This window comes from Pan troglodytes, chromosome 3 (genome assembly GCF_028858775.2).
Source record: "Pan troglodytes isolate AG18354 chromosome 3, NHGRI_mPanTro3-v2.0_pri, whole genome shotgun sequence".
Taxonomy (NCBI): domain Eukaryota; kingdom Metazoa; phylum Chordata; class Mammalia; order Primates; family Hominidae; genus Pan; species Pan troglodytes.
The window spans coordinates 69209111-69281199 of NC_072401.2; positions in this window are offsets into that span (position 1 = coordinate 69209111).

A 72089-nucleotide genomic window follows, 5' to 3' on the forward strand; every position below is an offset into this window, starting at 1 on the left:
TCTTCTTCTCTAACCCTCAGGTTCACCATAGTGCTATGTCTAACATATCCTTCAAACATATCCCTAATGATCAACACAGAAAATATGAAAATATGTGAAAAATTTTGTATGCATATTAATCATTGCATTTTCCTGGTGATTATTAGATTTTAAGAGGGATATATAATATTCCTACGCCATCTCTCTATTAGTTTGTTCTCACACTGCTATGAAAAAATACCCGAGACTTTGTAATTTATAAGGAAACTAACTTTAATTGACTCACAGTTCTGCACGGCTGGGGAGGCCTCATAAAACTTACTATCATAAAACTTACTGTCACAGGGGCAACAAGAGAGAGAATGAGTGCCAGCAGGAGAAATGCCAAATTCTTATAAAACCATCATATCTGGTGAGAACTCACTATCATGAGAATATCATGGGGGAAATGCCCCCCATGATTCAAATACCTCCCACCAAGTACCTCTTACAACATGTGGGGACAAAGGGAGCTACAATTCAAGATGAGATTTGACTGGGGACACAGCCAAACCATATCTTTCTGCCCCTGGCCCCTCCCAAATCTCATGTTCTCATGTTTCAAAATCAATACTGCCTCCCCAACAGTCTCCCAAAGCTTTAACTCATCCCAGCATTAACTCAAAGTCCAAGTCTAAATTCTCAGCTGAGACAAGGCAAATCCCTTCTGCCTATGAGCCTGTAAAATAAAAAATGAGTTAGTTACTTCCTAGATACAATGGGGGTACAGGCATTGGGTAAATATACCAGTTCAAACTTGGATAAATTGGCCAAAACAAAGGGTATACAGACTCAATGCAAGTCTAAAATCTAAGAGGATAGTCATTAAACCTTAAAGTTCCAAAATAATCACCTTTGACTCCACATCTCACATCCAAGTCATGCTGATGCAAGAGGTGGGCTCCAATGGCCTTGTGCATTCTGCATCTGTGGCTTTTCAGGATACAGTTTCCCCTCATGGCTGTTTTAATGGGCTAGTGTTGGGTGTCTGTGGCTTTTCCAGGCACACTGTGCAAGCTGTCCATGGATCTACCATTCTGGGGTCTGGAGGACAGTGGTCCTCTTCTTATGGCTCCTCTAGGGAGTTTCCTAGTGGAGACTTTGTGTGTGTGGGAGTCCAACCTTCTGCACTACCCTACCAGGAGAACCTCTGTGCAGAAGGCTGGACCCCCTACACAGTCTCCTTCTGCACTACCCTACCAGAGGTGCTCCATGAGGGCTCCACCCCTGCAACAGACTTCTGCCTAGACATCCAGGCATTTTCATACATCCTCTGAAATCTAGGCAGAGGTTCCCAAACCTGAATTCTTGTCTTCTGAACACATGCAGGACCAACACCATGTGGAAGCTGCAAAGGCTTAGGGCTTGCACTCTCTAAAGCAATGGCCTGAGCTGTACCTTGGCCCCTTTTATCTATGGATGGGTCATCTGGGATGCAGAGCACCAAGTCCTGAGCCTGCACAAAGCTTGGGGGCCCTGGACCCAGCCCAGGAAATCATTCTTCCTTCCTACGTCTCTGGGCCTGTGATGGGAGGAGCTGCCATAAAGGTCTCTGACATACTCTAGAGACATTTTCCCCATTGTCTTGGTGATTAACATTTAGCTCATAGTTACTTATGCAAATTTCTGCAGCTGGCTTGAATTTTCCCCCAGAAAATGGGTTTTTCTTTTCTATCACATCATCAGGCTGCAAATTTTTCAAACTTGTATGCTTTGTTTCCTCTTGAGTGCTTTACCGCTTAGAAATTTCTTCCACCAGATACCCTAAATCATCTCTCTCAAGTCCAAAGTTCCACAGATTTCTAAGGCAGGGACAAAATGCCACCAGTCGCTTTGCTAAAGCATAGCAAGGTCAGCTTTACTCCAGTTTCCAAGAAGTTACTCATCTCCATTTGAGACCACCTTAGCCTGGACTTCATTGTCCATATCACTATCAGCATATTGGTAAAAACCATTCAACAAGTCTCTAGGAAGTTCCAAACTTTCCTACATCCTTCTGCCTTCTTCTGAGCCCTTTAAACTATTCCAACCTCTGCCTGTTACCCAGTTCCAAAGTTGCTTCCACATTTTTGGGTATCTTTATGGTGACACAGACAGGAAGCAGGTATATACTAGGTAGAAGAGGTTGGTCTCTGGCAAGAGTCACACCCTAAGCCTGGGACCATGGCCCAAAGTGAGAACATGCATTCTTATGTTCCCACCTGAATGTTGCCTTTCCAAAACCACTCTGGCCTGCCCCGCCCCACACCCTCCCATTCTGTACCTATAAAACTCCAGGCACCACTGGCAGAGAAGGAAAGAAAAGAAGCAGCAGTTGGGTGTCAGAGAGAAGCAGCTTGACTTCACAGGGCCAGCTTGATGGTGGGACTTTGGAGAAGAGTTTGTCCAGGGATGGCCAAACTCCAGGGAAAGACCACCTTTTCATTTCATTCCCTTTCCAGCTCCCCTTCTTGCTGAGAGCCACTTCCACTGCTAAACAAAATCCTCCACATTCACCACCCTTCAATTCATTCACACAGCCTGATTATTCCTGGATGTCAGACAAAAGCTCAGGTGCCAAGGGAGTGTGCAAAAGGCCATCACCGTCACCCTCCACTGAGCTTTTAAACATATAAGCCATCCATGGATGGCAAAGTTAAACAGGCACACTGTATCACATGCCCTCTGGGGCTGTGGGGGGTCACAGGTATTCCCTTAGATGCTGTTGCAGGGCTGCACAGAATTCTACTCCTGCCAGCATCCAGAATCGCTTTTCCTGGCCGCTGCACCTACTCACCTGCATCTCCCCTCCTGTGACATGTTGAGAGCTGTGGGCTGAGTAAATGAGCCAACCCCTTTACATGTTCCATGTAAGGATCAAGATAGGTATGCCATTTCAATAGCAGTGCCCTACTCTCTGTGGTACCAGTTTACTGTATTAGTTTGTTCTCACACTGCTATGAAGAAATACCAGAGCCTGGGTAATTTATAAAGAAAAGAGGTTTAATTCACTCACAGTTCTGCATGGCTGGGGAGACCTCACCAAACTTACAATTATGGGAGAAGGCACCTCTTCACAGGGTGGCAGGAGAGAGAACGAGTGTCAGCAGGGAAATGCCAGATGGTTATAAAACCAACAAATTTGGTGAGGACTCACTCACTATCATGAGATCCGCATGAAGGAAACCATCCCCGTAATTCAATTACTTCCCAACGGGTCCCTCCCAAGACACATGGTGATTATGGGAACTACAATTCAAGATGAGATTTGGGTGGGGACACAGCCAAACCATATCAATCTCTATGACCAGAAAAGATTCATTTTTCTACATGGCAAAAAGGGGAGTTTATTAGCATATTAAAGTAACACAGTTCACCTAACTAGTTAATATCTTTGTGAATTATTTATTGGAAATACTTTGGCAAAAACTTAAGAGTGCACATAAGGGTTGTACAGTAACATCTGTCTTTTAAATTCCTACTTAGAGAAGATAGGTATTCAGACATCCCCATAATTTTTTAAGTGCTTATAATTAGGGAGCTGGTGTGGTTGCACACTCCTGTAGTGCCAGATACTCAGAAGGCTGAGACAGAAAGATTGAGCCCAGGAATTCTAGGCTACAGTGTGCTAATATCACACCTGTGAATTGCCACTGTACTCCAGCTTGGGCAACATAGCAAGACCCTGTCTCAAAAGATCAAAAAACAAAGAAACAAAGTATTTGTAATTTGACAAAAAGGTATAGTCTAATAAACATACTTATGCATTATAAAAGTCATTTTTATGATCAAATTCTACACTAAAATTTTTTCTAGTAGATATTTAATATATGATTCTTTGTGTTTAATAAATCATTGCTAAAGCAAGTGATTTCTCACTTCTGAAACACAAAGATTTTCTATTTAAACAACACTATAAAGAACACTTCTTTTAAAAGCATAATTGAAATTCTTTCTTTCCTTTTTTTTTCCTTTTTTTTTTGAGATGGAGTCTTCTATTGCCAGGCTGGAGTGCAGTGGCACAATCTCGACTCACTGCAACCTCTGCCTCCCGGGTTCAAGCGATTCTCCTGCCTCAGCCTCCTGAGTAGCTGAGATTGCAGGGGCATGCCACCACGCCCAGCTAATTTTTGTAATTTTTGTAATTGAGACGGGGCTTCACCATGTTGGCCACGATAGTCTTGATCTCTTGACCTCATGATCTGCCTCCCTCAGCTTCCCAAAGTGCTGGGATTACAGATGTGAGCCAAAATTCTTTAGTTAAATGTATTCTCTATGTTGGTACACAAAGGTACTAATGTTCTAGATTAAGCTATTTTGTAAAACTCTTAATATGAAAAAAGTGTTGTTGAGAGGGAACATCCACATGAATAAATGGAAACAAAATTTTGGAAATGTTTGCCAATATTTTTTATGTGGAAAATATGTTTGAGGATTTATTGTCTGGATGCATGGTACTGTGGCAAATGAGATGATCAGTTTGTCAAACACTCTACTCAAAGGGCCATCTCTTTGTAAAATAAAATGCTGTGATATTGGATGCTGTGGTTGAATATTTTGGTAAATGCATAATACTACTTCCTTCTAAAATAAGTGAATAATTACTGGGTTTACTATTTTGTTTGTTTGAACATATAATGCACTTTTACTATATAATGTGTTCCTGACAAAGCACTTATATTTCAGCAACAGTATAATATTATTTTTTTACTTTGAAATGGAAATTTTCATAATGATGTAACATTTGGGAAAAAAATAAATGTCCCGGAAAAGATACTGCATATAGCATTAGGGTTCAATGTATGCATATATGTATTTGTATACCAAAGGAAGGCTTTTATTTTATCATGCTGAACACAAGAACCTTATCTTTCCACAAATTTTCAACAATACTCAAGTGTGGAACACAATGGATCGAGGAATAAACCACAAGAAAATTAACAAATGTTCTCAGAAAATTTACTCACAGTAATTTTCCTTCACAGTATTTCCATGGTAGACAAGTGCTTGAAAAACAGCATTATTAAATTCTTCTACTCGGTGAAATGAAGCAATCGTTCAAATTAAGAATTGTATTGTTTATCACTTTCAGATCTACGGAAGACAAAAGAAATAGGTTATTAATTTTCCCTTACAGTAAAATGGTTTATTTAGAGGTGCTTTCTAACTGGTATCTTCTCTAATACAAATTGAAACACCTAACTATTTATATGTATTGTAATATCACCTCAACTTACAATATCACCTTGGTTAAAACCATAGTCTTAAAAGTATTTGATAAGCCTTAAGAATAAAATATTATTATGCTGGTAAGATAGAGATATTTAAACTCTATAACCTCAGGAACATGGTAAAATGAGGTTGCTATTAATATGTCAGACAAGTGCAAAAAGGGTCTTATTTAAATTGCAAAACATTTCAATGTTTATTTCATCTATAGACTGTTGTAGGAAAATAAGTTAATGAACTGTGTTAATCTTACTGAGGTCTATAAAAAGAGTTCAGGATTTTCTATTAGTAGAAAAAATATCAGTCCCTTGTGTCTAGTTTTTCTCTTATTAGGATATTCAGGAAAAACAAATCGTGGTTTTAGCAGATTTAAAGCTAAACATGGCATGAAACTGATTTCTTAGGCACTGTAACAACATCTTCGAAAATTATTTTAAAAATGTCACCTATCATCCACGTCTGAATAATCTGTGAATTAATTGCTAAGATATCATAAGATGTTCTTAAAACATTTTGGACTTAATACTTTCACCTGATATGTACTTATTCTTAGAAAACTTTTTTGGGATGTACCCCAGGAAAACTAGGAAATAAACCAGGGGCAGTTTGTAGAACTTAGGCACGGACCGATCAGATTGGATGCCAGCAGATTTGCTTTCGCACTTGTCACATAATTATCTCTGGATCTAATCCAGAAGAGCAGTGTAAGGAAGGCAAGGAGTCACAGGTCAACATGTCAGCAGGCCTGTACTGTGAGTATTATAGATGGGAGCAGCAGGAGAGAGAGCTCTAAATGGGAGCTTTCCAGGGAGAGGGTCAGCGTAAAGGGTGAGGAGGACTGAAAAGAAAAGATTATGTGATTACGTGATTTAACGTCAGGATAGTTGGCTTCATTAAAAAGTCATGAACTCTGTAGCTTATGTTCATCAATACCACTGTACTTAAGTTTCTTCATCTGTGCAATTAAAATCATAAAACTGTTGTAAAAATGAATAAAATGAATTAAAAATTATTGTAAAAATATATAAATGAATTAAGCAATAAGAACAATACATGAGACACAAAAATCCAATACGTAAGAGCTGAAGGAAAGATGAGGATGTGATAAGAAAAATGAAGAATTTAGAAAAAGTAATTACAGGAAGTATTAACTTTCTGAAATATGTCATGACTTAAAAAGAATAATAAAAGTTTCCACTTGACCTTGATCCTAGATACAATGTGCTTTTAGAAGGACAGGCTCATGTTATTTGCTAAATAAATAAATATAATTCTAACTCACAACTTGATATCAAAAAATATTTTAAAAATCATATAAATATGCTTTACTGGGAGATGAATTTCAGATTAAGTCTAAGAAAAAGCAAGTTATTGGACAACAAAAAGTAAATGAAAATCATCATAGCAATGCAAAAGTAAAAGTGAAAGTAGATGTGTAACTGAAAGAACTTGGGCAGTGAAAAGGGAGAGAAAATTAGTGTTGCTCACTAATATCCTTTTCTGACAAAGGCTAGAGCAAAAGAAACTTTTCAAACATTGATGGAGTTTCAAGAATATCATTTACAATAATAAATATGACCAAAAGAAAAATAATAACAGACATATCAAAAATCCAAATGTAAAGAGAGCAAATTTTGAAAATAGCAAAATCCTCATCATTCCTATGGAGTCAATAGATACAGTTTTGGTTTCTGGTTTATCATAAAATGATGGCAGTATAATCTCAATTCAAATATTCTCACAAAAAAATTAAAACTCACATCTTCATCATAACTATGAGATGGACAGTACTAGGAACTTCAAACTATCTGTACATATGGAAAATACACATACCAATTCACCAGAAACAGCTCCAGACTGCATACCTAGCTGTGATGGAACACAGATACAATAACTTTAGAAAGACAGATTCCATGCCGAATGCAGAATACTGAGAGCAAATCTGATGTGATACATTAGAGCGATAGCTATTGAGGAATCGAAAGGGAGAACCTTGAAAGGCTGTGGGACCTGTACTGAGAAGGTGCCACTTCTTTAAGATAAGGTGATAACATGGAAGGAGGAATCATCTCTTGGAGATTTGGTGGTAAAGAAAAAGAAATATCAGGAAAAGAAACAGCTGGAGGCCATTATCCTTAGCAGACTAACACAGGAAGAGAAAACCAAATGCCACATGTTCTAACTTGTAAGTCGAGCAAAATCATGATGACCCAGGGAAACATCCAGGGGAACCACACACACTGGAGCCTTTTGGAGGGCAGAAGGTGAAGTGAGGGAGGAGGCAGAGGATCAGGAAAAATAACTAATGGGTACTAGGCTTAATACTGGGTGACGAAATAATCTGTATAACAAACAACCATGAGACAAGTTTACCTATGTAACAAACCTGCACTTGTACCACTGAACTTAAAATATAAATTAAAAGAAATAAGAAATAAATGATCCTGCTGAAATACAAGGAAATTATAAATTCATAAGTCACGCCCTTTATTCATTTTCTATTTTACTGCTGCTATAACAAATTACCATATCTTGGTAGCTAAAACAAGAAGTCTGAAATCATTTTCACTGGGCTAAAGTCAAGATGTTAGCCAGACTGCTTCCTTCTGAAGGCTCTAGTGAAGAGTCTCTTTCTGGCCTTTTTAAGCTTCTAGTGGTTGCCTGAGGCCTTGGCGTATGCACCTTTTCTTTATTTTCAAAGTGTTTCGCTCAAATCTCTGCTTCCATCATTGCATTGCCTTCTGTCTCTGATCCTCCTGCTTCCTCTTTATAAAGACTGTTTAGATTATATTGGGTCTACTTGCACGATCCAGGATAATTGCCACATCTCAAGATTCTAAATTTAATAACAAAACTCCCTTTCGCCATATAAAGTAACATTCACAGGTTCCAGGGATAAGAACATGAAAATATTTGGGGCCCATTACTCAAAATTACAGCATTGCCTCCCTATCCGAATAAAAGAACACAATAAATTTAAAGAAACTGCACTTTTCTATGCCAGTGGAAGAGGGCAGTCTTGAACTAAGAAACCTAGTTAGACCCCCACTCTTTCTCGTATGAGTGAAATAACTGTTATTGCTGGTCCCTGGGGAAATAAAATTGGGAAGTGAACAGAAAGTAGAAGATAGCATCGATACAATGGTTCAGAAAGAAGAAAAACTCAGAAAACATTTCAAATTATGAAATTTCTTTCACCAAATATAAATTCAAGGCATCAAGGCAATTGCATCACAACACTACAACCAGAATAAAATGTACTTGAAGAATTGTCATGTAAGAGAAATATCTTAAATGTGGAATTCAAAAACAGGAAAGAAATATATGAAAAACAAAGTTATAAAACAAAAATTAATCAAACTCAGGAAAGAATCTTGAACAAAAACACCACATGCATACATAATGAGGGGCAATGAAAATCTATAACATATTCAATTAGAGTACCTGGAAGAAAAAGGATAACAACATAAAATAAATAATACATAATAATAAAATCAATCTAAACATCAATCTACATATCAAAAGGAATGAAAATAAATTAAGAAATCTGAGGAATTAGATCACATAAAGAAAGAAATATAATACATAAGATAAACATACAATAAATATAACAAAATAAGATGATGGAGTTGGAACACAATGTTTCAGTCATATAAATTAATGTAAATGGGTTTAACTCACTTAAAGAAGATTTTCAAATTGGCTCACAAACAAAACACAACTCTGAACTGTTTAAAAGAGGCCTAAAATTAAAGAACTCAAGCCTCAAAATAAAGAGGCAAATATGTACTTAGGAGAAATGTTTGAATATCAAGAAAGTAGAAGTTGCATTCCAAATATCAGACAAAGGAATTCCGGACAAAAAGGAACTGAATATGCCAAACAAGATGATTCAATATTGTGTAAGCCCCAATTCACAATGAAGTATAACAACTACCAATATCTACATATAAAGTGACATAATAATAATCTACATAAACAGAAACTACAGGAGACCCAAGAAGACACAAACAGAAAACACTAATAAGAGAGTTAAATACAGCACTCACAGTTAAATATAGGCCAAGTGAACCAAAAATTAGGAAATAAAAGTTGTAAATGGCATAATCCTTAACATAAAAGTTTAGGTGATGTCTCAAACATTTTACCCTGTGAGAAAGAATATATCTTCGCTCAAACACTCAAAGAACTTTAACAAAAAATTGTTCAAACATTACATCTTAAAAACAACATCAAGTTCCATGCCATAGAGAAATTACAAATTGTTTCTGATAAAATTATATAAGAAGACTAGAAATTCAAAATAAAAATTCAAAAAAGTCTTTCCATTTGGAAATTTGAAAACTTTCTATTGAAAATCTCCAAAATGAAAGGGAAAATATAAATCCAAATTGTAGAACTTGTAAAATATGACAATATAAACAGTTAATACCAATAGAATACATTTTAAAGAGGTGGGCATTATCAATGAAAATTTAAGAATGCACATGCAAATCAACTCAACAAGGTAGAAAAAGCATAAGGTAAATCAAAGGGAAACACAAGATTGAGACAACAAATAAAAAGATAATGAGCAATCAATAAATCAAAATGTTTATTAAAAATTAATGAAATGGGCAAAAATAAATGAAAAAAATTAGAAAAAACAGATCTTCAAAATAAAAGATTGCAAAGGAAAACTAAACATTGCAAAAGAAAATTAACAAAAAAAGACATTTTACACAAAACAAAAACAGACATTTTACACAAATTCATTAAACATTTTCAAAATTTTCAAAAATTTTCAAAACATTTTTAATGAAATGTATAAAATGTCTCTTTTTGTTAATTTTCTTTGCAATGTTTAGTTTTCCTTTGTAATCTTTTATTTTGAAGATCTGTTTTTTCAATTTTTTTTATTTATTTTTGCCCAAAGAACAGACACTTCTCAAAATAAGACATTTATGCAGCCAACAAACATAGGAATAAAAGCTCATCATCACTGGTAATTAGAGAAATTCAAATCAAAACCACAATGAGATACCGTCTGACACCAGTTAGAATCACGAGCATTAAAAAGTCAGGAAAAACAGATGCTGGAGAGGATGTGGAGAAATAGGAAAGCTTTTACACTCTTGGTGGGAGTGTAAATTTGTTCAGCCATGTGGAAGATAGTGTGGTGATTCCTTAAGGATCTAGAACCAGAAATACCATTTGACCCAGCAATCCCATTACTGGATATATATCCAAAGGATTATAAATCATTCTACTATGAAAATACATGCACACATATGTTTACTGGGGCACTAGTCACAATAGCAAAGACTTGGAACCAACCCAAATGCTCATCAGTGATAGACTGGATAAAAAAACTGTGGCATGTGTACAACATGGAATACTTTGCAGCCATAAAAAAGGATGAGTTCATGTCCTTTGCAGGGACATGGATGAAGCTGGAAACCATCATTCTCAGCAAACTAACACGAGAACAGAAAACCAAACATCACATGTTCTCACTCATAAGTGGGAGCTGAACAATGAGAATATATGGGCACAGGGAGGGGACCATCACACACTGGGGTCTGTCAGGGATTGGGGTGCTAGGGGAAGGATCTCATTAGAAGAAATACCTAATGTAGATAACGGGTTGATGGGTGCAGCAAACCATCATGGCACATGTATATCTATGTAACAAATGTACACGTCCTGCGCATGTACCCCAGAATTTAAGATATAATTTAAAAAGTTGCTGAAATGCATAAATTTTTGAGGAAAATACATGGATTTTTACTACACAGATTGTAGTCAAATTTGATGAAAATTGAGAAAAAAATAAACATAAAATTTCTATGGAAGATATAAGGAAAGTTATTAAACCCTACAGAAATGTACCAAGTTCAGATGATTTCACTGGGGACATTTAGCAGCATTTAGCAACAAGGCTAGAAAATTGCATTGCCACATAAATTGTTCCAGAGTATACGTAAAGTTGATATCTAAACCTGATGAATGGAACCCCCAAAGGAAGATTATACACAAAGCTTAGTAATGAATATTGATGCAAAAATTATAAGTAAAACATTAGCAACAGAATCTAACACCATATTCAGACATTAATACATTATGGTAAAACCTATCATCATTCATTATGTTTGTTTTTTACAGAGTTTTTCAATGGCACTTGTTCTGAGTTTAAAATGCATCTTTACGCTCACTGCCTCTACAAAGGATTCAGACAAATGACTCAAAGACAAAGACATGGTGAAGTCATTCTGAATGACATTTGAACAGTGAGACTAGATTTCTCTGCAAATGAAAGCTTTTTCAAAGAAAGTCAATAAGAATAGTGAAGATCTGAATCACCCCTGATGTACTCTGCTGTAGCTTTGACCCAGAGCACAACCAAAGAGTGGATTGAAATAAAAACAAAAAGAAAATACCTTCACATTTCTTGGAAAATACCTATTTCAGAACCCAGCCAAACTTAGAGATTTTGGAGAATGTTTGTCCTAGAAATGTGATATCTATTGAGGAAAGACTCAGTTGATTTCTGCTGTAGAAGTGTATTTGTGTTAGTTCAAAGGCAAAAAGGGATTGAAGTTACCTCTTAAATTTTGTTGATGAGAGTGAATCTACTACAGATCAGCTGACTTTCAAAATGTGAGGCAGCTTCCAATTGATTTGCTTTCAGAATGTTCACCATAGTGATCTGTCATTGATCAATTAAACATGAAAATCTGTTGTGGTATTGCTTGTCATGGTTAAATAACTGTCACTAATTAAAAGTTTTAAGCCTGTTTGAGTCTTCACTTATAATCATTAGTATAGATTTTCTCTTCTAGAACGATTGAAATTCATTATTTTCATGACCTTGAATTTATTGTAGATTAGGAGATGCCCTCTCTAGCCAACTCAAATTAGTTTAACATTTTTTTTTAATTTAAAAGACTTATTCTTTCATCATCCAGGTGATCCTCTTGGTACGCATAGATTTTCTTATCAAGCCCTCTTGTTCCTCCAATGCTTTAGAATTGCATCACTGCAGCATTAGGGTACAGAAAAGTTTATCTCTTAAGCACAGTGTGGTTTATATTATGTAAATTTACTGAGCTCAAGTGTTATTCTCTTTTTACTCTAAATGTAATATGGAATCCAAAGTATATTTTCTGTCATGTACACCTTCCTGGTTTTCTGTTCATAGCTGTTTTTCCATTTCCTCATCATTTAATATCTGCTCATAAGACAGTATGCTTCGTGCATGTTTCATTACTTACTTAATGAAGTTTAGTTAATCAATAACTATGTTATTTCTTTTGTGGAGGGGTGGAAATGATGAATGCTTTGATGTCTTTTTTACTCAGTTAGATTGACTTATTTGGGATATATTAAACCTTTTTACCATTGTGCAGCAAAGTTACAGAATACTGTGGCAGAGACTGGTAATTACCTATTCAATATTTATATTCTGCATGGAAAAGCAGAACTCCTATTTAGGGGAAGGTGCCCACTAAAAGCTATGTTACTTCCTTAGTAGTTATTGTCAATGAGATGTAACTCAGTAGACACTAGACGGGTCTTTAGGAAACCCCTTTAAAGGTAGGCTGTCTGTTGTCTCGTGGTCATTTGCCATCACCTTCTCTTTTCCTATATAACTTTTCCAGAATGATAATGGCATGCTAAAAGTAGAGAATCATCTTCTGACATGCATAGTCTGAAGATTCCAAACAGAAACAGTAGAAGGTATCTGGGACAGTGAATATATCATAAAACCACTGTGCCAGCCTTGCACTGCCTTCCTCTGAACCCATTAAATGAGGAGGAAAAACTAACTAATTTGTTAAAGAAAGTTTTGTGTTTATGTGTGTGTCTTATAATTTTCTGCAAAATGCAACCCTAACTTCTATAAATACCTTTGATTAAACGTTATTAGTATATTCGTAATCCCAGTGTATACTCCATAATCACAGAGTAAAAATAATTACATTACTTTACATTGACTTAGTGTCATATGATGTGGCATTAGCAAATATACTTGGGATTATCATACTAGAAAAAGATACTTGGAAATGGATATCTATAGGAATATACCTTTAATGATATATGTTGTACAAAACTTTTTCTCAAGTGTTTGAATATTTATGTTTATTTTTCTGAAGTATCCAGGATGGTATCACTGATCAGTACAAACAAAGGGATACAAATTAATTATTATTGATTGTTTGAAGTATTCAGACTAAAAAGTCAACTAAACTTTCCACATTTAAAAACTGTTTTGGCATCATGTAGATCTATTGGGTATATATAGTACTATAGAAAGTAATAATAAATTATTTTTAAATGATTCTACAATGAGAGGATATTGGAATCTGTAGTCATAAAAATTCTATCATCTTTTAAAATCTCACTATGACAGGAGATAAAGCTTGGCATTTATTATCCTTCTACCAAGAACAAAATTTACTCTTAAGTGCCTCTGCTTAACCAACCTTAAAATAATTTAATTTCGGTCATTAATTCCTTATGAACATACTAAATGTAACAAAAGAGAGACAGATTTTATTGAATTTTAAGAAAACTTTTGATTAATTCTGAGATAAATGCTTCCTGCCCCATCTTTTCTTTGGCATAAAAATGTTACTCTTTCTGATTACGTAAAGTTTGCTACATTGAACAAACAAGAACAGAGGGAAACAAAATCTTTGTTTTTTAATTTCTAAACAAGTTTACTGGCCTCATCCTGCTGTTTCTCCAGAAATTCTCCAAATTGAGTTTATTTAAACTCTTAAGTGGTTTACTATTAAATATATAAACAAGCACTTAACAAAATATATTTGAAGGCACATGGATTGTCACTGGGTCTAACTTCCCATCACACCTCTGTAAATTTGAATAGCATTATATTAACAAATGAGCATTTAAAATGACACAGGTGAGATATCACACAATTAAGTGTGATTTCAATATGGTCTTGAGGTATTCAGAATAGTATCTGTGTCAGGTGAGAAGTATTCTAGCTTTGGATCTGTGTGTATAATAGCTTTTGGAGCTTGAGAAAGACTCATAATTTTGGGTTTCGTTTCTGAAAAGGAAAAGAATATGTTGACACATATAGTGTTTAATGTTTCTACTATATCTGAAAGCCAATAAACTTTATGGAAGGATAGTAGAAAATATTGTTCTGTTTTTAATATGTTTTCCTTCCAGGCCGTGTTTTAGTTTCATCAGTTATCTCACATTGCCATGTTATAGCTTGAGCCAGAAGGGAGGGCATAAAGAATGTTGGCTTTGGTATCAGCAGATCAGAAAAGAAGTGGACTGCATCACAGTTGTACTGCGTACTCCCCGGGCAACCTTTAACAAAGCAATTAACTTTCAGACACTCAGTTTTATCATCTACTCAATAGAGATTACTATTCCTCCAGAAGTAAACAGTGAATGAGATAATTTTTGAAGGCACCTAATAAAGTGGATGGTACATTGTATGAAGTCAATAAATATTAGGCTAATTATAATTTTACTTTCAAAACATAGAGATAAACTCTGACATGGAATGGTAGTTTATTATGATTTATTGATGGTAGCTCAAGTAAGTTTATCAGATTCCAGGATGGCAGTAATCATGTTTGTTCATAAGATATGAGCATATTGAATTATGTTTATCCTTAATCATGTTTACTTACTGAATTTGAATAAGATAACAAAATAATTGTACTTTAAAAGAATAAGTGGAAGTGGAACAGTTCTTATATTTTGTTAGAGGAGAGTCTTAGTAAAAGCCTGGATAATTTAAGGATAATTTAGGGAGCACAGGAAGGGAGTTTCTAAAGGATTGGTCTATGCTGGGACATTTTAAGAAGACCTAGGTCAGCAAGAGTTGATGAGGCACAGATCAAAGTGGAAGGAAATAAATCAAGTTAAGTAGGGTGCACTGAAAATGAAATTTTCCTGCATTATTTCTGGTTAGCCAAATGGGTTTGGGATTTTCATCAGAGGTTGGGGAAGTTGTTTATTATTGTCTCTTGTGGCTTAAATTCTATACACATTTTCATGAATATAAACTGTAATCAAGGTATAGTTTTTTTGTTTTGTTTTTTTTTCCACTAAAGTCTTCTAAAATTGGGTGACATTAAATACCATATTTAAACTAATTTTTCTTCTGTATTGTTGAAATTAGCTCACTTTTTGATTTTTGCCATGATGTATCTGTTATAATATCAATGAGTTATTGATGAGGAAGGTTTATAAGTCTTATGTTAATCTGTGCTCATTGTTACTAAATCTACTTCTTAGCTGAGAGACTGTATATTAATACAATTTATGTCAATTATTATAATTATCTATGATTTCCAAATCAAATGTAGACCTCTATAATAAAGTTTATCTTGCTCACTGGTCACCAAACATCAACAGAATAATAGAACCAATATTTTTCAAACTTACCTCTGTGGTTTGGTAATGATGACGAGATTTGCTAAACCAGCTTTTCCTGCTGTTCTAGAATCTGTTAAAGTCATTTCAGTTAGTTACCAATGAATCATAGTAAACTACTGTATTCGACATCAGGGTCTGTCTGTATGTTTTATATCTGATTTAGCATTGATGAATACTAGTTCAATATCCTTTTCTCCTTCAATTATGGTTACAGTTTTTATTTTTATATCTGAAACAGTTATCTATTCTCATCTACTTTTAGACATATTTGAAGATTCGTGATCTTAAACAGGTCTAAAATAGAATTTTTAAATTGCTTATATATTCAGCTGAAGTTAGATCGAATATTGATACTGAGAGGCTTTATGCTTTATTTTTATGCATCTTCATGCTTTTATATAGATATGTTTTGAAGAGTGTTTTTTGTGAAGTATATATATTTCACAAAATCAAAAGTATATATTGTATATCCTTCACAAAATCATGACAATAACCATTAAACTCTTTATGTTCTCAATTACATGCTTATGAGAGACTAAATATAGAAAAAATAGTCAAAGTATATATAAAAATATGATTAACTTACAATCTGCGGCAACCAACTCAGGAAACCATCCTGTTATCTATAAGTCAGACTTGTAGGAAATCAAACCACTGTCCCTAGGAAACAATCCAGATAGCCAAACAAAAGCCTCTATAACAATGGGACCCAAAGGGCCAGGACTTGGTTAGTAACTGACAGCTTACTTAATTTTTGTCCCTATTTCCAACTTAGTGCCAACCAGAAAAAGCCAAAAACACAACCCTCACCTATGATGCCCCATTTCTATTTAATCTGCCTACAGCTTTCTCATGCCAACATCCTCCTGTGAGAACATACATAAAGCTTTCCTTTTTTTCCACCGTGAAGTTTTCCCACTACTCTGCCTGCCTTTGACTCTCTGCAAAACCAGAAGGGGTGGCGGCTGACTCCCTTGCTACAGCAAGCTCTGAATAAATAGCCTATGTCTGTTATCATTTGCTTGGTTTTTGTTTATTTCTGCAATTGCCTAAACTATGTATCATGGGTTTAGTTTAATACATTCAGTGTGACCTTTTTTGTACATTAGACTTTGTGCCAGAAACCATAGTTATCACAATGAACTAGATAAGTGAAATTCATGCCTTCACTAAATTTACAATTGGCAAAGAAAATAAGCAGGTTAATACAAAATATTGGCATGATGGTTTAACTGTGAAGACTGAGCTAGGTTGTTATAGGAACACAGAGTAACCTGTAAAGAGGAAAGATTCTGTAGCTAAAAGACAATAGGATATCTAATATGTTTTTACTATGAACATTTAGTAAATGATTTAATAAATGCAATCAGTTATATGTATTATTTCTAATTAATTCCTTTATTTACAAAAGGATTATCACTTTCATTATTAGTGCTTAAAATACTTGCAATATGCATTTCTTAAATATGCCTTCAGATTTGCTTTTATGCTGATATATATTCAGTTCAGCATATCTTTCTCCTTTTGGACTAATGAGCTTAGACACTCCCTTGATGAGTATTTAATAGATGTGTCCTTTTAAGTTCTCATATGTTTTTGACTTTATGCATTGATCACATGGAAAATTTTGCTAATTTAGATTTGGTAATTAGATTTATCCAACTGTCTCACGTTTAAATATGACAACTTAATTTCAGTTTATAAAATAATCTCTGCAAAAAAATTGGGCCTATTATTACACAATAAATTGCTTCTCCTCTTGAGGCTAAAATGGAATAGTAGCTATCCAGTGTATCATTAGGTTGCTGAAATCTTTTTGAAATCCTAACTCTATCCAAGTGTTCAAATATTGTCCAACACAACCAGTACCTTAAAATTTTGAATTGTATCTATAATTTGGAACTAAAATTTTATTATGCCAAATTCATAAACTATTTTTAACAAGTTGACTAACAATGAACTGCAGAAAATCTGTTTGTTCTTCTTCGATGACATGTTTTTTCCATTTTCTTATTAGTACATGGACAAGTGAATTGTAACTTCAATTGGGTCATGTGACATTTTTAATGACGAGCAATGCTTATTTCTCATTGAACTTATCTCTAATGATAGACTGTAATTCCTCACACTTAATTGGTAGTTATTAAAATTTAGAGATGTGCAAAATGCCTTGGAAACAAAGAGGAATGTGTGACTAACCCCAGTTGAAAGAATTATGGTGGGTTTAAAAAGACACCTGGACTTTGAATTTTAAGTATGATTGTGTAAAAGAGAAAAAAAGTCAAAAAATATCTTCCCAGAAATATAATTTCTGGATATCTCCTAACTATATAGTTACAGACTGTATGAACACAATACACACACACACACACGCATATATATATATATATATATGCACACACAGACACATTTATACACTCAAAAATTGATATTTTTAAATTAATGGTGAAGCCTACAAAAAGTAAATAGAATCACTTGAAGGATGAAAACAAATTATAAATACCAAGCCAAGTAAATCATATGGTGATGAACACTGGGTACTTTTGGAGCACGTATTTAGATCCAAGTAACTTAATAGCTTCCACAGATTGATTTTTGGCTGTGGTCTGATTGTGGAAAAACTGAAAGAAATAAAAGCCTAAAAAAAATCTTCTGCTCTTAGGAGGATAGGAGGACAAGATTCAAAAGCTATTTCTTAATCAAGTTCTAAAGGAGATAATAAAGACAATAATGTGAGGTAATAATCAAAGCGGTAATAGCAAATATTTTTCAAAATAATTGACAAAGATAAATATGCATAGTAGAAATTTTCTAGTCATACAATAAAACTTTAAAGACCAATAGGAAACTTTAAAAATAATCAGAATCAAAGGAGAAATAAAGTATTCTAGTGAAAGGTGACTTCTCAAGGGCACCAGTGGAATACAGATAGTAATCAAAATACTGTAGAAAAACCTCAGTCAATTAAAACTGTGTATTTAGTAAAACTTCTTTTTTTTCAAAAATAAGGGTGGAAAAAATGAATAATTTACAGTCAAGAGAAACGTATGGGAAATTCTTTTTTTATTATTATACTTTAAGTTTTAGGGTACATGGGCAGGAAATTCTTAAATAACTTACTTTGATAGATGGGAGCTGATTCTAGAAGAAAGTTAAAAAAAAAGTAATGTTAAGTAAAGATAATGATAAATGCTTGTATGTGTCTAAACAAGTATATAGTGTATAAAAATATTTGAATGTTGTCTAATTTTAGTTGTTTAAAAATACATTAAATACTGGGAATTATAGTATTTAAGCAAAGTGAAAGAAATATGATTGTCATTATGGTAGTTTATGATCCTCTTATGTCTTGAGAAGAGAATAAATTATTAAGAGAAGACACTGTAAAGCTAACATTGAAGGTTATCATTTCAACAACAACTACCTGAAGAATACAAAGAAAATGCATATCTTCTTAACCAGTAGAAATGAGAACTAGGTATCAGAATTTGAAAACGTAGATCAATTTGAAAGTGTGCAATACTTCAGAAAACACCCACATAATCATCTCCATAAATGCAGAAAAGGTTTTTGTTGTAATTCAACATCCCATCATGCTAAAAACCCTCAACAAACTAGGCATCAAAGGTACATACCTCAAAATAAAATGAACCAGCTGTAACAAACCTACAGCCAACATTATACCAAACAGGCAAAAGCTAGAAGCATTCCTCTTGAAAACTGGGACAAGAACAGGATGCCCATTCTCACCCCTCCTATTCAACATACTACTGGAAGTCCTAGCCACAGCAATCAAGCAAGAGAAAGAAATATGACAAATTTTTACAAACCTAATAATGAAGTTTCAAAATATATAAAGTAAATATCACACAATCGCAATGAAATATAAATAAATCCACCATTATATCGGAACACTTTTATTCTAGTATTTTATCAAGCAAGTACATATTTATTAAAAGTATAGAAGAGCAATCAATAAATATAATTGCCATATAGAAACTTCTTCCAATTATTACAAAATAAACATTTAAAGCATGCACAGACTATTTGTAAAATTAAGTGTATATAATGAATTAAAATATAAGCCAAAGAAATTCAAAGAAAAGATTTTATACAGAACAGTTTCTTATCAAAACAGGATTTTTATAAATCAAAAACCACAAAAAGATGAAAAAATAAATCTTCACAAATTTACATGTCATATAAGTTTCTAAATAATATTTGAGTTCAGATTAAATAAAAATGGAAATTAAACTAACACATTTAAAATACTACTTATCACATTTGCGAGATGTTGGTAAAGTAGTAGTTAGAGGTAAATTTATAGTCTAAGGTGCGTATATTAAGAAAAAGAAAGACTAAACAAATAAATGAAGCATTTGCCTTATGCATTTACAAAATGAACACTAATGTATACACAAAGAAAATTAAAAGGAAGTATAAGAAAAATAATGAGATAGAAAATCAAGATATAACAACATTTTAAAAACTCACATAATGTGGTTCTTTCAAAAGATTAGTACATTGACAAAACTTTAAAATTATTCAAGAAAAAGATACAGCACAAATACAAATGTAACTTCAATGACAGAAGGTATTTAAATAAAATAAATTTAGATGGTTTATATGCTTATTAGAAAAATATAAATTAACTGACAAGAAAATTTAGTTCAAATAATTCCTATAATAAGTAAAAAAATAAGTTTGAATTTAAAATTTTCCCGGATAAAAAGCACAAGTCCTAGATGGTTTAGAACGTATATGACACTCAGAATATTAAGAAATAAGTAGTTGCCATAGTCTGAATGCATTTGTTCTCCAAAATTCACATGTTGAAATCCCATTTCCAGTGTGAGGCTATATGGAAGCAGGGCCTTTAAGAGGTTATTAGGTCATAAGAGCAGAGCTCTCATGAATGGAGCCATGTGGTTCTCTGCATAAGGCTGCTCACAACACACATCTAAAGCAAAGTATTTAAGACAGAAATGCACATAAGAGTAAATGAGATGGAAGTTACAATATTTTTAGAACTTAGTATTGAAAATGGTATCCTATCATTTTTGCAATATTCTATTCATTAACAGCAAGTGGTCAATCAAGTCTAGGCCACAATCAAAAAGAAGAATTATCTACAAAATCAAAAAATATAAAACGATAGCAATTATCAGTGTATTTAGTCTATATTTGCCTAGAGTTGTTAGCCAACTCAACAAGACAAGAAAATAGATGTAAGACTAGAATAATAAGAAATTAATATTGCTATATTGTATGATTGTCAGAAAAATAGATTACTACTGACAAACTTTTATAGTTAAAAGTTTAATAATTATGTTAAATATTAGATCAATATAAAAATTACATTTTTAAATACCAGAAATAATTAGTAAACAGTAAAACATAAGATATTCACCACTGAACAATAAATACAATGGCTATATAGAAATTAATTTTTTAAATAATGCACAGGAATATAATAGAAAAAACTGTGACTATGATAATAATTATAGAAAATTACCTGTATAAATGGAGAAGAGACATTATATACAAAAATGGAGCAACAAGCAAGCACAAATGTTAAAGAAAAATTACATCAGTTAATATGAAAACATTCCACTTTTCCCTCTCCATTTATCTATTTCAAAACATTAAGCAGCCTAGCTCAATAAAATGCATTTTCCTTGTAAATACAAATAGTATTAATAAAACCTAGTGAATTAAAGAGATAAGATGGAATGACACACACACAATTGGAGACATTTTAATGAAAAACAAGAACTCTTTTGAATGCTGATTTCAAATATAATGATAATGAAACACTAAAAACAAAAACCACTAGATACAAATATTTAAAAGATCTAACTCTGTGCTATAAAACATAAAGCCTTCAGGACAACGATTCAGTAAAGAGGCTGAATTACAATAATGCAAGTTGATTCCACTCTCAATGTTCAATTGCTATCAAAGTTTTTTCTCTTATGGCAGCTATAAAAATCAAAAAAGAAAATTTGGAATTATATTTTCATACTGTTGTCCTCCATTTAACTAAATAAGTTAATTACTTATTCTGAATTAGGGCCCATTATTTTGACTTTTCTTTCTTTTTTTTTTTTTTACCATTACCTATAATACATTGTCATAGGCAAAAAGAAAAAAAAGAGAGAGAAAAAAAGCCTTTTGTGAACTGAAATGGAGATTTACACTCCTCCATTTTATGTTTGGAAGTGTAAACAAAGTGATTTAGCCCTAAGGATTTCTGCAGAGATGTGAGACAGATTGACAGCATTTTGAAGGTGACAATACACATCAATGAAGAAAGAAGTCAATTTTTTGATTTATCACATCGTGTAGAAAATTAATTAATAGGATTAAATGAGGTGAAATTTCTGTATTGATGCCCTGTAAATTTTGATATCTCCCTTTCTCTTCTTTTTTGGTATGAATTTTGTTCTTTAAGTACATAACTGAAAGACAGCAGTATTGTTTCAACCCAAGTTTTAACTTATGTTACTGAAGTAGGAAGGAAGAACTTCTTATAGACCCAGACATCACTTTAGAGGGTTTTCTTGCAGGGGTAAGTGTCAGTTATACTCTCTTCACACTATAATAAATTAAGATTATATGTTACTCCTGTTTGATTTTCCTTGACATATTATAATAATTGTTAGGATGCTAATTAGCAAATTGTGAGTTTGTTCACCAGTTTAATGTATTTTGGATTTTTTTAAAGTACAGGAACAAATTAGCATGGCATATGACACACAATCACCATAACAGGATAACAAACAAAAGAAGATAGATGAGCATGTATATAGTTGAAGTTACTATTTTATTTTATTTTGGAGAATAAAGATAATGCTTTAATGGTTGATCTACTCTTAGTGGAAACTTCCATTAGATAGGCAATGTAGTAGGCCCTTCTGATATGGTTTGGCTGTATCCACACCCAAATCTTATGTTGAATTGTAGCTCCCATAATTCCCATGTGCCGTGGGAGACACCCTGTGGGAGGTAATTGAATCACAGGGGTGGGTTTTTCCAATGCTGTTCTTGTGATAGTGAATAAGTCTCAAGAGATCTGATGGTTTTATAAAGGGCAGTTTTCCTGCACACTCTCTCTTGCCTATTGCCATGTAAGACTATCTTTGCTCCTCCTTCACCTTCTGCCACGATTGTGAGGCCTCTCCATATGTGTGGAACTGTGAGTCCATTAAACCTATTTTTCTTTATAAATTACCCAGTCTTGGGTATGTCTTTATTAGCAGCGTGGGAAGGGACTATACACCTCCTGAAGGTTGAATTGAAGTGAATTGAATTGAATTGAATTGACCACTACTATGAGAAAGGTAAATTATTTTTATTTTATGAAGTGATTTTTGCATTTATGATTCATTGACAATATATACCATAAGCATTTTGTCAGTGAACTTTCTAGAAACCCTTAGTCTACTCGCATGAAGAATGTGCCTGCTGAAATTATTTATTCAAGGTAGATTAATGAAGCACCTTGTTCATGTTTTATGTAAAGCTGTTAAATGTCCTATGGAATAAAATTTCTGTTATTCTAATAAAACTAAATTTTAAGAACAGTAAAATCAGTTTTTAACATCTTTATATGCAGATAAAGATACCTGGCAAATAATAATCATGCAATCAGTTAAGAACAAATCAATAAATAAATGGGTCAGTGGCATTCTAGATAACTATAAATGATTATTTCTGTTTTTACCTATTTGCTCTTGCATTATCATATGTAAAGTTCCGCAATGTTTGTAGAATGCCAGTCTTACATTTGTTTTGAAGTAGAATATGCTGAAAGGGAAATGTAATCTCTGGGTGACCAGTCACACATTATAATGGAATAGCATAAAATGATACATAGAAATAAAACAAGGGTATTGGCAACCTATCTGGCACATCATGTGCCAATTCTTTCCTTTCAGGAAGTCTCCCTTTAGTGACTATGCAGTGTGATTGGTATTGGAGTTTGATTTGTGACTGATGAAAGCGGCTTATATCCAGGTGCCAACACAATCACCTGTAAAGGAAGGAAATCTGTTGGCATGTAGACCCTTAACAAAACCTGATGTTTACACAAAGACCCTTGGCACAGGGGCACAAACCCTGGAGCCAATCAACGACTGCAGTAAAATGGCTTAAAAGAGGAATAGAGAATGCATGTTTTGTATCCCTTTGTTTGGTTTAATCAAGTTTGTGTCTAAATGATAATTGATGCCATCAGAAGAATAAACGGCTTCCTATTTTAAATTAAATTTAGGCTTTTGTTGCATATATCAATTCTTCTGCAAATTTATTCATTAAAAGCATTTTTCCCATTTTACATACTAAGGTATTCTATTTTTGGCTTCCCAAAGTCTCATATTTGGGTCTCCTCCATAAAAGTAAAAACCTAAACATGACTTATGACTTACATAAAGCCCAAAATATCTTTTTTGAAAAGAGATTAATAAGTGTTAACAAAAGTTATCTGAATTATTTTGCTAGGAAAGATATAGATTTTAGATATAGGCTATTCCAAAAGGAATTTCCATGGTTTTCTCAAAACTGTTTATTAACTCTATAGTGAGTTTAATAGCATTCCTCCAAAATTCATATGCACCTAGAACCTGTGAATAGAATCTTATTTGGAAATAAGTTCTTGGAAAATGTAACTGAGCTAATGTAGACCAAAATTAAATATGACTTCTGTTCTTATAATAAGCAGAAAATTGGGACACATAGACACAGAGAGAAGAAGGACATGGGAAAATTGGAACACCAAAGATTGCTTATAACCAACAGAATTTTCCCCTACAGGTTAAGAGGGATAATGTTCTTGCTTACAACTTGATTTTGAACTTCTAGTCTCTGGAACTGTGAGACAAAAATGTCTATTGTTTTAATAGATATGTTTTTGGCAATTTGTACAGTAAGTCTAGGAAACAAATTCAGGTTTTGGTATTGGGAAGTTAGGTGCTGTTATAACAAATGCATGAGAATGGGAAAGTGGCTATTTAAACACATGGAGATATTTGTTATTTATACAAAAAATATGTTCTAGGTCTGATGCCATGGCTCACGCCTGTAATTCCAGCACTTTGGGAGGCTGAGGTGGGTGGATCACAAGGTCAGGAGTTGGAGATCAGCCTGACTAACATGGTGAAACCCCATCTCTACTAAAAATATAACAATTAGCCAGGCATGGTGGTGTCACCTGTAATCCCAGCTACTCAGGAGGCTGAGGCAGGAGAATAGCTTGAACCCAGGAGGCAGAGCTTGCAGTGAGCTGAGATTGCCCCACTGCACTCCAGCCTGGGCTAAAGAGTGAGACTCCATCTCAAAAAAAAATGTTCTATTAAAGGTAATGAGTAGAGCCTATTAATGATTGGAGGCACATGATAAAAAAGGCTAAACTGCTTTGAAGGGAATACTTGGACACACAGCCATTACTGTTGATTCTGGTGAGGACTCTGAAAGTAATGAGGAGAGCTAGAGAGAAAGCTTCTACTATCTTAGAGAATACATATATTATGAATAGAATGTTGCTAGATTATGAGCTTTGACAGTTTTTCTGGTGATATTTTACCTGGTAATGAGGAACACAGTATTTGAAAATGGAGGAAAGGCTATTCTTGTTATAAAGTGTAAGAAAACTGAGCTGAATTTTTTGCAGCCACTGAGTGAAAGATGTAATTTCTAACTGATTAAGTTGGATAGTTAGCTGAGGAGATTTCTAAGTCAAATGTGGAAGGAACAACCTAGTTTCTCATTGTTACTTTATTATAATTGTGACAGGAAAGAGATAAATTAGTATATAAACTATTAAGTAAAAATGAATGAGCACTGATTATCAGGTTTCTGATGTTTTAAGCCACGAATTTTGTGGTAATGTATTATGCAACTGTAGAAACCAACACAATCTCTAAAAGAAAAAAAAACTCATTTGGGTGGTTTAGTACCTAAGAAAGAAATATGATATAGAATAGCAGGAAGATGCCTGAGATTAGCTACATGTGATTCTTATGTCTTTTGAAAAATATATCTAATGTCTTAAGCATTAAAAGTTCAAGGGATATATAGATCCAAGATGGCAGACTTGAAGTAGCCAGGAAGGGCTTCTCCTACTGAGAGAGTAGAATATTGAGTAGACTGACATAATCCAAACAGATCTTCTCAGAAAATGCATTTAAAGTGAAAGGAGAGCAACACAGATGCCAAGGCTGATGAGAGAGGAAGCTGTGAACCATGCATAGTGTTGCCAAGTGCCAGGACTCATTTCTGACCCTGAACAGTTCCCAAGGAAGAGGAGAGTGAAATAACTGTGGAATGCTGCACACCTGCCATTGACCTCTGGAGTCCTAGCTGCAGGAAACCCCACAAGCCCCATGGACATTTTACTGTGTGGGGGAACAGCCCAGAGAGTCAGCAGAGACATAACTTGAGTCTGCACAGAGCCCAGAGGGTTTCACATGGGGACAACTGCAGTGGAACATGACCATAGCTGCCCATCCCCCATGGCCATCTGTCCTCCTTTAGATGGCATTAACCTTTGTTAACTGCTGGACCTGGAGAGAACGGAGCTGTCTTTCCTGCAGGACTGTCCCCAGTGGTTAGAGCATGCAGCCCAGGGTTGCTGAGCTGAGCTTTGGCCTTCTGAAAGCATCCAGAAATGACTCCAATTGACTAAATCCACCTTATACCACAATCAAACCCTCAAGTTTATTAAAGGATGTAAAAGCAAAAAGCCCCATCCAAAGGATAACCAATTTAAAGGTTAAAGAAACATCAGCATACACAGATGAGAAAGAACCAATGCAGGAATTCTGACATCTGTAAAAGCCAGATTTCCTTCTTATCTCCAAATGATCAAACTAGCTCCCAGCAATGCTTCTTAACCAGATTGAAATAGCAATCACAGACAGAATTCAGAATATGAATGGCAAGAAAAGTCATGAAAATATAGGAGAAAGTTGAAATCCAATTCAGGGAAAACAGTATAACAATACAAGAGTTAAAATATGACAAAGCCATTTAAAGAAAGAACCAAAATGAACTTCTAGAATTAAAAAATTCACTATTGGAATTTCATAATACAATTGGAAACATTAATAACAGAGTAGACCAAGCTGAGGAAAGAATCAAAGAGTTTGAAGACCACTCATTGGAATCAACACAGGCAGACAAAAATAAAGAAAATAAGATTTTAATAAATTAACAAAACCTCCAAGAAATATGTAATCATGTAAACAGACCAAATCTACAACTAATTGGCATTCCTGAAAGAGAAGAAGAGAGAGTGAGCAACATGCAAATTATATTTGAGGATATAATCTATAAAATTTTTCTCAATCTCATGAGAGAGGTCAGTATGCAAATTCAAGAAATGCAAAGAACTCCGGTGAGACAATAAACAACACAAGCACCACAGGATACATAGTTATCATATTTTCCAAGGTCAAGGGAAAATAAAAGATATTAATTGCAACTAGACAGAAGAGGCCAGTTACTTATAAATGAAATTCCATTAAGCTAACAGTGGTGCTTTCACTAGAAACCTTACAAGCCAGAAGAGACAAGAAGCCTATTCTATTTTCAGCATCCTTAAAAAGAAAAAAAAACAAAAGAAATTCCAACCAAGAATATCATATCCTACCAAACTAAGATTCTTAAGTAAAGGAGAAATAAAATCCTTTTCAGACAAGCAAATGCTAAGGGAATTTATTACCACTAGACCTACCTTAAAAGAGGTCCAAAAGAAACTACCATCAGAGTGAACAGGCAACCTACAGAATGGGAGAAAATTTTTGCAATCTACTCATCTGACAAAGGGCTAATATCCAGGATCTACAATGAACACAAACAAATTTACAAGAAAAAAACAAACAACCCCATCAAAAAGTGGGCGAAGGATATGAACAGACACTTCTCTAAAGAAGACATTTATGCAGTCAAAAAACACATGAAAAATGCTCATCATCACTGGCCATCAGAGAAATGCAAATCAAAACTACAGTGAGAAAGCATCTCACACCAGTTAGAATGCTGGTGATAAAAAGTCAGGAAACAACAGGTGCTGCAGAGGATGTGGAGAAATAGGAACACTTTTACACTGTTGGTGGGACTGTAAACTAGTTCAACCATTGTGGAAGTCAGTGTGGCGATTCCTCAGGGATCTAGAACTAGAAATACCATTTTACCCAGCCATCCCATTACTGGGTATATACCCAAAGAATTATAAATCATGCTGCTATAAAGATCCATGCACATGTTTGTTTACTGTAGCACTATTCACAATAGCAAAGACTTAGAACCAACCCAAATGCCCAACAATGATAGACTGGATTAAGAAAATGTGGCACATATACACCATGGAATACTATGCAGCCATAAAAAAGGATGAGTTCATGTCCTTTGTAGGGACATGGATGAAGCTGGAAACCACCATTCTCAGCAAACTATCGCAAGGACAAAAAAACCAAACGCCACATGTTCTCACTCATAGGTGGGAATTGAACAATGAGAACACATGGACACAGGAAGGGGAACATTACACACTAGGGACTGTTGTGGGGTAGGGGGAGGGGGGAGGTATAGCATTAGGAGATATACCTAATGCTGCATGTTGAGTTAATGGGTGCAGCACACCAACATGGCACATGTATACATACGTAACAAACCTGCACATTGTGCACATGTACCCTAAAACTTAAAGTAAACTAATAATAAAATTAAAAAAAAGAGGTCCATACAGGAGTGCTAAACATGAAAACAAAAGACTGATAAATGCCACCACAAAATCGCACTTAACTATATAGACCACTGACAATATAAAGCAACTATACAATCAAGTATACATAACAACTAGCTAACAACAAGACGACAGGGTCAAATCTTTACGTATCAGTGTTCACCATGAATATAAAGGGGTTAATGACCCACTTAAAGGGCATAGGGTGTCAAGTTGGATACAGAGGCAACACTTACCTGTCTGCTGTTTTCAAGAGACCTATTTCACACGTAATGACACACATAGGCTCAAAGTAAAGAGATAGAGAAAGATGTAGCAGGCAAACAGAAAACAAAAAATGAGTAGGGGTTGAAATCCTTATATCAGACAAAACAGACTTTACACGAACAATGATTTAAAGGGACAAAGAAAGGCATTACATTTTGATACAGGGTTCAGTTCCACAAGAAGACAACTATTCTAAATGTATACTCAGCCAACATTGGAAACCCAAATTCATAAAACAAATTTTTAGATACCTACAAAAAGACTTTGATAATGACAAAATAATGGGTGACTTCAACCCACTGACAGTATCAGACAGACCATCAAGGTAGAATACCAGTAAAGATACTCAGGAGTTAAACTCAACACTTGATCAAATGGACCTGGCAAATATCTGCAGAATACTCCACCTAACAACAACAGAATATGCAATCTACTTATCTGCACACAACATATATTCTAAGATTGACCACATGCTCAGCCATAAAGCAAGTCTTAACAAAATAAAAATCATACTAAGCACACTCTTGGACCACAGCACAATAAAATATAGTAAGCAATACTAAGACGATCTCTCAAAACTATAAAATTACATGGAAATCAATCAACCTGCTCCTGAGGGACTTTTGAGCAATGAATGAAATTAAAGATGAAATCAAAAAGTTATTTGAAACTACTGAAAACAGAGATATATACCAGAATCTGTGGGACATAGCTAAAGTAGGGTTAAAAGGAAAGTTTATAGCACTAAACACTTACATCAAGAAGTTAGAAAGATCTCAAATTAGCTACCTAACATCACACCTAGAGCACCTAGAAAAACAAAAGCCAACAATCCCAAAGCTAACAGAATAAAAGAAATAACCAAAATGAGAGCTGAACTGAATGAAATTGAGATGTAAAAATTCATACAAAAGATCATCAAAAATAAAAACTGTTTTTTTAAAGAATAAGCAAGATTGATAAACTGATAACAGGGCTAGTGAAGATAGAAAGATCAAAACAAGCACAATCAGTAATCACAAAGATGACATTACCACCAACCCCACAGAAATACAAAAACCCTCAGAGACTATTATGAACACCTCTGTGCACACAAACCAGAAACCCAAGAGAAATGGATGAATTCCTGGAAACATAATCTCCAAAGACTCAACCAGAAAAAAATGGAGATACTAGTTAGACTGATAATGAGTTCAAAAATAAATACAGTAATTTTTTAAAATTTTATTATTATCATACTTTAAATTTTAGGGTACATGTGTACAATGTGCAGGTTTGTTACATATGTATACAAGTGCCATGTTGGTGTGCTGCACTCATGAACTCATCATTTAGCATTAGATATATCTCCTAATGCTATCCCTCCCCCCTCCCCCAACCCCACAACAGTCCCCGGAGTGTGATGTTCCCCTTCCTGTGTCCAAGTGCTCTAACTGTTCAATTCCCACCTAGAGTGAGAACATGCAGTATTTGGTTTTTGTCCTTGCGATAGTTTGCTGAGAATGATCGTTTCCAATTTCATCCATGTCCCTACAAAGGACATGAACTCATCATTTTTTATGGCTGCATAGTATTCCATGGCGTATATGTGCCACATTTTCTTAATCCAGTCTATCGTTGTTGGACGTTTGGGTTGGTTCCAAGTCTTTGCTATTGTGAATAGGGCTGCAATAAACGTACGTGTGCATGTGTCTTTATAGCAGCATGATTTATAATTCTTTGGGTATATACCCAGTAATGGGATGGCTGGGTAAAATGGTATTTCTAGTTCTAGATCCCTGAGGAATTGCCACACTGACTTCCACAATGGTTGAACTAGTTTACAGTCCCACCAACAGTGTAAAAGTGTTCCTATTTCTCCACATCCTCTCCAGCACCTGTTGTTTCCTGACTTTTTAATCACCACCATTCTAACTGGTGTGAGATGCTTTCTCACTGTGGTTATGATTTGCATTTCTCTGATGGCCAGTGATGACGAGCATTTTTTCATGTTTTTTTGGCTGCATAAATGTCTTCTTTTGAGAAATGTCTGTGCATATCCTTTGCCCACTTTTTGATGGGGTTGTTTGTTTTTTTCTTGTAAATTTGTTTGTGTTCATTGTAGATTCTGGATATTAGCCGTTTGTCAGATGAGTAGGTTGTGAAAATTTTCTCCCATTCTGTAGGAATTCTGTTGCCTGTTCACTCTGATGGTAGTTTCTTTTGCTGTGCAGAAGCTCTTTAGTTTAATTAGATCCCATTGTCAATTTTGGCTTTTGTTGCCATTGCTTTTGGTGTTTCAGAAAGGAAGTCCTTGCCCATGCCTATGTCCTGAATGGTATTGCCTAGGGTTTCTTCTAGGGTTTTTATGGTTTTAGGTCTAACATTTAAGGTTGGTTCAACATATGCAAATCAATAAGTGTAATCCAGCATATAAACAGAACCAAAGACAAAAACCACATGATTATCTCAATAGATGCAGAAAAGGCCTTTGACAAAATTCAACAACGCTTCATGCCAAAAACTCTCAATAAATTAGGTATTGATGGGACGTATTTCAAAATAATAAGAGCTATCTATGACAAACCCACAGCCAATATCATACTGAATGGGCAAAAACTGGAAGCATTCCCTTTGAAAACTGGCACAAGACAGGGATGCCCTCTCTCACCACTCCTATTCAACATAGTGTTGGAAGTTCTGGCCAGGGCAATCAGGCAGGAGAAGGAAATAAAGGGTATTCGATTAGGAAAAGAGGAAGTCAAATTGTCCCTGTTTGCAGATGACATGATTGTATATCTAGAAAACCCCATTGTTTCAGCCCCAAATCTCCTTAAGCTGATAAGCAACTTCAGCAAAGTCTCAGGATACAAAATCAATGTACAAAAATCACAAGCATTCTTATACACCAATAACAGACAAACAGAGAGCCAACTCATGAGTGAAATCCCATTCACAATTGCTTCAAAGAGAATAAAATACCTAGGAATCCAACTTACAAGGGATGTGAAGGACCTCTTCAAGGAGAACTACAAACCACTGCTCAATGAAATAAAAGAGGATACAAACAAATGGAAGAACATTCCATGTTCATGGGTAGGAAGAATCAATATCATGAAAATGGCCATACTGCCCAAGGTAATTTATAGATTCAATGCCATCCCCATCAAGCTACCAATGACTTTCTTCACGGAATTGGAAAAAACTACTTTAAAGTTCATATGGAACCAAAAAAGAGCCTGCATCGCCAAGTCAATCCTAAGCCAAAAGAACAAAACTGGAGGCATCACACCACCTGACTTCAAACTATACTACAAGGCTACAGTAACCAAAACAGCATGGTACTGGTACCTTAACAGAGATATAGATCAATGGAACAGAACAGAACCCTCAGAAATAATGCTGCATATCTACAACCATCTGATCTTTGACAAACCTGACAAAAACAAGCAATAGGGAAAGGATTCCCTATTTAATAAATGGTGCTGGGAAAACTGGCTAGCCATATGTAGAAAGCTGAAACTGGATCCCTTCCTTACACCTTATACAAAAATTAATTCAAGATGAATTAAAGAAGTACAGTAATTTTTTTAAAAAAAAGAATCCAACCAGAAAAAAAAAAAAACACCCCGGACAAGACATATTTACAGCCAAATTTTATCAGACATACAAGGAAAAACTGGTAGCAATCCTGCTGAAGTTGTTTCAAGAAGTCAAGGAAGAGGGACTTTTCCCCAATTTACTATATAAGACCATCATCATGCCTGCATCAAAACCTGGCAGAAACACATTGAAATAAGAAAACTTCAGACCAATATCCCTAAATAACATACATGCAAAATTCTCAACAAAATAATAGCAAAATAAATGCAGTGGCACATCAAAAAGTTAATTCACTCCAATCAAGTGGGCTTTATACCTGGGGTGTGAAGTTGGTTTAACATACACAAATCAATAAATGTAATTCACCTCACAAACAAAATTTTAAAACAATAATCACATGGTTATCTCAGCAGGTGCAGAAAAGGCTTTTAATAAAATTCAACAGTGCTTCATGTTAAAAACCCTCAACAAACTAAGTATCAAAGGAAAATATCTCAAAATAATAAAAGCTGTCTATGACAAACCCACATCCAACATCATACTGAATGGGTAAAAGCTGGAAGCATTCCCCTTGAGAACTGGAACAAGACAAGAATGCCCACTATCACCATACCTATTCAACATATTACTGGAACCCCTAGCAAGGGCAATCAAGCAAGAGAAAGAAATAAAAGCAATCAAATAAGAATTGAGGAGGCCAGAGTATCTCTCTTAATAGATAATATGAATTTATTACTGGGAAAAACCAGAGAGTCTGCCAACCGGCTCCTAGAACTGATAAACTAATTCAGTGAAATTTCAGGATACAAAAATCAATGCACAAAAATTAGTAAAATATCTATACACCTGTAATGTTAAAGCTGAGAGCCAAATAGAGAACACAATCTCGTTTAAAATAACCAGAGAAAGAATAAAATATCTAGGATCACAGCTAAACAATGTAACAAAATCTCTACAATATGAATTACAAAAAAACACTACTTGAAGAAGTCAGATACACAAAAAACAAATGATAAAAGATTTCATGCTCATGGATAGAAAGAATCAATATTGTTAAAATGGCAATTTTGCTCAAAGCAATCTACAGATTTAATGTTATTCCTATCAAACTAAGAATGTCTTTTTTCACCTAATTATTAAAAAACTATTCTAACATTCGTGTGGAATCAAAAAAGAGCCTGGATATCAGAAGCCATCCTAAGGTAAAAGAACAAAGTTGGAGGCATCATACTAATAGACTTCAAACTATGCTACAAGGCTACAATAACCAAAACAGCCTAGTGCTGGGACAAAAACAGACACGTGGACCAATGAAACAGGTTAGAGAACCCAGAAATAAAGTCACATACCTACAACCATCTGACATTTGACAAAATCCACGTAACAAGCAACAGAGAAAGGACTCCCTATTCAATAAATGTTGCTGGGACAACTGGCTAGCCATATGTAGAAAATTGAAACTGAACCTCTTCCTTTCACCCTGTGCAAAAATCAACCAAAGATGGATTAAAAGCTTAATGTAAGACAATAAAACCCACCGAAAGAAATCTAGGAAATACCATTCTGGACATTAACCTTGCCAAATAATTTATAATTCAGTCCCCACAAACAATTGCAACAAAGCCAAACTTAGACAAGTGAGACCAAATTAAATCAAAGAGCTTCTGCACTGCAAAAGAGACCATTAACAAAGTCAGCAGACAACCAACAAAATGGGAGAAAATATTCAGAAACTGCATCCAACAAAGGTCTAATATTCAGAACCTATAAGGAATTTAAACAACTCATCACTCAAAAAAACACACAGCCCCACTAAAAAGTGGGCAAAGGACATGAACAGATACTTCTCAAAAGAAGACATACATGTCACTAACAAACATATGAAAAAATGCTCAACATCGCTAATCATTAGAAAAATGCAAATCAAAACCAAAATGAGATACGATCTAAAACCAGTTAAAATTACTATTTTTAAAAGTAAAAAAAGAAAAATAAGAGATGTTGTCAAGGTTATGGAGGAAAGGGAGCACTTAGACATTGATGGTAGAAATGTAAGTTATTTCAGCCACTCTGAAAAACAATGTGAAGATTTCTCAAAGAACTTAAAACAGAACTACCATCTGACCTAGCAATCCCAATACTGTGTGTATACTCAAAGGAAAAGAAATCATTCTACCAAAAATACATATGTATTCATATGTCACTTGCAGCACTGCTCACAAAAATGAAGACATATCAACCAAGATGTCCATCAGCGGTGCAGTGGATAAACAAAATATGGTACTTATACACCATGGAATACTACACAGCCATAAAAAGAATGAGATTATGTTCTCTGCAGTAGCATGGATGCAATTGGAGGCTATTATCCTAAACAAATTAACATAGAAAAAGAAAACCAAATACTGGCATTCTTACTTATAAGCAGGGTACTAAATATTGAGTACACATGGATATAAAGATGGTAGCAATAGACACCTGGGACTACTTGATGTGGGAAGGTGTGAGGGGGCATGGATTGAAAAACTACCTATCAGGTACCATGTTTATTACATACATGATGGGATCATTTGTATACCAAACCTCAGTGATACATAATTTACCCATGTAGCAAACCTGCACATGCACCCCTGAACCTAAATTAAAAGTCAAAGGTCTGAAATCGACACCCTAACATCATAATTAAAAGAACTACAGAAGCAAGAGCAAATTCAAAAGCTAGGAGAAGACAAGAAATAACTAAGAACAGAGCAGAACTGAAGGAGATAGAGACACAAAAAACCCTTCAAAAAAATAAATGAATCCTGGAGCTGGTTTTTTGAAAAGATAAAAAAAAAAAAAAGACCGCTAGTCATACTAATAAGTAAGAAAAGAGAGAAGAATCAAATAGATACATAAAAATATGATAAAGAGGAGGTCACCACTGACCCCCCAGAAATACAAACTAACATCAGAGAATACTATAAACACCTCTATGCAAATAAACTAGAAAATCTAGAGGAAATGAATAAATTCCTGGACACATGCACCCTCCCAGGACTAAACCAGGAATAAGTTGAATCCCTGAATAGATCAATAACAAGTTCTGAAATTGAGGCAGTAATTAATAGCCCATCAACCAAGAAAAGCCCAGGAACAGACGGATTCACAGCCAAATTCTACCAGAGGTACAACGAGGATCTGGTACCATTCCTTCTGAAACTATTCCAAACAATAGGAAAAGAGGATCTCCTCCCTAACTCATTTTATTAGGCTAGCATCATCCTGATACCAAAACCTGGCAGAGACACAACAAAAAGAGAAAATTTCAGGCCAATATCCCTGATGAACATCGATGTGAAAATCCTCAGTAAAATACAGGCAAACCGAATCCAGCAGCACATCAAAAAGGTTACCAAACACGATCAAGTCAGCCTCATCCCTGGGATGCAAGACTGGTTCAATGTGTGCAAATCAATAAATGTAATCCATCACATAAATGGAACCAATGACAAAAACCACATGATTATCTCAATAGACGCAGAAAATGACTTTGATAAAATTCAACACCCCTTCATGCTAAAAGCTCTCAATAAACTAGGTATTGATGGGACATATCTCAAAATAATAAGAGCTATTTATGACAAACCTACAGCCAATATCACACTGAATGGGCTAAAGTTGGAAGCATTCCCTTTGAAAACCAGCACAAGACAAGGATGCCTTCTCTCACCACTCCTATTCAACATAGTATTGGAAGTTCTGGCCAGGGCAATCAAGAGAAAGAAATAAATAAAGGGCATACAAATAGGAAGAGAAGAAGTCTAATTGTCTCGGTTTGCCGATGACATGATTGTCTATTTAGAAAACCTCATCATCTCAGCCCCAAATCTCCTTAAGCTGATAAGCAACTTCAGCAAAATCTCAGGATCCAAAATCAATGTGCAAAAATCACAAGCATTCCTACACACCAATAATAGAAAAACAGAGAACCAAATCATGAGTGAACTCCCATCCACAATTGCTACAAAGAGAGTAAAATACCTAGAAATACAACTTATAGGTGATGTTAAGCACCTCTGAAAGGAGAACTAAGGAAATAAGAAATAGACTTCTAGCCAGACTAATGAAGAAGAAAAGAGAGAAGAATCAAATCGACACAATAAAAAATGATAGAGATCACCACTGATCCCATAGAACTGAGAACTAAGGAATTAAGAAAATAAGAGAGGACACAAACAAATGGAAAAACATTCTATGCTCATGCATAGGAAGAATCAACATCGTAAAAATGTCCTTACTGCCCAAAGGAATTTACAGATTCAATGCTATCTCCATCAAGCTACCATTGACTTTCTTCACAGAATTAGAAAAAAAACTACTTTAAATTTCATGTGGAACTAAAAAAGAGCCTGTATTGCCAAGACAATCCTGAGCAAAAGAACAAAGCTGGCCGCATCACGCTACCTGACTTCAAACTATACTACAAGACTACAGTAACCCAAACAGCATGGTACTGGTACCAAAACAGATATGAGACCAGTGCAACAGAACAGTGGCCTCAGAAATAATACCACACATCTACAACCATCTGATCTTTGACAAACCTGACAAAAACAAGCAATGGGGAGAGGACTCCCTGTTTATTAAATGGTGTGGGGAAAACTGGCTAGCCATATGGAGAAAACTGAAACTGGACCGCTTCCTTACACCTTATACAAAAATTAACTCAAGATGGATTAAAGACTTAAATGTAAGACCTAAAACCAGACAAACTTGATAAGAAAACCTAGGCAATACCATTCAGAACATAGGCATGGGCAAAGACTTTATAGCTACAACACCAAAAGCAATGGCAACCAAAGCCAAAATTGACAAGTGGGATCTAATTAAACAAAAGAGCTTCAGCACAGCAAAAGAAACTATCATCAGAGTGAACAGGCAACGTACAGAATGGGATAAAAATTTTGCAATCTATCCATCTGACAAAGGGCTAATATCCAGAATCTACAAAGAACTTAAATAAATTTCAAAGACAAAAACAAACAACCCCATCAAAAAGTGGGCAAAAGATATGAACAGACACTTCTCAAAATAAGACATGTATGTGGCCAACAAACATATGAAAGAAAGCTCATCATTACTGGTGATTAGAGAAATGCAATTCAAAACCACAATGAGATATCATCTCAGGCCAGTTAGAATGGTGATCATTAAAAAGTCAGGAAACAGCAGATGCTGGAGAGGATGTGGAGAAATAGGAATGCTTTTACATTCTTGTTGGGAGTGTAAATTAGTTCAACTATTGTGGAAGACAGTGTGGCAATTACTCAAGGATCTAGAACCAGAAATACCATTTGACCCAGCAACCCCTTTCCTGGGTATATACCCAAAGGATTATAAATTATTTTACTATGAAGACAGATGCACACGCATGTTTATTGGAGTACTATTCACAATAGCAAAGACTTGGAACCATCCCAAGTGACTGTCAATGATAGACTGGATAAAGAAAGTGTGGCACATATACACTATGCAGCCATAAAAAAGGATGAGTTCATGTCCTTTGCAGGGACATGGATGAAGCTGAAAACCATCATTCTCAGCAAACTAACACAGAAACAGAAAACCACATACCACATGTTCTCATTCATAAATGGCAGTAGAACAATGAGAACACATGGACACAGGGAGGGGAACATCACACATCGGGGCCTGCTGTGGGTTGCGGGGCTAAGGGAGGGATAGCATTAGGAGAAATAACTAATGTAGATGACAGATTAATGAGTGCAACAAACCACCATGGCATGTGTATATCTATGTAACAAACCTGCACGTTCTGCACATGTATCCCAGAACTTAAAAGTATAATAAAAAAAAAAAAGTCGAAAAAAAAAGTTAAAGAAAAGTGTGTAGGTTAAAACATAGGTAGACAGAGTGGTTGACAACTTATACACTTATGAGACTATATAGGCAAATTAAATGAGTCAAACACATAAGATATTTACATATTAAACACATGGAGATATGTTTCATTTATGTAAAAAGTGTGTTCTCCAACAATTATGTTGAGACAAGTATTTCAAAATACTTCCTGTTTCTATTAAAATGCTTTTTCCCACATTTGAAAAAACTGGTATAGCCACATGGTCTCTGTGGCAGCTATTCAACTATGCCATTGCAGAGTAAAAGTAGCCATAGAAAAGACATAAATGAGTGAGCATGACTGTATTTTATTTAAAAAAAAATAGGTGCTACATTATATTTTGTTTATGGCACCTGGATTTGTCCCATAGGTTGATTTTTGCCCTTGATGACAAAAATGTACTAGTACTTTTGTTTATTACCAGAGATATGTGTAGACCTCTATGTAATATGGTATCTGCCTTTAAATCCAAAGTGCAGGTGACATTTAAGTGGAATATGGCAGTAGCTACCTTATCAGGTAGGCTTTAGACTTTCTTAGCTCTGATCCTTTTTACAAACTGATGCCCTTGAAGTCCAATTTTGAACATGTTGGTTTCCTGCACATACATCTTTATAAGGTCTCTCCCCAGTAATGGAAAAAAGTTTAAAACTCAGCCTCCTAGTCTCTAGGTTTCCTTAATATTACCTCCCATTTTTCTGCTAACATATCTTGCTTAACAGTCGTATTGCCTTTATACAGCCTCTCTTTTTTTGGTCCTTCTATTTCTTCCAGTTTGATATGTCAATATTCACAGCTAGCTGAAATGTAATTTTCCCTCTTATTTTTTTCTAATGAAACTGCTCATCTCCCAAGTAGACATCTCCCCTGTTATAACCCCCTCAGGATTTGTTTTATGTATGCTTTTCTTATGGCATTTCATTAATACATTCTGCTCTTATTCTTGTATAAGACATTGCCTCTTTATTATTATAAGATTTTTGGTAATAGGCCTGGTATCTGATTCATCCTTGTTTGTTCTCAAGGTATCTCACTAGGAGCAAAATAAATATGTTTTCTTTGAATTAATGTACCATGGAAAACCGTGACATAGCTTTTTTGTTGAAGTTTAGATTTTATATTTTTATATTTATAGACTTATTCTAAATCACCCCATTTTGAATATAACTTAAATCATTCTTTATGAGGAGGTTTTTTGCTGTAGCTATGATTTATGCAAACACACACACACTTATACATATATGTATGTTCTTTTTAAAAATCTCCAAGTATGGAGATTCTCAAAGAAAAAAGAATCTGTTTAAAATAAAATAAAGGCATATACAAGAACTGAAGTGCTAGAGTCAACACCTTTGGCCTTCACATTCCAAATGTTAAGGAGTCAAGACTCCATTTATCTGCCGGCTGACTACTAGGGAAAATTACCTAAATTCTTAATTTCAGTCTTTTAATCTGTTATACAGAGTTATAAAATTACCTACCTTATAAAGTTCCTATTAGGACTAAAGGCCTAGCACAGTGAGGCACATGATTGGTACTTCAATTAATTTTGCTTTTTATTAACACTAATCAATACTTAGTAGCATCTATCTATCTATCTAATCTATCTATCGATGTCTATCTAATTACATATATATGTAGAATGTTGTATATGGGTCTAGATTTGTACACTCATCATTAATATCACTGTAATAATTTTCACTTTCAAACAATTCAAGGTCAGGCGCGGTGGCTCACCTCTGTAATCCCAGCACTTTGGGAGGCCGAAGCGGGCGGATCACTAGGTCAGGAGATTGACGCCATCCTGGCTAACGCGGTGAAACCCCGTCTCTACGAAAAATACAAAAAATTAGCCGGGCGTGGTGGCGGGCGCCTGTAATCCCGGCTACTCGGGAGGCTGAGGCAGGAGAATGCCGTGAACCTGGGAGGCGGAGCTTGCAGTGAGCAGAGATCGCGCCACTGGACTCCAGCCTGGGCGACACAGCGAGACTCTATCTCAAAAAAAAAAAAAACAAAAAAAACGAAAAACAAAAAACAAAAAACAATTCAAGGCAGGTATTAATTCACATTGATTTCTTTGGTCTGTTGCAACAGCTGTTAACACATTTCAGTTATGGCACCATAGCTGATACCACATATGGTTCCTATGTGGTGTGAATGACAGCAACTTCTAAATACATTAACATGTATGGGGCTATAGTTAACCAAGCAATGTAAGAATTACACAAGTTGTAATAAGTTAAAATTATTATTTATATTGAGTATAACAATTTATACCAGAATACAAGCAATATTTTAAGATTGAAAAATGATCTCAATCTACTTTTAAGAAACACTGTAAGTTTTCATAATTTTTGTCTTTTCCTTTTAAAATAAAACAATATTGCTTCATATGCTTCTCTGCCTTTGTTTCTCATAAATTGAAGAGATAATATTTAAATTCATATTTAAAAGATTGGAGTATCTTACTCTGATTCATAAACATAAATCATTAATAAATAAAACATTACAGGCCACAACAATATAAACACAACGTGATTAAAGTTTAGAAAGTTATTTCACTATCTTTCTATACTTAGGCATTTAATAATTCTTTTCTTCAGTAAATAACACAAACTTTTCATTCCAAATGTGAATTCCTTAAGGATTAGGATTTTAATAGTTGAGTTTGGATACCACTTCTTTGGTAACTTAGTTTTGAAAACTATAATATCATTAATATCATCATAAGGTCATGCATTGCCATTTTACCTTCTAAACTATACTCTCAGACTAGAAATGGGACACACATCATTTTTTTCTTTTAAGTGACAAGGTCTCACTCTGTCACCCAGGCTATAGTACAATGGCATCATCACAGCTCATTGTAACCTCTAACTCCTGAGCTCAAGCAGTCCTCCTGCCTTAGCCTCCTAAGTAGCTAGGACTACAGGCATGCACCACCACTCCTGGCTAATTTTTAAATTTTTTGTAAAGATAGGGTCTTGGTATGTTGCCTGAGCTGCTCTCAAACTACCGGACTCAAGCAACCCTCTTGCCTTGGCCTCCCAAAGCGTTTGGGCTTAGATGCATGAGCCACCGTGCCCAGCCAGGATATATTTCTTAATGTAGTGTTTGAATATTTTAGTACGAGCTTGATATGCCCTGAGTTAATTACAAATCAGATTCTCTACCATATCAAAATAAAGGAAGCTTCTCTAGACAAGATATAAATAAGTAAGCAAACATTTTAAAAGTTATTCTTAGCAAGTAGCAGAATTTAAATATACAAATTTTGAAAACTATTGCTCTTGAGTCAGCCAGACAATAGTGCTGCAATTATAATGCCTCAGGTCTACAGTGGGGGAGTATCTACAAAAATGCAAAGGACAAAATAGTAAATAACATGGTAGAACTTTGTAGGTCAGGCATCCTGAAGCTAGGTAGTAAGCCCAAATTGAAGGGATGTGGCCCTCGTATTCCAAGGCCTAAAAATAAACAACCTTAAAAGATTACAAGAGTATATCATGGAATGGAGTCAAATATAAATGAAGTAACCTTCTTAGAGCCTATAGTCTTATGAGTCAAGAGACCTTATGCCAAAAATGAATGTCTTCTATTACAGATTTTACATTTTCTTTTAAGCAAATAGAGTCAAAATCTAAAAATCTATCTATTTATCATTACTAGTTAGCTGTTAAAATGGCTCTCAATTATCTTTGATCAACCAAAAGTCTGGCCTAGAGAATAGCCATTTGGCTTTGGAAAATTCTCACCACTGTTGTCACATCCAGCAGATTTGCACTATCATGATCTTGGTAAGACTCAAGAAACAATTCAAAAACAATTGTGAGATAATTTTTGTGTGTATATGTAAGCAAAGTTATAGAAAGCACCCTTAAGACATCACCTGGTACAAAATATTTGCAATAAATAATGTGAAGGAATCTATGGCAATGTATTTCAGTTTGTATGATATTAAAAATGTATAGAATAATCTTAAGAAACCATGTGATAAAATGAAAATAATCATTCACCTCTAGATAAGAATCTCAGTGAGTTGGAAAGAGCTAGGGACATATGCATTTGTGCTGTGCTTTCAGTTGTTATAAATAATATTTTAGCATTCATTTATACTCACGGAGAGAAAGAAGACAGAGAGGCTGTGTGGAAGAAAAAAAATAGTACAAAGGAAAATATCTTCAAAACTTAGACCAAGAGAATTATGATTCTTCTGATTTAGTCACAGTGATAATGAGTAAGAGTAGTGCTAAAAGGTCCATTATTATAGGTTGTTATATCTGCCACACTTTCCATGAACTTGAGCTTCTTCATTAAGGACCTAAGGGTTTTGTTTCTATCAGGAACTCTGAGTTAGAAGAGTTTTGGAGTTTGACAGAATTTGGTTAAAGCTCACTTCCTCCACTTACAGTTGTTTTTGCTTGGCCAGATTTATTAAACAATTTGAGTTTGGATTTATTTGGCTATAAAACTAGAATAATTTTATCTATGTCAAATACTTATTGTGAAAAATTAATTGAAAAAATAAATATTGGCTGCTCTGGTGTAATTAACATAATGCCTGGGATACAATAAATGCTGTTTAATGTTGATGCTCTTTCTTGCCATTTTTTTCCCTTAATATATAACAATTTGAACTCTGGACAGACTTTAAGATTCACTTTCAGAAGCCCATAGTTGTGATTATCATTTTTTGATGACTTGTGTAATAATTCTGCTATCAATACAGCAACCCTTTGCAATGTCTCCTCCCATTTCTAATCAATGGAAACCTCAGTCTCTTTCACATGAATGGCAGCAGTAAGCTAGTGTTCTTATCATCCTGGATTGTTGCTACTTAAATATATGGCTTACTATTCATGAATTCATCTTGTGTTTATATCATCTGATAATGTAGGAAATTTTTTGGATCTCTGATTTTTGTCTTCTCAATTATCCTCAGAAGTATTGATGACCATCAGGCTGGGCGCGATGGCTCATGCTTGTAATCCCAGCACTTTGGGAGGTCGAGGCGTGCGTATCACCTGAGGTCAGGAGTTCAAGTCTAGCCTGACCAACATGGAGAAATCCCATCTCTACTAAAAATACAAAATTAGCTGGGCGTGGTGATGTGCGCCTGTAATCCCAGCTACTCAGGAGGCTGAGGCAGGAGAATCACTTGAACCCAGGAGGCAGAGGTTTCAGTGAGCTGAGATCACACCATTGAACTCCAGCCTGGGCAACAAGAGTGAAACTCCATCTCACCAACAAAAAAAAAAAAAAAAAAAAAAAAGTATTGATGGCTATCTATATAACTGTACAAAATATTAAGAAATGTTTTATAGATCTTAGCAGCCATAGTCCTCTGGACTTCACCTTCAGTTGACCTGAGCGTATTGTCTATATTCTTTTTCTACGGAATTTCAAACTTTGCCATCATCCTACTCATTAATTTTTTCTTATACAGATGATTACCATGAGACTTTGTTAATGTCTTGCTGAAATTCTAAAGTGCTCTATGTATGGGTCCATCTGATCTGGTTTTCTAATATTTGAATCAATAAAGAGATTGATATCATTCTAACATGCCTGATATCCAGCTATAACTATTTCCCTTTCCAAATACAAACACTGCTTTAAATAATCCAAGATTTGGTCTAATTACAGATTCCCTGGTCGGTAATTTTTTCCCACCTTTTTTGCCCTTTCCACAATTAGGATATCATTTGTTCCATCTTTCCTTTATCACTATCCAGCTAGCCATAATTACTCAAAAATTACTACCAATGCTTTTATAATCTTACTACAACTTTCCTCAGTAGTCTGTTAGGAATTATTTCTGTGGCTGAAAGTTGCATTCACTGAAGAGTATACATGTGTTCTTTTACTATCTCCTCAATTATCTTTAGCTTCTGTTTCAGGTTATGCATTTATCCTTCCATTTGGAGAGGGTCAAGATCCTGCTTCTTAGCAGAGGAAGGGAAGTAAATTTCAGGTTTCATAATTTCCTTTTTCTGCTAAATTTACTTGCAGTTAGTGAGTATATCCCTTCTTTGATTTTACCCTGTTCAGTGTAACTAGCAACATCTCATTCCTTCCTTTTTAAAAAATCTTATCATTTTTATTAGAACCAGGACATGATGGTAGAAATTCTTGACACTGGGTATACATCATACTTACTGTCACAAAGGAATCAATCCTTAAGCATAATTAAAGATGTTTGAGATTTAATTTTAACTATAATTTAGACTCAGGTTGGTGCATTGATGGCTGTTGGAGATGTTGGTTATACTCTGTGTCAAAGAAAATGTTATTTGAACTTTTAAAAATATGGTTTGATTGTGTGACTATGGAAAGGATCTGTAATGCATTTAAGCTTCGGACAAGCTACATGACAGTATGTCCAAAAATATTCTAAGAATTTTAAAAGTAAAAATAAATAACCCCTGTCATAAGTAGGGTTTCCTGGGAAACAGACTCTGAGATGGAGATTTGCTTGCCTGTAGTTTGTTAGGGAGTGCTCTCAGGATCAACACCTATTATGGAGTGAGGGAAGAAGGACTGGAATGAGAAAGTTGTAATGCTATGTAGAAAGCTCTCAATCTGAGAAGTCTTTATTTCAGGTAAGGGGGCCTGGATTTTATATCCCTGCATTGACCACTGGATGAATACTACCCCTGAGAAGACAACAATCTCCAGTGAAGCAATTCCTTTTGATTGATATCAATTTTTGGAGAATGAAAGCCTCAATCCTAAGCGTTATCTGAAAGGAGCTTTATAGCATAGCATCTACTGCAGTTCACTTTTTGTGTGACTAAGATCCATTTACTTTATGAAATAAATGGGCCTCAGCTTTGAACAGATTCTCAGAAATTCTTATTAGTCTCAATTTCTGTAAAAACTTACAGGAGGAAGTTTAGTGGGACAAACTATAACTCACCTATTGCATTTGGTCTTAGTCACTGATGACAGTTGGTCTTTTATCACCTCGCTGCTCTACAAACAAGTCTATATTTTCCTCATCTTTGTTTAGAAACTCCAATGGCCTAGTTGCTTTACTTTGTGGGATGGGTCTGCACCTCCACTTATCATGCCCTTCTCATGCTGTACATACTGTCTTCTCATGTATCTACTATCTTCTCATGCTGTACCCCAAACCTCACAAACACCTGAGATATTAAACCTGCCAGTTCAATCATTTACATTAGTATACATGAATAAATCCAGTTAAATCATCAGTAAAAGCCTCAGCAATTATCCTACTGCCTACCAGGTGCTATCAGCATTCCCCCTGCTAGTGAGGTGGCCTTCATCGTTAGCTGAGTGCCTGGACATCCAGCTCCTAAATCCCATTTTTGAATCTGCCTCCTAGAATTATTCCTGGCACCAACTGCTGTAGGCTAGAGTCCCCAGGAATCACAATCTGGAAATAGGAAGATAAATTTGTATAAAACCTTGGGTAGGGGAATACTAAACTACTAATAGATGCTCCAATGGGTCACATACATGGCAAGCATATCCTTCCTTTCCTCTAGGGTGTGATAGCAACCTACCTTTTCCTGACACTTCAGGTCACTGAAAATCAATTTCAACTCAGACTTTATGCCCAATAATCTTTGTAATATTGGAATATTCTCTTCACCCTTTTTTTTCAGTGCACAGTTATATGAATAAATGGCCCATAAATCCCACTAGGAATATAAAATTATTACGTTATATATTTACTGTGGTCTTGCAGGTCCTTGTTCTTGAGGAATCTTGTCTCTCAGGCAATGAATTCTGAGACTGAAAATTGGCTCAAGGTCTCTGACACTTTTTTTTTTTTTTTTGAGATGGAGTCTTGCTCTGTCACCCAGGCTGGAGTGCAGTGGCGCCATCTCGGCTCACGGCAAGCTCCACCTCCCAGGTTCACGCCATTCTCCTGCCTCAGCCTCGCCAGTAGCTGGGACTACAGGAACCCGCCACCTCGCCCGGGTAATTTTTTGTATTTTTAGTAGAGACGGGGTTTCACCATGTTAGCCAGGATGGCCTCGATCTCCTGACCTCGTGATCCACCCGCCTCGGCCTCCCAAAGTGCTGAGCCAGCACGCCCGGCGGGTCTTTGACATTTTTAAAGGTCAGCAGCTCTAAGCTCCTGATTATTCAACCTTGATTTCTATTTATTATGTAGATTAACACCTTTGTTGCCCCTCTAGGTTCTTCCTAGGGTTCGTGTGTTCTATTAATCATCTCCACAACTCTGTGTGTTTTTAATTACCCCTGGCTGCCTTCCTACCCAGCCACTCATCCACTAAGTATGCCTGATCATTACTGCCTCTCTTGATTTTTACTTTTTGGGAGGTCAGTTCTGAAACAGCATCTCCTACCTTCAGCTCTAGCCTACAGAGGACAGGCCCTATTGAGCTTTTCAGTGAAGTTTCTCTGTTCTCCCTGGAGTATTTCTCATTTCTGGAGTAAAAAGAGTGTCCTATGGCCTTCTTGTCCATATTAGTTAACTTCTGGGTATTCTGGCCTTATGTTTTATAAGGCCATTCTAACTTATGATCTCTTCTTCCACTCTCTGCCATGGCAGTTCTGGTATTTCTACTTTCTATAGTGTGGGTCATCAATTTATCCCTGCTTCTGAGAGCCATCCCAGCTGTGTGTTAGCACATTCTCCTGGGGCCTTGCTGGGTTTTCAAAGTCTACGTTATGGGAGAGTGCTCACATTTTTTGAAAAATTCTCATTTATCCAACTTTATATACCACTCTCCTAGATTCAGCATTTTTTAGTGGCAATTTCCAAGTCTTTACTCTTGCTCGTACATACACTGGAGTTATTTTAGGGTAGAGTCTGTTTCTTCCTCTAGAAAACCTGAAACAGCATCTCCTACCTTCAGCTCTAGCCTAAGAGGACAAGCCCTATTGAGCTATTCAATGAAGTTTCTGTGTCCTCCGTGGAGCGTTTCTCATTTCTGTAGTAAAAGGAGTGTCCTCTGGCCCTCTTGTGCATATTAGTCAGCTTGTGGGTATTCTGGCCTTATGACATTTTTCTGAACAAATTATATTGCCACTTCATTCTAGGTATGGGTTTAAGGGTCAAGATGAAAGGTTAGGGTAAATACCTAGGGGTATAACATGTTGTCTGTTTAGGCAAAGGCCTCTGTTTCATCTTTGAGGAAGAAATACTGCTGTTAACTCACAGAATTGGGTCACTACTGTAATTCCAGAGGGTTCAAAGGGACTTAGAGTTTGAAAAGATTTGACTGTGATAATCTCAGTGCCTGTATTATTTCATTTTCATGCTGCTGATAAAGACATACCCGAGACTGGGCAATTTACAAAAGAAAGAGGATTCTTGGGCTTACATTCCACATGGCTGGGGAGGCCTCACAATCATGGCAGAAGGCAAGGAGGAGCAAGTCGCATCTTACATGGATTGCAGCAGGCAAAGAGAGAGATTGTGCGAGAAACTTCCATTTTTAAAACCATCGGATCTCATGCGACCCATTCACTATCATAAGAACAGCACAGGAAAGACCCACCCCCATGATTCAATCATCTCTCACTAGGTCCCTCCCACAACACGTGGGAATTATGGGAGCTACAAAATGAGATTTGGGTGGAGACACAGAGCAAAATTCTATCATTCTGCCCATGGCCTCTCCCAAATCTCATATTGTCACATTTCAAAACCAATCATGCCTTCCCAGCAGTCCCCCAAGCTCACAACTTATTGCAGCATTAACTCAAAAGTCCACAGTCCAAAGTCTTATCTGAGACAAAGCAAGTCCCTTCCCCTTATCAGCTTGTAAAATCAAAAGAAAGTTAGTTACTTCCTAGATACAATGGGGGTACAGGCATTGGGTAAATGCAGTCATTCCAAATGGGAGAAATTGGCCAAAACAAAGGGGTTATAAGGCCCATGCAAGTCCAAAATCCATCAGGGCAGTCAAATCTTAAAACTCCAAAATGATCTCCTTTGACTCCATGTCTTACACCCAGATCATACTGATACAGGAGGTGGGTCCCCATGGTCTTGGGCAGCTCCAGCCTTGTGGCTTTGCAGGGTACAGCCTCCCTCCCAGCTGCTTTCACGGGTTGGCATTGACTGTCTGCAGCTTTTCTAGGTGCACCGTGCAAGCTGTCCATGTATCTACCATTCTGGAGTCTGGAGGATGATGGCCTTCTCACAGCTTCACTAGGTGGTGCTCCAGTAGGGCCTCTGTGTGGGGCCTCCAACCCCATATTTCCCTTTTGCACTGCCCTAGCAGAGGTTCTACATGAGGACCCTGCCCCTACTCTGAACTTCTGCCTGGGCATCCAGGCATTTCCATACATCTTCTGAAATACAGGAAGAGCTTCCCAAACTTCAATACTTGACTTCTGTGCACTCACAGGCTCAACACCACCTGGAAGCTGCCAAGACTTGGGGCTTGCACCCTCTGAAGCCATGGCCTGAACTCTACATTGGTCCCTTTCAGCCATGGCGGGAGCAGCTGGGATGCAGGGCACCAAGTTTCCTCCTAGGCATCTGAACCTGTGATGATAGGGCCTGCTGCGAAGGATTCTGACATGCCCTGGAGACATTTTCCCCATTGTCCTGGTTATTAACATTCAGCTCCTCCTTACTTATATAAATTTCTGCAGCTGGCTTGAATTTCTCCTCAGAAAATAGGATTTTCTTTTCTATTGCATTGTCAGGCTGCAAATTTTCCAAACTTTTATCCTCTGTTTCTTTTCTGAAACTGAATGCCTTTAACAGCACCCAAGTCACCTCTTGAATGCTTTGCTGCTTAAAAATTTTTCCACCAGATACCCTAAATCATCTCTCTCAAGTTCAAAGTTCCACAAATCTCTAGGGCAGGGGCAAAATGCCACCAGTCTCCTTGCTAAAACATAACAAGAGTCACCTTTGCTCCAGTTCCCAACAAGTTCTTCATTTCCATCTGAGACCACCTCAGACTGGAACATCTATTAGCATTTTTGTCAAAACTATTCAACAAGTCTCTAGGAAGTTCCAAACTTTCCCTCACTTTCCTATCTTCTGAGCCCTCCAAACTGTTCCCACTTCTGCCTGCTACCCAGTTCCAAAGCCGCTTCCACATTTTCAGGCATCTTTTCAGCAATACTCCACTCTACTGGTACCAATTTACTATATTAACATGCTGCTGTTAAAGACATACCCAAGACTGGCCAATTTACAAAAGAGAGAGGGTTATTGGACTTAACAGCTCCACATGGCTGAAGAGGCCTCACAATCATAGCAGAAGGCAAGGAGGAGCAAGTCACATCTTATGTGGATGGCAGCAGGCAAAGAGAGAAATCTTTTGCTGAGAAACTCCCGTTTTTAAAACCATCAGCTCACATGAGACCCACTCGCTATTAGGAGAACAGCGTGGGAAAGACCTATCCCCTTGATTCAATCATCTCCCACCAGGTCCCTCTCAGAACATGTGAAAATTATGGAAGCTACAGGATGAGATTTGGGTGGGGACACAGAGCCAAATCGTATCAATGCCTCTATCCAAAATCTTAGGGTCCCATTCAATTCTAGTCAGGGCTGTAATTTTAATTTATCATCTCCACTGCCCATATAATAAAATATCAAACAAGACCTTTGGGTTTTTCTGCACTCTGGCTGTTCTGTGGGAGATAATAATCTCCTTAACAAGCATCTAAGGAGGTAATGCCACCTTCACCTTTTACTTTAAGTTGGTAATAATCACTCTCATTCTTTTATTGTCCTTCTCTAAAGTGTGTGTGTATGTCTTTCCCTCCAAAATAATCATCCAATTCCATAGTTCTTACACATACTTTTGTACTGCAACCCTCATAAATTTACCTGAGATATTACACCTGCCATTTCAATCATTTATGTTGGTATTCATGAAAAAATCCAGTTAATCATCAGTGAAAGCTGCAGCAATTTCACTTGTGCCTGCCAATGGCTATCAGCGTTCCCCCTACTGGGGAGGTGGTCTTCATTGTTAGCTGAGTGGCTGGCAATCTAGCTCCCAAATTCTGTTTTTGAATCTGCCTCTTAGAACTCCTGGCACCAACTGTTGCAGGATGGAGTCCTCAGGCATCAGAATCTGGGAATAGGATTATTCCAGTGTGCTTGTGAGAACAACACCCATGAGAGAGTGAGAGAAGCAGGATTGAAATGAGGAAGAATTTGAACTTAGATACAAAGGCAGCAGAGGCTTCAGCTGATCCTGCAGGGAACACTGAAGTTGGGATGGTTTTTCAGAGATGTTCTGCTTCCAATCATGGATGCAAGCTGCCCTCTAGGAATGGGGCATTGCTTGAAGAAGACAGCTCCCTTTTGGCCAAGGGAGATTCTTAGGATGAACTGCCAGACTGCAGTTTTTTCCAACAGCTGGGGGAATGAGTGTCTCAGTTTGTAAAGGATCATCTGTGCAGTGCACCACACCACCAACTGCAATTCCTAATCTCCTGAAGTTTATAGCATAGCAGAAAAAGCCTTATTTCTCTGGAGTTGGGAAACAAATTGTGAATTAATAAAGCAATATAGTGAAATGTATTATCATTGATGTTTTCAGCCAACACGATAATGATTTATTTGGATTCCCTAAAAATATACATACAAAATTTGTAATTTGTGGATAAAAAGTTTTCTTTTCTCCATTCACCTTTTTTTAAGGGATATTGTAGTAATATCAATTATTATGCCTTCAGGTTTAGGTAATAGACTAGCTAAAATGTAACTTCAATAATATAGTTATGTATGACTTCACTTAACAGTGAAGTGTGAGGTAAGCATGTTACAGAGTTCATTCAGAAACAGTCATGAAAACAGGGGACTAGGTTCTTCAATATTTCCACTCTGCCCCCAGTGACACCCTAAGCACGGCATCCTGGCAAAACTATTTCACAAATAGAAAGGAAAGGAGTGGGAGAGGAATGGCTTACCTTTGCTTTCTCCATTTATGTCAAAGATAAAACTTTTTCTAGGCCCCTTTTCCCCTTGACCAGAAATTGTTCATTTGATTACTCCTAGTATTGCAAAGAGGAATGAGATTATTACAGTTGACTTAGACCAAATACTTCACATTGCCTGATACAGAGCATATTGTTCCCCAATCCAACTAAATTAGGACCTATGCATAAGAAAAACAGGGAATGGATGTTGAATAGCAACTGATTTGGTTTGCTGCAGTTACTATAGAAGGATTAGGCTGATGTGTAAATCAGGATGTGGAAGATGAGATGTTCACATTTACAGAATGATAGAAGAGTGGGTGTTATTGTATTAAATAAAATTATGTTAACTCACTCAGGATCAATTTTTTTAAAACATCAAAGGAAACAATGCTTTTGGAGAGTTTAAACAAACTCGATGTCTTGATGATCTTTTTATGGCATAACATTTATTCTTTTGCTTTAAATATACTCTTAAGCTTATTATCATTTTAATGTATAGTGTATCAGTATGTCAATTAGAAATGATGACAGGTAAATTTTCACTTCAGTATTGCTTTCCTACCTAAGTATTTAAAATGCTCTGTTTTTTTTTTTTTTTTTTCAGAAAGGTGATGGAGTCTAAGGTTTTTTTTACTAAGAGCATACAATTATTGGGCTTTATCTGTCTAACAACACACGCACACACAATTTTACCAGTGTCCTTTGATAAAAGTATAGCCTTCAGCTAGGGCATATATGTTTTAAGATAATTAATTACATAACTGTGCTGAAAAATGATGTTTCAACATTCACAGTCAAAAAGTTAAAAAATAATAGAAAGTATAAATTAAAATAGATTATGCCAGGTTAATTTGTTTTTGAAGAAGGAAAAAGATTTTTTAAATAAATTCAGTGTAGCCTAAGCATTTATAAAGTTTGCAGGAATGTATAGTAATGTCCTAGGACTTCATATTCACTCAGCACTCACTCATTGACTCACTTAGAGCAACTTCCAGTTCTGCAAGATCCATTCATGTAAGCACCCTATACAGGTGTACCATTTTTTAATATTCTATACTGTATTTTTTACTGTGCCTGCTCTATGTTTACATATGTTTAGATACAAAAATACTTGCCATTGTGTTACAACTGTATTCAGTATAGTTTTCAGTATGGTAACACGCTGTATAGGTTTGTAGCCTAGGAGCAATATGCTGTAACATATATAGCCTCGGTGTGTAGTAGGCTATAGCATCTAGATTTCCATAGGCACCCTCTCTCTCCAGTGTTTACACAGGTTGAAACCTCCTAAAGGCACATTTCTCAGACTGTATCCTCATCCCTAAACAATGCATGACTGGGCTGGTTGTGGTGGCTCATGCCTGTACTCTCAGCACTTTGTTAGGTGGAGGCAGGCGGATCACCTCAGGTCAGGAATTTGAGACTAGCCTGGCCAACATAGTGAAACCCTGTCTCTAACTAAAAGTACAAAAATTAGCTGGGCGTGGTGGCGCACGCCTGTAATCCCAGCTACTCAGGAGACTGAGGCAGGAGAAACTTGAACCCGGGAGGCGGAGATTGCAGTGAGCCCAGATCGCACCATTGCACTCCAGCCTGGGCGACAAGAGAGAGACTCAGTCTCAACAACAACAGAAAACAATGCATGACTGTAGTTTCAGGTGTGTTCATCAATGAATGATTCTATTGTCTGTTTTTGAAACTTTTCTCTCACCCTTTTGTCACAGCTCCCTGACATAGCTTAGATGTGCTTTCTATCAAAGGCTTGTAGCATTTGCCTTTCTTTCTTTTCTTTTCTTTTCTTTTTCTTTCTTTCCTTCTTTCTTTCTTTCTTTCTTTCTTTCTTTCTTTCTTTCTTTCTCTCTCTCTCTTTCTTTCTTTTCTTTCTGTCAGCATCCCATTTTGTCACAAAGGCTGGAGTGATCTGCTGCTCACTGCAATTTCAATCTCTTAGGCTTGAGTGGTCCTCAGCCTCAGCCTCCTAAGTAGCTGGGGCCACAGGTGCACACCATCATGCCCGGTTAATTTTTTATTTTTTTTTAGAGACGAGGATCTCCTTATGTTGCCCAGGCTGGTCTTGAACTCCTGAGTTCCTCCTACCTTGGCCTATTTAAGTACTGGAATCACAGGCATGAGCCACCACACCTGGCCTGGTTTCTGTTTTCTAATAACTCTCCACAGTTTTCACATTGCTTCCTGTTCTTCCTCTTATTTCTTTGGCTCAAAGTCTTTGCTTCCATAATGAAAGCAACAGTCACTGGACTGTGACTGCAGGTTTCTCACCCATGGCCCTCTCTCACCTCAGGTTGTCAATCAAGCAGCCCAGACGTTCAAGTTCAAACTCTTTTACATTCAGATTTTAAGTTTTGTTTTTGTTTGTTTGTTTTTACATTTAATCCTTTTAATAAATAATATGAATCTTTAAAGATCAAATGGTCCATTTTACAGAGAGATTTGTCTTTCCCTGTTTTCTTTAAGAGAGATTTCCTTATATGTTTAAATTTCAGTCCCTCTCTGTTAAAATAAAAAATAATTGTCATTTTATAGTTTTTCCTTTTTCCCTTCCATGATAACTTTTCAAGACACTCTGAAATATTTTATTTTTAAAGCCATTGCTTAATAATTATATTTCATCTCACAATATTAAGATTTAAATGTGCATATGGATATATCACATATAACCTGAATACTTACTAATATGAATTTTTAAAGTTTAAAATATATCATGTTTTAATTCACTCACTAGGTTATTAAACATTCATTCATGATGTGAATATTTAGAATACAAAGCAAAATTTAACATTAAGTGCAAATGAATGCAGAAGCTTCTGTTGTGTAGAATCTTCTATTAATATGCACCCTACCCAAGCAGCTTTTAATTTAAGTTTATGATATAATCAATTATTTCTATGAAGCCAGGATGTGGTTGCAATATCTTTAGCAATGTACTCTTGCAAAACATTATAATTATTTTCATTGGGACAAACTGATTCTGGATTGTTTTTCCTGCAGAGCAATGGAAATCATTGAAGAATTTTAAGCAAGAATAACATAATCAGTTAAATTATTCCTGTGACCTGGTAGAGGATGGATCAGATAACACATGTGCTTATGGCAAGAAGAACAGTTAGGAAAGAACAGTGATCCAGCAATAGCTGGATAATCCAAAACTTAGGTACTGAGAGGTGCCTAAAACTTTCTTAAATTGTATAGTTTCAGAGAAAGATGAACAAATAGAGGGAATTCAACCATGATGTAGGAATAATGCAGTGGTTTGAGGGCAGCAAAAGATAGAGCTGATTAGCAGTATAAGCTCTGGAGTCAGATAATTTGGGTTGCCACCCAGCTCTAACCACTTACTAGGTCTGTGACCTTGAACAGGTTATCAACTCTCTACGCCTCTGTTTTCCTCTCTGTAAAATGAGGAAAATTAGAGTAGGTACATCATTAGCCACCCCTCATAAGGTGAAGATTAGATTAGATTAAGTCGTAAGTCCTTATAATAACATTGGGTAGAAAGCTTATCATTATTGGTTTAAACAAGAGTTTATTTCTCACTTTGCATCCTTTTTCATGAACTCTTTTACTGAAACAAATATGACAAAACACTTTGATGTCTTTTGCACTGAATCATATTTTCCTCAAGTTTCTGCAATTTCTCCTATTTTATATTCAAAGGCATATAAATTTTTTAAGTTATAAGTTCTGTTTATGAAAACTGATATAAGATGTTACTATTAATTCTGAAAAATTGACCTCTAATCTTGAAAGGATAGATGTGTACATGAATAATTATGACACCCTTTAGGAGTACTTTGAAACTATTTGACATTGTACTAGCCATTTTCATCTTTTTCTTAATTATTATTGTTTTCTACAACAGGTGCTGGAGAGGATGTGGAGAAATAGGAACACTTTTACACTGTTGGTGGGACTGTAAACTAGTTCAACCACTGTGGAAGTCAGTGTGGCAATTCCTCAGGGATCTAGAACTAGAAATACCATTTGACCCAGCCATCCCATTACTGGGTATATACCCAAAGGATTATAAATCATGCTGCTATAAAGACACATGCACACGTATGTTTATTGCGGCACTATTCACAATAGCAAAGACTTGAAACCAAACCAAATGTCCAACAATGATAGACTGGATTAAGAAAATGTGGCACATATACACCATGGAATACTATGCAGCCATAAAAAATGATGAGTTCATGTCCTTTGCAGGTTCATGGATGAAGCTGGAAACCGTCATTCTCAGCAAACTATCGCAAGGACAAAAAAACAAACACTGCATGTTCTCACTCATAGGTGGGAACTGAACAATGAGATCACATGGACACAGGAAGGGAAACATCATACACTGGGGCCTGTTGTGGGGTGGGGGGAAGGATAGCATTAGGAGATATACCTAATGCTAAATGGCGAGTTAATGGGTGCAGCAAACCAACATAGCACATGTATACGTATGTAACAAACCTGCACTTTGTGCACATGTGCCCTAAAACTTAAAGTATAATAAAAAAAAATTATTGTTTTCTTCATTTTTAAGCATGTTTCAGTCATAGTTCTCAGCATTTAGTAACATGGCGTTACTACATTGCATGTACAAATTTTCCTTTTATGAATGTATTTAATATCTATGGTTCTTTGAATTTAAATGTAGCTTGTGAGTTCTCCTTGAAGTATTATTTTAACCTGCTCTACAAAAAAACTATGTTTTAATAATTCCTCAGTCCACAGTATTGGATAAAAACTTGTGTTGTTCTTTCTTTTTAATCTCTAGCATTTCTTTTATTTTTCTTAGATTTTAAAAATCTCTTTGCTTATATTCCCACCTGTTTTTGCATGTTGTTCACTTTTTTCATTAAAGACCCCAGCAAATTAATCATTGTTGTTTTAAATTCCCAGTCTGATGATTCCAACATTTCTGCCATATCTGAGTTGGGTTCTCCTGCTTGCTCTGTCTCTTCAAATTGTTATTTTTGTCTTTTAGTATGCCTTGTAATTTTTCGTTCAAAGCTGGACATGATGTACTGAGTAAAAGGAACTTCAGTACTTAGGCATGTAGTGGAGTGGTGGTAAGGCGTCGGGAGAAGGTAATGTTCTGAGGTCCTATGATTAGGTCTCAGTCTTTTAGTGAGCTGTGACCCTTGGCTGTAAACTTCCAAATTGCTTCATAGTCCTCTGCAGCTTTGTCCCATAGGTGGGACAGGATGGCTGTGGGGCTGGAGTGGGATACTTCCCTTCTCAAGGTTGGTAAGGCTTTGATAAAAAACAATACAATAATTTAGGCTCAAGTAAAATAAATTTTCCTGAGGGCAGACTTTGTTAAGAAAAACAGAATGTTCTGGCAAATTTCAAATTTCAAAAGTTTCCTTTTATCCTCCCCCTACAGGATGCATGACAGAATCTGTTAGAGTTCCTGGAAGTAAAAATCACAAAAGTGTGCTGCCCTCCCCCAACTCCCACCCTATGGGCCTTCCTGGATTTTTAAAATCTCAGAATCAGTCCACAGTGAGCCTCCAGTAATTTGTCAGTTACAGTTCGGTTTCCCTATCCCTGCACTGGCTCTCATAGAGGTTTCTGTTCATCATTTTCTGCTTTGGTAAGTTGTGATTCTCTGTACCCCAACCCCACTTTGTGCCTTTCCAATCTGGGGGACAGTGGTTTGCTCTGTGGCCTCACTTCTCTGTTTATTTTTGAGTGATTTACTTGTTAGGATATAGTGATGAATTCCAAGAACCTTATATGCCTGACTGGAAACTGGAAGTCCATCCTTTTCTTTTTAATCGATTATGACGACTCATTTGGAGCTACTGCATCTAAATGGAGCTTGGATAATAAGGCAGAACTAAAGTTTGTTGAACTGAAAAATATAAAACCTGAAAGGCATTTGTCAGTTGATAATACAGAACACAAAAAGGTGAAGACACAAAGGATGTTGAAAGGAAAAAGGATTAGGAGTAAGAGGATATGTCAAGCATGCAAATTTGTTCATGTTAAAAATAATCATTATTTGTCAAGCTGTTTGTATTGATCCATTACTGAGTCTTAGCATATATTTAGTGAATCTCTACAGCGTTTAAACAATGTTCCATAATAGAAAAGAGGAGACAATATTAGAATGTATTGAATGTGATCAGTTTAAATATTATTTTGGAAACCTTTTACTTTTGTATAGTATACATTATGTGCTCTGTGTGTGTGTGCATGTATATATGTGTGTACTGATTCAGTATTTAAAAAGTATTTCTTATTTATAGGATGTGATTAAGAAAGTTTGAAGTCACTAGAATGCTACATAGTAAACATTTTTGCTTATTTAGCTTTCAGTTTGGAAATAGTTTAAGGCATTTATATCATGTACTATCAGAATTATAAATATGGAAGGAACATGACATGATCGACTTGTCTCTACAAATCCCTTTTGAAAAAGTTTAAAATGTGGTAACTAAAACTGTATAGAAAGTCTAAATGTGATTTAGATGATTAACAGTCTATGATAAAGGTATCCTAACAGCTATTATATTTAATTAGAAAATTAAAATACCTGGAAATCATCACTGTCACTATTACATAAACAAAAATTTAAGTTGGTAACAGAAGTAGGAATTAAACCAAAGACTTCTCATTTTTAGTTTCTGTTTTATTTAAGATTATAAATTATTATCAAATATTTAAGAATGTTTTAGAAATTCTCTTTAAAATCCAGGATATTATTAAAGCTCTGTGGAAAATTTGCATCATTTTCTACTAAAATATATAAACCCTTATTTCTTTGTTTTTCTGGAACTTGAAACAATGTTATTAACTCTGCTGTAGTTGTGACTTTATAGATAAATTATTAATAAATAAGTAGTATTATCAGAATGTTCTTGACTACATATTTCCAAATATTCTTATATTGAATTTGCAGGTTAATTTTATAATTCTTTAAAGGTTATTTATTTTGAGATATTTAATTGCAAAAAGTGTAAGAATTTGGCCTTTATCAAATGAGTCAAGAAAAAAGCCATATGGAGTTAATTACATAATATTTCTTTTATTTTAGTTTAGACAGTGACTCATGGCATGCAGTTTCAGTATTCCTTGGCAACCAAAGGATTGTGTTGGTTGGTCAAAATACCCATTTAACAAGAAGTCAGTGTAGAATGAAACACATTTTTGTCAAGATTTTCATTTTTCTAATGTACAATGAATAATGTCACCCATTAAAAGTTAATTTACTTTGTTAATTTAATGATCAAATGTGTAATTATATTTGCAGGTCAATAGATCTGTATTGAGTTGGTAGTAGCACAGCTTGAAATAGCATGCACAAAAGATGAAACTAAATCCAGAAATAAGGACCAGCCTATGCCACTGTACTGGCTATATTCAGGCAGTTGCCTGTGCTACAGATGGAATGCAAAACAATAAAATTACAATTGCCAGTGCACATCTTGAAATAATAGGTTTCCTTATTAGTACCTTGCATCCAGCTGTGATGTCTGAAAGAAATTGAGCTTAGTTTCAAACTGGGCTGACTGAATACACGCACATATGACCTTTTGGTGTCTACAGCCAAGAGTGTTTGTAACTTCATAATAGCTTCTTATCCATAGTGTTTATTGATAAAATTGTATGAAGGCCTTTTAAAATGACATATAAAAACAGGTTTCCGTTTAAAATTTTTTTCCTCTTCATTTAGAATAGAAGTTAAAGCAGATTATTTGAGCTTACATTTTCTTGGAATTTTGAAGACAACTTAACTGATTTCTTTCTGCATTAGAGACAGGAGAATGGTGACAACTAAGTTTTGGAAGACTCAGACACTGTAACGCAATATTATCTGGCACTTTTTAAAAAAGATATTGCATAATTGATAGGATATATCAGAAGTTAACATGGATATAGGAAGACTTTATTGGAAAACAAATTAAAACAAAATAATAAATATATGACCCTGGAACTTTTCTCTAGAAAAAAAAAGTTTAAACAGTATTTCAACTTATAGTGATTGCTGGAAAGGTGAAACTTGCCTAAGAATCTTATGAGATTAATTGGTAAAATATAGTTTCAATGCTTGTTAATTCTTTGTGGTGTTAAGGAGTAAAGACATGTAATAGATGGCTTTTGATTAATGGAGAACTTTAATAAGGCTTTACAGAAATATAGATCAACCCAGAGTCCAGATTTTGTTAGAGGGCATTGGGCAAACTAGAGTATTACGCATAATAAAGAATGAGAAATTTGTGTGTCATAAGCTAGTTTATCAGCTAGCTTTTGCTTTATGACACTCCAACATTTTAGAGGCTTAAAATGACCATGAAAGCTTACATTCTGCAAATTGGGTATTTGTATTGAATTCACATGGGCATTTTTCTCTGATCTAGGCCAAGTTTGACCGATCTTGCCTGAGCTTGCCTGAGTGTCTTTGGCTAGCTGATTTGTCATTTAGGACTGACTCGTTTATGGTGGCTTCAGTTAGGAAGGCTAGGAAGCCTGAGAGCCTAGACCCGTCTATTTGTATGAATGGTTTTAGAATTACTATAACAGCAATAAAGCAAGCCCCCATATGCAAGCTCTTAACCTTAACCTTTGATTGCTTCATGTTGCTAGTTTCCAAGAGATGTTATATTCTTATTCCCTTTTTAAAAAAATAGAAACTGAAGGGCAGAATACTTGTGTGATCTCCACATGATTATATCTCCATAGAACTGGGAGATGATGTACCTGTGAGATAAATACAAATAGATTTCCTGTTGATTGTAAACTCTTGATCATTAGACTTTATAAACTATGGGGGGGGGTGGTAATAAAAAATGAAGAATGAAAATGTAATGACAATAATTGGGTCATGGCTGATACAGATTTCTGTAATATTGTTGATACTTTAGAAGACAATCTTGGGAGAGGCCACGATGGCCCATTAGAACCAGCTGCAGTGAGTAATTCTCACTAAGTGAAATGAAAATGGCAAGTGAATTCAGCACCTTCAACTGAAATATCCAGGCTGTCTCATTGGGACTGACTAGGTGGACAACTGGATCCATGGAGAATGAAGAAAAGCAGGATGGGATGACAGCCCACATGGGAGTGACGTGGAGCCAAAGGAACCCCCAACCCTGGCCAAGGGAAATGGTGAGTGATTGTATGACACCAACCAGGAAAACACACTTCTCCCATGGTTCTTTGCAACCCTTGGATCACGAGATCCCCTTGTGAGCCCATGCCACCAGGGCCCTGGGTGCCATATACAGAGCTGTGTAGGGTCTCGGCAGAACAGCCACTCAGGTACACACAAAGTCAGCCACTCAGGCACACATACTCCATCCCTAGGAATCCCAGGAAGGTGGGAGATTCGTCCGTACCTTCCCCTAGGAAGAGGGCTGAATCCAGGGAGCCAAGCAGTGTCGTTCTGTGGGACCCACTTCCACGTCACCTCACAAATTAAGACCCACTGGCATGGAATTCCAGCCAGCCAGCAGCAACAGGCTGAAGACTGCCTGTGACAGGACCGAGTTCCTGTGGGGAAGGGGTGGCCACCATTGCTGTGGTTTGGTCGGCTCAGCTGTTCTAGCCTGCCGGCTCCAGGGAGCCCAGGCTGTTCAGATAAGGAGTCCCCCACAACACAGCACAACTGCTATACCAGATCATATCCTGACTGCTACTTTAAGAGGGACTCCGTTCCATTCCTCCTCACTGGGCAGGGCCTCCCTGCAGGAATTTCGGCACTCCAGCCAGGATTATATGGACAGAACTCTGATCTCTCCCTGGGATGGAGCCCCCAGGTGGAGGAGTGGCTGCTGTCTCTGTGGTTCAGTTGACTCAGCCATTCCAGCCAGCCAGCTCTGGAGAGTCCAGGTGGTCTGGACAAGGAGGGGCCCCCCACAACTCAGCACAGCTGCTCTACCAAAAAGCAGCCAGACTGCTTCTTTAAGTGGGTTCCTGGTGCTGTTCCTACTGACTGGGTGAGACCTCTCATCCAGGGTCTCCAGACACCTCTTACCGGAGCATTCAGGCTGGCAACATGTCAGTACACCCGTGGGACGGAGCACCCAGAGGAAGAAGCAGGCGGCCATCTTTGCTGTCTCACAGCCTTCATTGGTGATACCTCCAGGTACAGGAAAACTGAGGCAACTAGGGTCGGAGTGGATCCTTAGCAAACTGCAGCAGCCCTGTGGAAGAGTGGCTTGACTGTTAGAAAAACAAACAAACAGAAAACAACAACGACATCAACATTTAAATGCCAGCAACCTCAAAGATCAAAGGTAGGTAAGCCCACAAAGATGAGAAAGAATCAATGCAAATACACTGAAAACTCAAAAAGCCAGAGTGCCTCTTCTCCTCTAAGTGACCGCAACACTTCTCCAGCAAGGTCACAGAACTAGGCTGAGGCTAAGATGGATGAATTAACAGAAGTAGGCTTCAGAAGGTGGGTAATAGCCAACTTCACTGAGCTACAGGAGCACGTTGCAACCCAAGGCAAAGATGCTAAGAATCCTAATAAATCAATACCGCTGATAACCAGAATAGTCAGGGTAGACAGAAACATAGCCAACCTGATGGAGCTGAAACACACAACACGAGAACTTCACAATGCAGTCACAAGTATCAACAGCAGAAAAGACCAAGCAGAGGAAAGAATCCACGGGCTTGAAGACTATCTTTCTGAAATAAGACAGGCAGACAAGAATAGATTAAAAAGAATGAAAAGGAATGAACAAAACCCGTGAGAAATATGGTCTTATGTAAAAAGACTGAACCTAACACTGATTGGGGTACCTGAGAGAGATGGGGAAAATGTAATCAAGTTGGCAAACATACTTCAGGATATCATTCAGGAGAACTTCCCCAACCTAGCAAGACAGGCCAACATTCAAATTCAGGAAATGCAGAGAATCACAGTAAGATACCCCACGAGATGATTAACCCCAAGACACATAATCATCAGATTATCCAAGGTTGAAATGAAAGAAAAAATGTTAAGGGAAGCCAAGAAGAAATGCCAGGTCACCTACAAAGGGAAGTTCATCACACTAATAGCAGACCTCTCAGCAGAAACCCTACAAGCCAGTTGAGATTGAGGGCCAATATTCAATATTCTTAAATAATTTCCAACCCAGAATTTCATATCTGGCCAAACAGCTTCATAAACATAGGAGAAATAAGATCCCTTTCAGACAAGCAAATGCTGTGGAAATTCATCCCCACCATGCCTGTCTTGCAAGAGCTCCTGAAGAAACCACCGGAAATGGAAAGGAAAAACCATTATCAGTCACTACAAAGATACACTGAAGTACATTGACCAGTGATGCTATGAATCAACCACATAAACAAATCTTCAAAATAACCAGGTAGCATCATGATGACAGGATTAAATTCACACATAACAATACTAACCTTAAATGTAAATGGGCTAAAAGATCCAATTAAAAGACAGAATGACTAGCTGGATAAAAGCCAAGAACCATGGGTATGTGTTGTCTCCATGAGACCCATCTCACATGCAAAGACACACAGAGGCTGAATATAAGGTGATGGAGGAAAATTTACCAAACAAATGAAAAGCAGAAAAAAAGCAAGCATTGCAATCCTACTTTCTGACAAAACAGACTTTGAACTAATAAAGATATTTTTTAAAGGCGGAAGCATTACACAATTGTAAAGGGTTCAATTCAACAAGAAAGGCTGACTACCCTAAATATACATGTACCCGATACCAGAGCACCCATATTTATAAAGCAAGTTCTTAGAGACCTATAAAAAGTCTTAGACTCCCACACAATAGTGGTGGGAGATTTTAACACCTCACTGACAATATTAGACAGATCATTGAGACAGAAAATTAACAAAGATATTCAGAACCTGAACTCAGCTCTGGATCAAGTGGACCTAATAGATATCCAAAGAGCTCTCTACTAAAAAACAACAGAATATATATTGTTCTCATCACCAAATGGCATTTACTCTAAAATTGATCACATAATCAGAAGTAAAACACTTCTCAGCAAATGCAAAAGAACTGAACTTATAAAAAACAGTCTCTCAGACCACAGCACAATCAAATTAGAACTCAAGGTTAAGAAATTCACTCAAAACCACACAACTACATGGAAATCATTTAACCTACTCCTGAATGACTCCTCGGTTAATAATGAAATTAAGGAAGAAATCAAGAAGGTCTTTAACGCTAATGAGAACAAAGAGACAATATACCAGAATTGCTAGGATACAGCTAAAGCAGTGTTAAGGGGGAAATTTCTAGCACTAAATGTCCACATAAAAAGCTAGAAAAATCTCAAATCAACAAACTAACATCACAAATAAAACAAATAGAGAACCAAGAGCAAACAAACTCAAAAGCTAGCAGAAGATAAGAAATAACCAAGATCAGAATGGAAGAGAAGGAGATAGAGACACATACACACAGAAAAACCCTTAAAAATTAACGAATCTAAGAGCTGGTTTTTTGAAAACACTAATAAAATAGATAGACTACTAGCTAGACTAATAAAGAAGAAAAGAGAGAAGAATCAGATAAACACAATCAGAAATGACAAGGGGGATATCACCACTGATCCCACAGAGAATCAGAGAACCATCAGAGAATCCTACAAACAACTCTATGTAAATAAAGTAGAAAATCTAGAAGAAATGAATAAATTCCTGGACACATACATGCTCCCAAGACTGAACCAGAAAGAAATTGAATCTCTGAATAGACCAATAATCAGTTCCAAAACTGAGGTAGTAATAAATAGCTTACCAAAGGCAAAAAGCCCAGAACCAAATTTACAGCTGAAATATACTAGAGGTACAAAGAAGAGCTTGTACCATTTCTACTGAAACTATTCCAAAAAAATGTAAAAGGAGGGAATTCTCACTAACTCATTTTATGAGGCCAGCATCATCCTGATACCAAAACCTGGCAGATATATAACAAAAAAGAAAACTTCAGGACAATATCCCTGATAAACATTGATGCAAAAATCCTCAATAAATTACTAGCAAACTGAATCCAGTAGCACATCAAAAAGCTTATCCGTCATGATCAAGTTGGCTTCATCCCCACATGCAAGGGTGATTCAACATACACAAATCAATAAATGTAATTCATCACATAGAGAGAACTAAAGACAAAAACCACATGATTATCTCAATAGATACAGAAAAGGCCTTCAATAAAATTTAACTTTGTTCATGTTAAAAACTCTAAATAGATGAGCTACTGAAGGAATATATTTCAAAATAATAAGAGGCATATAAGAACAAACCCACAATGAATATCATACTGATTGGGCAAAAGCTGGAAGCATTCCCCTTGTAAACTGGCACAAGAATGCTCTTTTTCACCACTCCTATCCAACATAGTATTGGAAGTTCTGGCCGGGGCAATAACGCAAAAGAAAGACATAAAACATATTCAAATAGAAATAGAGGAAGTCAAATTATCTTTATTTGCAGATGACATAAGCCTATATCTGGAAAAACCCATCATCTCAGCCCAAAAGCTTCTTAAGCCAATGAGCAACTCCAGCAAAGTCTCAGGATACAAAATCAATGTCCAAAGTCACAAGCATCCCTACACACCAACCAAAGGCAAGCAGTGAGCCAAATCATGAATGAACTTGCATTCACAATTGTTAAAGATACAACAAAATATCTATAAATACAGCTAACAAGGGAAATGAAGGACTTCTTCAAGAACTACAAAGCACTGCTCAAAGAAATCAAAGAGGACACAAACAAATGGAGAAAAATTCCATGGTCATGGATAGGAAGAATCAATACCATGAAAATGGCCATACTGCCCAAAGTAATTTATAGATTCAATGCTATTACCATTAAACTACCATTGACATTCTTCACAGAATTAGAAAAAAAAACTGCTTTAAAATTCATATGAAACCAAAAAAGAGCACGAACAGCTAAGACAATCCTTAGCAAGAAGAACAAAGATGGAGGCATCACGCTACCTGACTTCAAACTATGCTACAAGACTGCAGTAACCAAAACCACCTGGTACGGGTTCAAAAACAGGCACATAGACCAATGGAACAGGTTAGAGAGCCTAGAAATAAAGCCACACACATACAACCACCTAATCTTTGACAAACCTGACAAAAACAAGCAATGGGGAAAAGATTCCCTGTATCATAATTGGTGCTGGGAGAACTGGCTAACCAAATGCATAAAACGAAAACTGGACCTTTTCCTTACACCTTATACAAAATTTAACTCAAGATAGATTAAGGACTTAAATGTAAAACCCAAAACTATAAATCCCTAGAAGAAAACCTAGGCAATACTATTCAGGACATAGGCACAGGCCAAGATTTCATGACAAAAATGCAAAAAGCAATAGCAACAAAAGCAAAAATTGACAAATGAGATCTAATTAAAGTAAAGAGCTTATGCACAGCAAGAGAAGCTATCATTGGTGTGAACAGCCTATAGAATGGGAGAAAAATTTAACAATCTATCTATCTAAGGTCCTGCATCCAGAGTCTACAAGAAACTTAAACAAATTTACAAGAAAAAATCCAATTAAAAAAGTGAGAATAGGACATGGACTGATATTTCCCGAAAGAACACATATATGTGTCCAACAAACATATAAAAAATGCTCAACATCACTGATCATTAGAGAAATGCAAATCAAAACTAGAATGAGATACCATCTCACGTCAGTCAGAATGGCAATTATTAAAAAGTCAAAAAACAACAAATGCTGGCAAGGTTGTGGAGAAAAAGGAATGCTTTTACAATGTTGGTGGAAGTGTATGTTAGTTCAATCATTGTGGAGGATGGCATGGTGATTCCTCAAAGATCTAGAGGCATTGACCCAGCAATCCCATTCCTGGGTATATACCCAAAGGAATATAAATTATTCTATTATAAAGATACATGTATGTATATGTTCATTGCAGCACTATTCACAATAGCATAGACATGGAATCAACCCAAACACCCATCAATGATAGACTGGATAAACAAAATGTGGTACATATAGACCATGGAATACTATAGAGCCATAAAAAAGAACAAGACCATGTCCCTTGCAGGGACGTGGATGGAGCTGGAAGCCGCTATCCTCAGCAAACTAACACAGGAACAGAAAAACAAATACCGCATGTTCTCACTTATAAGTGGGAGCTGAACGATGAGAATGAATGGACACGTGAGGGGAAACAACACACACTGGGGCCTGTGTAGGGTGTGGGGGTGGGCGGAAGGAGAGCATCAGGAAGAACAGCTAATGGGTGCTGGGCTTAATACCGGGTAAGGGGATGATCTGTGCAGCAAACCATCATGGCACACCTATGTAACAGATCTGCACATCCTGCACATGATCTTGGAACTTAAAAGTTGAGAAAAAAAAGTAAGTATATATGTTTTCCAAAAAAAGAGAAGACAATGTTATTTTTATCCTGCATTTTAGAATCTACCCATTTAAAGCAAACATATCTTCACTACTTCCTGTCCGCTGTTTATTCCTCTCTTGCCTGAATATTCTGTGTTTATTGATACTCAAAATTTGTGCTTTCTTCACTGTTTTTCAAATATTTGTTATGCCGTCATAGCTCTCTTCTTTTCTAACAAATTTATTGATGTATCTTACTTTCACTTACTTCATATACCACCAAATGAATGGAGTACTACTTCAGCCATTCTATTGTAATATTAAATAAAGAATAAATTTCAACAAAACAAAACTTAGCTCCATTAACAAGCCTTGACGTTTTATAAGTTGCAATTTATCTACTTCCTGTAACATTGCTGAAACATCTACTTTTTATCCTTTATTTACTCATTTTTTAATTACATAGAAGATATAAATCTTTCTACTTTAATATTAATTAAAATGTAACTATTTTTAAAAGGCTGATAAGCATAGCTTTAGACTACTCATCCTCTATTACTCTGTAGCCTAGCAGACTTCACTTCCTAGTAGAGCAAACAACAATTCTTTTTCCATTTGTGAAACTGAGGTATTAACAACTATACTGGCCTGCCTGGGCTGCCATAACAAAATACTACCGACTGGATGGCGTAAATAACAGAATTTTATTTCTCAGAGTTCTTGAACCTGAAAGTCCAAGATCAAGATTTCAGCAGTTTTGGTTTCTGCTGAGACCTCTTACCTTGGCTTACAGATGGTCACTTTCTCACTGTGTCCTCACATTTCTTGTATGCATATTTCTGCTATCTCTTCTTCTTATAGAGACATCAGCCACATCGTATTAGAATCCCACCCTTATCAACTCATTTAGCCTTATTTACCTCCATAGTGGCTCAGCTCCTAATACAGTCACACTGGAAGTTAAGGCTTCAAAATATGAATTTTGGCGGGGGGGACACAGTTCATTCCATAATACAATATTCTGAGGACTAAATAAGATAATGTGTGTGTATGTGTATATATATATATATATATACAATTTATAGCATGGTAACTTAAGCCTAGAAATAGTCAGGATGGTTTATCTTTATTATATAATTATCACGTCACAATCGTCATTACTCTATCATCTAGAGATGACACTTATAAATTGAATAATATGAATATAACATTAATTCCATATCAGAATGAATAATACAAACAAATGAACAACACCATACATTGCTGCAATGTATGCTTTGTTACCATGTAGGAGAAAATATTTGGAGAAAAGAGACAGAGAAGCTATCTTGAAAATATTTTTTAAATGTGTTTGTAAAACAGAGAGTGATTTTCTTTTGTTCATGAAGACAAACTGGATAATCTGGTTAAAGTATTAAGTAGGGATATTTCAGCTCAATATAAATAAGCATAATTTACTAGTTATAGACTAGGTTTCTTTAAAAAGTGGTGAGGTTCTCATTTGCAAAATATTTTAAGCAAAAGGTAGACCTCACATTCTGTGATGTGGTTGGGTGGTAGGTTGGTTCAAATGACTTCTAAGATCAATTCCTTCCAGCTTCCGAACTCTGGTCTTAGTTGATTTACTTTTGGGATTTGCGTAGGAGTGGGTCCATACATGATGCCCAACAGGATTTTTAGCATAATGAATGAAACAACACTTAGAATTTGAAGGAGTTTACAGGGAAAAATATGTCTAAGTGAAAATTGCTGTAGTTACTTGGATAAATACGTATTTTTAAATGAAAGAAAGAAACTAAGTGGTGATGATAATGAGTTACAGGTGTGAGTAGTGCTGGGCTGTGGGAGATATGCATGTATGGAAAACTGAAGGAAAAGATTGGGGAAGGTGGAGTCATGTGAGACTGTGGTCATTCAGAACACTGTAGTGTATGGCGAGACTGAAATGTTTTTGAACTCAATCTAAATTGAGTCAACCTCAGCAATTGTCTGGAATTTGTTTGAGAGACACTTTATCACATACTCTTTGAAGCTGGATTTGGTATTAAGATTAATTATACATAATGGTTTTTTATAGGACTTACAGAATAATTGGCTGAGGAAATAATTTTGAGATATCAGTGATCAACTAGGCTCAGGAAATCTATATCTGTATCTATAGCTATATCTATATCTATATCTATAGATATATCTATATACATATCTATAGATATATCTATATACATATCTATAGATATATCTATATACATATCTATAGATATATCTATATACATATCTATAGATATATCTATATACATATCTATAGATATATCTATATACATATCTATAACTCATTTATATCTATGTGAACAATTTGAAACTAGGGCTAAGCCAATTCACACTAAGAGTCTCTACATACATTGCAATTCTTCCAATTCTTCTGAATGCGGGATATTCTTTGATTTCTCCAGAGAAAAAACAGTTTCATCTTTCCACATTTCATTCAAGTATTAGTTCCTCTGAAACTAATATGTATGGTTAATTCTTATTATTCACACTATTTTCTTAATATATCATCAGTTTTATATTTAAAAGTTTAAATTTTATAGAATTATATATAATTTTAATCCAACTAGAAAAATGTTGTCCTTTCTTTTTCATAGGTATTATAATTCCAACAACATTTGTCTCTTGATTCTTTTTCATATTTTTATTAGTTGCAATTAGGATAGTCTATACTGCAGTAACAAATGAACCACAATCTCAAGGAATGAACTTCACAGATTTATTGCTCATCTTGTGTCCAGTGCAGGTTTAGTGGCTCTCTTTAAAATCTATTCTTGTATGGATGTCCTCAATATCCTCAATGACGTCTTCCATTCTATGACATTACCTTCTTAAATACTTAAGTTCTAGTGTTACCACGAAAAGGAAAGAGAAGGCATATAAAGGAGGTTTTAGGCCCAAGCATCCAAGGTGTTATATATGTCCTACAAATATGTCATTTCCCAGAACTCCATCACACAGCCTTCGCTTAACTGCAAGCATGAATGCTAAAATATTGATTCTACCTTTGTGCCCAGGAAGAAGGAAAGAAATATAAATTAATAAAACACATTGCATGGTCTCTGCTACAATAAATAACATATTCCAGGAAACAAGGAAGGAGAAGGGAATCAGAACATTTTTGGTGAGTGTGATCTAAAGGAGCAGAGACTGATACGGGACAAAGATGCAGAGTAAAATAAAGTTAGGGAAACATATACTGATGATAATCCAGCAACAACCTCAGTCTAGTTAAACTAGAAGGGGGATAATAATTAGATTTAAAATTGAGATGTCAGACCACTTATTAAAAAGTGATATAAGGCTCAAATAATTGGAGAGACAAGGTAAACATGTACACAGATATGATGTATAGGAGAATCAAATGTGGTAGACTGTATTATTTTTTAAAGATATATTTGATGCTCAACCTAAAGTGACATTATAAATTCCCATGTGTTTGGAATGGAAATATAACTTGCTCTGTCCAATGAGATATAAATGCAAGTAAGAGGTGTCATTCCCAAGTGTATTAGGAGCCAGTGTGTGTTTTTTCATGAAGTCTTGCCCCCACTCTTTGAACATGAAACCTCAAGCTGAGATAGAGACTCTGTCAGCCTGATGGTTTCGGTGAATGAAATGAACAGATGTCATTACTACCTGGTAAACATGCAGTGGGAACTAGAGACAAACTTTGTAGTTTTAAACCACTGAGATATCCAGGCTGTTGGTAATTGAAGAATAGTTTATATCCTCCTGACTGACAACAGAAATTGAGACCAGGAATAAGGATGTGATGTACCAGGAAACTACATTGCGTGTTTTGGATTAAGTGCACAGAAAAGAGTCTATTACTCAGGGCTGGAAAAAAAAAGTAATATATACAAAAGTAAAACTTTCAGTAAAATATCCCCTTCGATAACTTGCAAGGTCAATGAGGTGTTAAGTATTTTGTACCTTTCAAGGAAGAAAGAAAAAAACAAAAGAAACTGAGTATGGCTTTCTTAAAAAATCTGATGAGCTCAAAGCACCAGGCATTGATTCCTGAGTGCAATTGTACTTACAGACAAAGTAGCTATGTGAATAGGGACAAAAAATACTGCAATAAGATACACAAAATATACACATAGACGCTTTACGTATCTTTTTGACCATTATTCCAAGCACCTAACAAATGTCGAGAGCATAGTAGAGTAGTGTTGTTTTAAATATTGTACAGTATTTCTAGTCTGTAATTTTTTCTCTCTCTACAATAGACACCTCTCTCTCTTTCTCTCTCTCTCTCTCTCACTGTTTGTGTGTATTTTAGATTCCTCAGAGACATACACACTATTAGTTGTTATGTTTGCTATTCATCTTTTTAAATTTTTCATTTTTTCTTTTGTTATCAATATAAATAAAAGAAAAGAATAAAGCTTGCACAACTGTTGAGTCCTGTAGAATCCAGAAATACTTGTTCTTTGAATTCACTGCACGCTACCTGAGATTTGACTTCTCCAGAGTAGTGTCCTGGTAATAGCTGGAGTCCTTGACATTGTTCTTCATTCATTTTTTCTTTTTCCTGTAACTCTTCCATGTATAACATCTTCATTATTTGTAGTTTCTCAAATTTGCTGAATATTTTCTCCTGGAAATTTACCACTACTCTTTTTTCTCCTCATATATTATGGAAGGTCTATTATTTATTAGGTTTTCCACACAGATTTGAATTTCTCTCTTCCTTATATATTTTCCTCTTCTTCATTAAAAATGCCTTTAATTCATTTTCTGATCTATGCTTATTCTCTTTTTGCCTTATTTAAAAGCTCTCTACTTTCCATTAGTTAATAAAGCAAATGCAAAACAATTATTGGTTTGAAATGTTGTTCTTCCTAATTTCTGTCAAACTTTGTTCATCTGTCTAGTGTAGCCCACTGTCTTATGGACTACATAAACAAATGAGTGTTTTCTCCTGATTATCCCTCCAACAATTTAAACATATTTCTTCTTTCTCTAAATAATCCAAAGTTTTCCAAGTTTTGTTTAATTACGTAGTGAGAAAAGAAGATATTTTTAATTGACAATGGTAGGATTTTAAAATCATGTTTGTTTCAATTCTGTTATCCATTTATATCTTCTTTAGCATGTTGCATTCGGTTAACATTTTTATTCAAACACATATATTTAAACTTGTATTCTTATTGAATGGCTCTATTATCTAACACAATAGACTTTTATTTGGTGTTTAGTCTACTTTCTGTTCTAGATTCAGTTCAAATACCCTTTCAATACTCAAACTGTCTTAAGTGTAGCAATGGCATGATAGCCTTACATTTTCTTTCATGTCTGTTCTTGATGATATACAAATTTAGAACCATGAGATTTTTCCATGCTGACTCTTGGAATTTTATAAAATGTCAAGTAAAATTTTCATATATTTCAACATCTATATACACACATTAAAACTACTCTAGTTTAAAGGCTATATTCACAATAATTGCTATAAAGGTACAAGGCAGGGTGTTCACTCAAGGGAACTCAAAGGAAAGGACACTATGTGTATATCTGTGCCTTTGTGGAGGTTAAAAAAATCCTAAGTACTTCCCCTTTTCCCATTTGGCATAATGATAATGCAGCCATTTCAAAAATCCATTTTCTCCTGTGAAGTCCATGAAGTTAGGACCTTTTGTGTC